Genomic DNA, 70,593 nt, shown 5'->3' on the forward strand with positions numbered 1-70,593 from the left:
CCATCCATCCATCCATTCATCCAACCATCCATTTATCTTCACATGGATGCTGGCCTGGGGGTGAGAGAATGGTTGCAAGTTCATCAGGACCAGCACGTTGAAAGACAAACATCCAGTCATCTAAACAGCTTCAGGCAACATGCAGTAACCAGTTCACCTACGCTGCATATTTGTGGGCTGGAGGGCTGGAGAGAGCCGACACACAGGGATAATATGTCATCTCCACACAGTTAATCCTCAGCCTTCTCAGTGGACGAACCTCCAGACATGTTTTAGAATATGGAAGAATACAATGTTGTTGTCAAAGTGAGAAAGTGAGTGAAACAAATGAAAACAACATTTTTTATTTTTTTTAATTGACAAAAACCTTGATGGATTCTGTGACTTTGTGATGCTATTCCTATACAACTACTAAACTAAACTAAAATAAAATAAAACTACATTTTTAGCCAGTTTACGGTAGAGAAGTGGCTGGAAATGAAGGGATAGAGATGGACAATATGTTTCTTACCTGTAGATCCTTGTCTGTGAACTTATTTTGTTAACTTAATCATCTTAGACTGATTTTTAGCATATCTTCTTGACAACATTTTAGTCAAAGAAATCACTGCCAAAAAAAAAGGCCCCGATCACCCTCAGTGCTACAACTTGCAGATGTTTGTAGTCTTGGGTTTCTTCAGATAGTTTAATGTGAATGGGTAATATTAGAACTATTTCAGCAGATGAAGATCCATATTAATTTGTTAACGGGTTTCTATGACAGTACAAAAGAAGTGGTATATATACATGCTGATATAATTTTGCTGAGAGCAGCCTTACAAACACATTTAATGTATTCATTATTGGATTATATCTTATACTGGTTATTTTATGTCTTTCTCATTGTTTTATTTGCAGTACTTGACGCACTGAGGTTCATTTCGGTTATCCACTGTGGAGGAGGCAACAGCAAAGAGACTTAAATATTTCTATTTGTCCTCTTTAGTGTCTCTTAGTTTAAAATTAAATAGCAAGTTTGCTTTACTTTGTGCTTCAGTCTACAGACTACTGAAATCCAACGCAGGTTTTATTTAAGAATGGTTTAACCCCTAAATGTTTATGACCTCACATTTTGATAGTGTATTGGTTTTATGTGATTAAATATGTGTAAGCTGCTCAGGTGATCTTTTACTTTGGATTTTATAGATATGATCTTTCAATCTAAGGCAGTGAGCCAAAGATCCATCTCACCTCAAAGGACACACCCTTGTTGTTGTTCTCTCTTCTGGTAGGACTCTTGACAGTATAGCCTCGGTGTATCTGTCCATGAAACTATTATTTTTAAATCTCTTCTCCCACCACCTGCTCCTGCAGTGGCTGCTGATGCTTTTTCTCTTTATTAATATTTAATATGATTTTATTCACTGATTTAACTTAAAGTAACTTAACTTTAAACCAAAATTCAGATTTGTCTACAGAACTTTTTGCCAGTTTCAACAACATAATGTACAGTATATAAATCTGTATAAATCTGCATATGTACAAATCTTGTGCTATTATGGACACACAATGGGTCCATAATAGCACAAGAAGAATAAGAAAGTGAAGCATACAGATATGAGAACAGAGATAGAAAAATTAGAGGTTTTTATTTCAAGAGATGATAGAATTAATGTTTACTAATTGGAAATTAGTTAAAAAAAAAAAAAATTGGGCCAGTCCTTTTATTTGCTTCTATCAAAGTGTCTTAACCCCCAAATCCTCTTCAGAATCATTGAGTCTGTAATCAACTCTCCTTTTCAACAATCCAAATCTACTTCAGTAATCTGTGAACCCTTTTTGTCAATGAAGCTATATTAGATAAAATTTGGGGCAGCAGTGGCTCAGTGGTAGAGCGGGTCGTCCAATGATTTGAGATTGGCGGTTTGATTCCCGCTCCTGCCCAAAAAAAACACCTGGAGGTGAGCTGACAGTGAGAGGTGTCAGCTCACCTCCGGAGCACTGCCGAGGCGCCCTTGAGCAAGGCGCCGTCCCCCTTACAAGTTGCTCATTTGGGGCGCACCAAGAAGGAGCTGCCCGCCACTCTACCTCCCACTGCATGTGTACAGGCCCCCTGTGTGTATGTGTGTACAGGGCCTGTACAAACTAACATGTGTGTGTGATTTGAAGTAAAGTGTGCCACTAATTTCCCTCCCGGGATTAATCGAGTATATAAAATAAAAAATTTAAAAAATCATTTTGGCCATCCTCCATTCTGACAGTCACCCGTGTCGCCCACTTTTAACCACTTTTACTGTCCACTCTAAAGAACACAATAACCAGACTAAATCCTGCATGGAACACCTCTGATTAGATGAATACCAGAATTCCTGATAAAGTTTCAAAAATCATTGATCCCATGATTCTTTAAAGTGTAAAAAGCTCTTTGTCCTCTGACTGTGTTCCCTCCTGGCTCAAGTGTAGTGAGGCACAATTCTAGGATGAGAACCCTTAACCCTAAACCCCCGCCTTTCTAAAGTGTTAGAAACAATAAATTAATTGATACATTTTGATGAATTTCCCTATAATTCAACACCACAGTTTTTCAATGAAGTGCTGAGTAACAAAATGTGCTTTACAAAATAGAAAAGTGTAACATGTTCTTTAATAAGTATTTTATAGAATAAAAACCCATTTCAACTCAGCAAATATCTGTTCAGTTAGCTACAGAATTTTACCTTTGAATGGAAATTAATTAGTTTGGTGGTCTATTGTGGTGCGGAAAAGCTAAATAATTAGAGAGAACAATCGAGCTGTTTTAGACAAAGCTTTCGGTTAAACCTGAGGCAAAGACTCAAATATGACAAAAGAGAACAATTTAGTAGCACACCTTAAAACATTTCGTAGATGCAACAACAGGAAGAGCTCATGAGTCATTTCATGAATGCTGTAAAAGTATGAAAGTCTAGATGTGGGCAGGGTCTGAATAGCAGGGCTTTGAACCAGATTTATTTGCCAATCGGTTCGTTACGAACAGAAACGGAATTATAACGTTTCCGGTTTTGTGTTCCACCCATAAACTGATGTTTCTGAACCGGTTAGAACAAAAAAATAAAGTTCCTGAACCGGTTAATAACGTTCCTTGTATATATAAATATGTAGGTGCCGTATTTTGTGAACCATAAGACGCGCTTAAAACCCTTAAAATTTCTCAAAAATCAGCACTGCTCCTTTTAACATTAATCGTCTTATGTGTACACTGAGTCACAAAATCTGTTAAAATGTTTTTGTGTGACTTTAGTCAGCGATGCCCCAGATCGGCCATTGTCCACCGACATAGGACGTATTACGTCACTACGTACGCTGGCAGCGTTGGACCAATTAGAGAATATGACGCAAGGCTACGTCCGGCACACCTCCGGTAGGTACCGGTATAGGCTATATGCTGGTACTGTACCGCAGGTATGCTGTTAACCACATTTGTTTGGCTAAAGACCCCTGACAATGGCGTCAGAAGAGACACGCTTACGACGCAACATGTAAACTCCAGGCTATCAGTTCCGGTTGTTTTGGTTCACGTGGGGGGCTTTTTTCAGGCTTCACCATCTCTCTTGATCTGTGACTCCATGCACGCCCACACCACCGCTTCTGTCAAAAACCACGTCAAGCGGCTGAATTCGGAGCTTGTCTTCATCCTGGAGGATTAACGAAAGAACTCCAACCGCTGGACATCGGTGTAAACAGAGCCTTTAAAGTTAAGCTGCGTGCGTCGTGGAGCGATGAATGAGAGACGTGAACACACGTTCACCAGGACTGGAGGCAGTGCTGAGCGAGTTACACCCCCACAACATGTGGTGGATTGCGGATGCCTGGACTAACGCATCAGCTTCGACTTTTGTCCGATGTTTCGCTAAAGCCGGCATCATTACCGGACAGCCACCCGGAAACCAGACGGTCAGCGATAGAGAAACTACCGAGATATTCAATGCAGACCGAAGATGAGGACTTCGAAGGATTTAGCGCAGATTTATCAAAAAATAAAGAAATACAAACATTTTAAAAAAATAATGTCGGTGTATTTTTTTTAAATTTAAATACGTAGTACAACACAGTTCAACCACAGTCAGCTTTTTGCTTCCGTTAGCAAGCATGCACCGAACAATAACGTGTGCCGGTTAAAGAACAGAAATAAACTCCGTTATTTGGACCGCGTCTCTTTATACAATGAGCCGAATGGTGCGCAAAATACGGTAACTTGAGGACTTTTAAATTGGCAACTAAATCAATTTGTTTATATACTATAATTATAGATATATCCCTACCCTACAGTACTACACCACTGCTTTATGACAGTTGTATCACTGTAGTTAAGGCTTATGCCTCCTACTTAGACACTACATGAAATAAGACAAGAATAACTTCCATCATGTCATTTATTGCTGAAAAACAGTGCTTCATTGTTCTTCTCCCATAGCTCAGTATTGCTACAAAGCACTGGCAGTACGGGGACACGCTGCTCTGAAAATGACTACAGCCAATGAGTTAATGTCTAAATCATACATTTTTAAGATTAACACACTGCAGTGTTTACCTGTTATGATTAAATAGTGACTGGGACTGCCCTTTTCTTAACTGCTGCTGATAGCCTCTACTTCCCTCTGCTCTCATCCCACGTTGAGTGAATGACAGGAAGTGAAACATACAGTCAAATATTTTTTTCAAGAACAAAAAAACCCCCCGGTATTAACCAGTTTACAATTATTTTCTGTTCCGGAACATTAAAAAATATAAGGTTTTCGGTTTCGTTTTCGTTCCTGCCAAAATACCAAAAGTTTCCGGTTTTCATTTTCGTTCCATGAACCGGTTCAAAGCTCTGCTGAATAGGAAAGACATATCAAACATCTGAATGCTAAATAACCCAAAAGTTACATTTAAGATTTTGACTTCATACTTTATTGGGCAGACTTATAAAAACTGGGTTTTATAAAACACAAAGTAATTTAATAATTTCATCAATAAAAAAAATCCCCCAAATTTTAGAAACAGTACATTTTCAGCTCATCTTCCAGAAATATTCTGGTTCTATCTAGAGTCTGGGTTAAAGACAAATGTCATCTGTCATGACTATATTGGTAACATTTGAATATATAGTAGTTGAAATGTTTCCGATTAAAACATAATTATGGATGTGATGGATGGATGGATGGATGGATGGATGGATGGATGGATGGATGGATGGATGGATGGATGGATGGATGGATGGATGGATGGATGGATGGATGGATGGATGGATGGATGGATGGATGGATGGATAGATAGATAGATAGATAGATAGATAGATAGATAGATAGATAGATAGATAGATAGATAGATAGATAGATAGATAGATAGATAGATAGATAGATAGATAGAAAGAGCTTGATATTTGCTGATTTGACTCCATCCCATTATGTGTAATGCTGATTAATCCTTGTGAAGCACCTTTAAATGATTATGAAGTTATTTTATTATGAAATGTTGCCAAATTGTGTAAGTTTGAATCTTAATAGAATCTTTTAGTAATTGAAACAAGCTAGGATTGATGATCAATTGGACAAATAAGATTGATGAATTGAAAACAGAAGACTTGAGTTGTATGGATTTACTTCTTGTTCATTAAATACTTTTTAGGGGATAAGACAAGACACACCACACAACTAACATAACCAACATAATATTGTTTTTTTTCACAGTGGGTTTTAGTTGTTGGTTGGTCTCACACTGAAGCCATCAGTTTAGATTTATCTCTCTGTATCTCCTGCACCTGCAGAGAGGAAACATAATGATTTAAATTACATGTTTCCTTGTAATCAATGACACTTTGATTCTCATTGATCAGTTAAAAGCATCTATAACAGCATTGTCTCAGTGTCGATATTTTACATACACCTGTGGATTAAATGTAAGTGCATTAAAGGTCAAAACGTAATGGACTGACCACAATATAGAACCACTTAAAGGATTGAAGACTGTCTCTTTTTATCTATTAGCATCACTCTTTAACAATGGATGTTGACCAACTTTGTGCATGGCGTTGTTTGTTTCCTTGTTTTACAGTTGCATCCTTCTTTAATTGGTTGCATATCACAGAACCAGCACAAAGCAACAAAACAAAGGTTGCTGTGCTCAGCATGCAGACATGAAAAATGTTTGGAAAAGAACAGAGCAAGGTGTAAATGAACACCCTAGTCCTACAGAATCCCTGTCTGTGTGAATAATGTGAAATCTTTGAGACATTAGATGGAATCTGAGACCAAAATGTTTTCAAACCAGGCTTGAAAATGTTTATTGCTTTCAAAAAACTTTCAAAGAATTGAAATAGTTGACTGGAATTAATGCACAAACAGCTCTTCAAATGGCACAATACTGTGGAAAAAAACATTTCTTTATTATCGAGAGCCTTGAATAACATCTGGTTTATAATTATTTTATAGGAACACATATGGAGCAATGGAGGGGTAGTACTTGATCTCATCTGTTGTGAAGGGAGGGGGGGCTATACGTCAGAAAGGTTGGCAGCTTGTGCTGGAAAGCAGTTTGGATAGAAGTGTCCTCCAAACTTGATCCTAAATCCTTCTTCTTGCTCTGAGAGAGAAAAAGAGAGAGAGAGAGAGAGAGAGAGAGAGAGAGAGAGAGAGAGAGAGAGAGAGAGAGAGAGAGAGAGAGAGAGAGAGAGAGAGAGAGAGAGAGAGAGAGAGAGAGAGAGAGAGAGAGACAGAGAGAGAGAGACAGAGAGACACACAGAGAGAGAGAGACAGAGAGACAGAGAGACAGAGTCTCTAGCCACCAAATGTTTGCCTGTATGGGAACTTGTTGCAGAATCAGTGTGATGTTTGAAGACTAACCATCCAGCAGTGTCCAGCATTCAACAGGCTACATCCATTGTGAGATCAAACCCATCTAGATTACAGTCCTGCAGCCAAGCTTTCAACAAACAAAGGAAACGGCACATTACACCATCTCCTTCACTGAAAGGTTGTACAGGAGAAGAAAAAACCCTCTCCAGTTATTTAACAAATACGAGTTTATTTGAAGTACAGACAAGGAAAAATGAAGGGCTTTTCGCAGAGCTTGCACTCCATATGACAGCAATTTGGGGGTATTGTGTATTTTGGCCCAAGCGTGTGGTCTATGATAGATGACAGGAGAGAAAATCACGAGCCGCTGGCTTGAGCACAGACATGCAAATTGCTTTCAGCTGATTGCTGTATTCTGCTTGATATTTATCAAGTGGATAGCAGTATATGCCTCTATTTACTGCCAGGAAGCAGCTGATCAATTCCACTGAAGGAGGGAGGAAAGAGAAATGTTTTTCATCCGCTGCGTAAGAAAAAGCTAAAAATTGTGCATATAGTCAGTTAAGTGTAGAGCTAATTACATTTAATGCACCAAAAGTGACATCAAGGAAATGTAGATGTTTCCAAATTGTTCCGACATACATACAAGTGACTGCAGGCATTTAAACCAACAAGAGCTAATTCTCTGGACAAGTGGAGGTGGTGGATATACTGATCATCTTTTTTTTTTCAATGCATTGTTGATTTTGATCATGGAGCAAGGCGGGGTTAAGCATCTCACTCAAGAACACATCAGCATGTAGATTGGGAGGAAAGCTTATTTGGTGAATTTATTAGTGATGAATTTGCTATTTACATCAAGTGGTTGGTATGTGGCCTTATAAATCACTTAAAGTAATATTTCTGACCAATTGAATAAACTAACTAACTTCTACCTTGATTTCTACCCAACTTTAAATGCAGTATTTGGATCTTTGCCGCTGAAATGTTGCACTGTGTTGACTATTTGCTGTTACACATGTATATTTTAGAGTGTTTGTCACTGAAAACTGTTGCCTTCTGTGACTAAGAGCACTATCTGCTTTGGCGTTCAAGATGATCCTCCGATTCCATGAAAAGTTGTGTTACTATTCTATTACTTTACAGCTACCAAGAAAGATGTTAGGTGTTCGGATCTTACACATAGAGAGAATGACTCAGCCAGAGAAAATAGTTGAGCACTTCCTTTACGACTGTAGTTGACCTTTCTTAAATTTTGAGTAAATGATAAATCAATCTTAATCTGCATGACAGATGGTAGGTTAAGAAGATGAAATGAGAACATTTCAGCTTCTGCTGCTTATAGTTTGAACATTCGTTTTTAAATTCTATTTATCATCAAAAGTCCTGAGTTTAGAGAAGTACAGTTCTAAATCAATAGAGTACTATGAGCAAAAAGTAGGACAGCACGGTGGCGCAGTGGGTAGCATTGTGTCCTCATAGCAAGGGAGTTTCCCAGTTCACATCCCACTCTGTGCGGAGATTGCATGTTCTCCCTGTGTCTGCGTGGGTTCTGAGTTCTCCGGCCTCCTTCAAAAACATGCATTTCAGGTTAATTGTCTAACTTTTGATCAGGATCCAGGTCTTTACCTCATCTCTAGATGTGTTTGAAAACCTGGGTTAGTGTCAAAGATCATCTACTTACCCAATCAGGTAACTAACTCCGGGAGAATAATTACCTCCCTTGACCACTTGCACTCACCTGCAGTGATCCGAAGCAATCAGAGGTGAATGTGGATCCTAATCACGGAAAACCCTTGAGGTCAGAAGACACGCTCCTCACCGTAGCCCACTAACTTCTTCTTTCACTACCTCCAAAGACAGACCAGTTCAGAGTTCAAGTGTTTAAACTGTCACATCAAGTGGCTTCAATGTGGAAAGTGCAGGGTATATTGAATGTTTAGTTTGATGTCAAAAGCAATATCCTGCCATGCTGTTGATCCTAGCAGCTCAGCAGCGTCAAATGGAGGTGGCTGGTGTTGGGGGGTAGGCTTATACTCTGATCAGCAAAGGAGCTGCGGAATTAAAGGGAATTTTTAAGAAATGCGTTTTAATTCAAATAAAAACATTCAAATTACACTGTTAAAATATGGATGGATAGTCAGCTATAGTGTTCGTCTTTCACACACCCTTAACTTTAGAGGACTCGACCCTACACTTGAAGTTTTGAACACGTACAATGCAGTGTGTGTGCCAACTGACTAAATTACAGTGAGTAGAATGTGTTTTCCTTTAGTGAACAGTGCCAACTCTCTGAAAAGCTAATGAATGATCCCAAATCTCAGTCCTCCCTCAGACCTCTGATCATGTGTAGCGAGAAGGGTAAAGGTCTGAGGTCTGACTGAATAAAGCCCACAGCACAATGGATCCAGGATGTGATCGACTGCAGCTAAGCCAACATTGAAGCACAGCATCAGCATGCAGCAAAAAAAAAGAACATTTATTTTACCTCCTATGCTGTTAGTTGGCCATTATGATGTGTTTTGCACGTTGAATCCACGAAACAAGACTGAAAGGAAAGATTTCACCGTGAAATGATTGGGAATGTCAAAATTCTGCTTCGGGCTTGTTTCCTATATGACCCTCATTGTGCTCTATAATGTTGACATTCATTCTAGCAATCATTGTTATATAACATCATTCCATTTAGCTTCAGCTGCAGTGCTAAATGTAATTCCCAATTGGCAAGTATTAGCATGCTAAGATGCTTAAAAACTGGGAACTTTCACTTGGTTAGCACTACACCTGCTAAACATCAACATGTTATCAGTGTAATCGTGGGTATGTTGGAATCCTGAGGTTAGCATTTACTTCTATAAAACAATAACCGGACAGAATATCATTACAATGAAATCTTTTCATTTTCTCCCGACACGTATCAGAGGTTTGCTACTGAGAATGGTAAATTGCTGCAAAGGGATGATAAAAGGAATTTAATTTTTCCACCTTGCTAATTTATGTATTAGCCACAATGTGCAAACCCAGATTTTTGTCAACCTTTACAGTTTGCTGTTTCTTCAAAAAAGGTTAATCAAATATACTTGATGGGCCCATTAAGGACCCACCGCTGTGTGCCTCTGTCAGAAACCCTTTTCTGAGATAACACATGACGGCCATGCATGTAAGCCTATTGCTAAATTGGCTTGTTTCACAACTGAAAAGGAAGTGTGCTAATCTGCAACCCGATCCAGGGGAAGGAAGAAGTCAGGAACAAGCCCTCGGTGTTTTCACCAATCGTATTCATCACAAGAGTCGGACCTAGGCTCATTTAGAGCGGGAGCACGGCTTAACTAAACATCTTCTCCATAAAATAAATGCTTCCAGGTTACTCTCAGTCAAGGTTTCACTCAAAGGAGCATATGATCTCAATTACCAGGAATGCTGTAGGAAGCAGCAAAATTCAGTCTGCAGTCTGCGCCAACATCACATGGCAACCAGCAGCACAACTGTGTACAAAAAGGAGTCATTTTCATGCACTTTTAAGGTGGGAATGACTATTTCATAATTAATTCAGTTTCATTCTCTTTCATATCACTCAGGATTTTGAACATGAATCCGAGTGGAATCAAACAGAGTTTGTTATTTGAATCTACAGATGTTAACTGATAAACTAAACACACACAGTGTGTGGATATATGGATGCCCACAGTCCAAACAAGATTCAGGACTGATCAACAGCAAAATGTAAAACAATGAAAAGAAAACTAAGAAAATTCCCTAAAGCAGAAAGGCAGGAAGACACAGAAATGCATGCAGAAAAATATTATGGGGATATTCTAAAATCTATAGGTCAAATACTACCATGTACTGAGACATTGGCCATCAAAAGCAGCTTAACAGGGTTTAATACGTGCAAGAAGTTCACTGGGTGGGTGAAGAACGGTGAACATACCATATAAAAACAAATACATTTAAGTGAAACAGACTATCAGCATGATGTTGCAGCAGAACCGAATATAATTACAAGGTCAGGACAAGGCAGGTTGTCAATATGACATGGAACTTGTCAGAAAAAAAATTCACGAACATCTACAATCCCAGGATGCTTTTGAAAACCTTATCATTTGAGGAAGTTTGTGGGATATTATTGAAAACTCTAAATGAGGATTACATATTTAAAATTTTGTTACAGTACACTGTAAGTACATCAGAAGTACATTGTAAAAGCAAGTAAAAGGCAGTCAATCTGAATGCACACATCTAATCTAGGCTTTATGACCCCTAAACAAGAACATGCTATTAACAAGATGCAACTTTAATAAAATAACATAAATTGTATTAATGTTAATGTAATATAATAGACATTTATTGATGTTAGTTTTGTGAAACAGAATAGTCAATGAATTTATTTACAATTCTTCTAGGGCCCATGTGTTTATATGTATCTGCCAGCAGGTGGAGATAGAGCATCTTGAATTTGTGGTTAAACACCCTGTCTCTAATAACAATATCAAGTGGCCAATAAAATAGTTAGAATTTTTAAGACATAGCTTTTCTCTCAGTAAGACATACACAATATCTTTTAAAATATAGTCCTAAAACCCTTGGCACAAAAGTTGGGGAAAGATAGTCACTGCATGAATTATTTGGAGACGAAAGGAGTTTTAATAACGCACTGCAGGCTATTTGAGGAAGTCAAGTGTAAACGCCCGTCTCTGCTGCTGATAATGTCAAGTCAGTCAGACCATATTTGTGGGCATTGGGCATGGAGATACACGTTTGTCTCAGAAAACTTCCTACAGATACTGAACCATAAGAAATTTGACCATCAGCCGAACATAACAATCCACTGAGGACAACCATGAAAGGTGATTCCTATAATTACACCTGAGACGTGGTTGAATTTGATGTTTGTCAGGAAATATTATTGTGTGATTCATTTTTGTAGGATTTGAGAAGTTCTCCATCTGGGTGCTTATCAACCTGCTGCTATGGAGCTCCTCATGTGCCAGAGGCTCAAGCGTTGGTAATTTTTTTCTTTTAACCATTATGTCTTTATTATCAGACTAATCATTTGAGGAGTTGTTTGGAATGATGTCATTTAAATATTTGTGATTACTATTATTGCCATCATTATTAGTGACGTGTTTCAGGCATTTGTTGTGACCCTGAAGAACCATCCCTCCAAAATATGAAACAAAATGCATTCTTTTTTTTTTGCAAAAATTCGGGACATCTTCCACTATCTCTGGGTGCTGATGACATGCAAAAGGAGGAAAAAATGAAGCGACAAATGAAAATATAAATATGAACAATTGTCTTAATTAGATACGTTTTTTATAGAAGTCAATTTTTTTTTATTTGTGATGGGACGATTAGTGTATTATTATTATTATTTATATACAGTAGGAGGTAAAGCAGTGGTCAGCTCCATCTCGATGTGTCCCAATCAGCAACTTTTATGGGGGGGGGTGTCTTCATCAAGGGCAACTCAGCATTGCTCATAAGGTGAGTTGATACCTTCCACTGCCAGTTCACACTTCAGATGTTTTTGGTACACACGGGCCAAAACATCTCCAGACCCCACCCCAAGACCTAGTGGACTGAGCTGCTGCTGTAAATATAATGAAAGATACTGAAAACATTTTAAGGCTTAAATATGTAGTGACTGCTGATGGCCCATGTCAGAAGTTCCTTGATTTTAAGGTACTTCTCTGTGTAAAATGACAGAAGCACAGGTGCCTGTCTGATGGTCTGGGTAATTGTGAAATGACTGACTGAATCAATCAAAAATAAACAAAAACATTATCCTGCCTTTTGTTCACTGATGTTTAAAGCTAAATAACATTTTCACGTACTTACATCTGTCCTCTAAAAGTTTACTGTTGTCTTTGAGCAAACTTCCAGTTGTGTATTTGCATGTCATAGAAGAATGCATTATTGATCTGTAAAATAGTATGTGTAGGGACATTTTATCTCTACTGTCATTCATGGCAGAATGGTCACATGTCATTATCTCACTGAGCTTCTGCAGAAGGGACAGGAAGCCATATTCTAATAGCAGAGTGTTCAAGATATGAGGCAGTGGTAAGCAGATGCAACTTTATCCTCCAGAAGCACTGAACTCATAAGAAATTAATTTAAACCAGGCCAGCTAAGAGACTATAGTAGGTGTCAAAAATCTATGTGAAATGCCTTTTTTAGCTTTCAGTCAGGGTAGTTTCATTGACTCACACCCATATGGTGCTGTAACACACACCAATACCTGAAAGCTGCCAGGGACCCCTCCAGCGTGTTGGAGTCTGCAGCAGGTCCAGTGGGTCTTCCTCATCGGGACCTCAGGGTGATGAAGGAGGGTGAGGCAGTGATCTCTTGTAACATCCTGGCCATGTTGGTTATTCATACATACATACATATATACGTACGTACGTACATGTATACATACATATATACATACATACATACATACATACATACATACATACATACATACATACATACATACATACATACATACATACATACATACATACATACATACATACATACATACATACATACATACATACATACAAATTACAGTTTTGTACATTAATATTTTTCAGTGTTGTGTTATGCTGAGACATAAATATAATGAGTCATTATAGATAACATATTATACTATTTAAACCATTTCATCCAAACATGCAAAGCCAACTGATCATTGTCCTGGTTTTAGTGAATCCCTGTTGCTACTACCCCTGTCAGAACTCAGGAGTGTGTGTGCGATTTGAGACAGACATCTACCAGTGTGATTGCACTCACACTGGCTTCTATGGACAAAACTGCACTGATCGTAAGTACAAATTTTTTTTGACAATTTCTTTATTTTAAAATATGTAAATGTTCAAATGTACTCCAATTACAACTGTCCTCATCCCCAACTTAATTTGACTTAGGACAATTTTTCTTGTGATGGTTGCAAAACTGGTTAAATGCTTAAGTTTAAAATGTGCCTGAGTGAACTGAAAGTGTCTAAAAGTTGTCATTTTAATAAGCTAAAAATAAACTTCAGTAAGTTGAAAATGGTAAATAAATACAGAAATAAGATTGTTGAAGGGTTTTATAGTAATCAATTAAACTCGTAAAAGTAAGTGGTGTAACAGTCGTTGGAAGAGACATGTTATAGAAAGAGAATAAACACAAGTCAATTACTTTCCCACAAACTGGCAACGTGCATTACTGATGTCTTAAAATTGAACTAAATAACATTAATGAATAATGTGTTCACACAACAATGCCCTTCTAAGCCCCTCGGATAAAATTCTGATCTCAATGTTCTCGATCATTGTCCACAGCGGAGTTTTGGATGAGACTTCATCTCATGTTGAAACCCAGCCCTTCAGTGGTTCACTTCATCCTCACCCACTTCCAGTGGTTCTGGGACCTTGTCAACAGCTCGTTCCTGCGTGACACATTCATGAGGCTAGTGCTCACAGGTAGATGAAAAGAAAAAAAAAGGTTAAAAATAAGAAAACAATTCACTCAACCTGTGGATTAGTGTGACAACATTTTGTCAAATTCACCTTTTTATCAAGATTAATTTCTTATATTAATAGATCTGGTATAGTCCCACAGCACATTTATAATAAATTAATCTTATTAAACAGGTCACATAGAAAACAGTTACTTTTTCCTATGAATTCCTCCACTTGCAATATCTTGACTTTAGTCTGCAGAGGACAGGGTTAGATGGAGGCAATTGATTCGCTGTGGCAACCCCTGAAGGGGAAAAGCTGAAAAGAAAAGAAGAAGTCTGTTGACTAATAATAAACTATGTTTCAATGTACCATCATCAGAATATTGAATGTATGCCTCACCTGACTTACAATGAAAGTAACTACTTCTGCATTTTACATGAATTTATGAAAGTAACTTGCCATTCATTGTTCGGACTAATATTTTTATGGATCTATTGACAAGTGAGATTTACAATATTTCACCAACTTTGTTCTATAAATCTATAAATACACTTCAGTTAACTTACTGTCACACTGTCCCAAAGTTAGAAGTGATTTGATTCCAAGTCCTCCAACATACAACACCAGATATGGATACCTCAGCTGGGAGTCCTACTACAACATCTCCTACTACACTCGACTTCTCCCTCCCATCCCTGAAGACTGTCCTTTGCCCATGGGAACGAAAGGCAAGAGCTGTACAACCAGACAGAGGTGAGATGAACTGAACAAAATATCTTAATATGCTTTTTTCTGTACAGGCAAACATGATCTTCCTGATCCTAGACTGTTGGCTGAAAGGTTTTTCAAGAGGAAAAAATTCAGGCCTGACCCCCAAGGAACCAACTTGATGTTTGCCTTCATGGCTCAACACTTTACCCATCAGTTCTTCAAGACCATCCATGAAGTGCAAGGGGGCTTCACCAAGGCCTTAGGACATGGGGTGACAAACACATATAGAAATAGATTCATGTCAAAAACCTAAATGATAAAACATGTAAAGAATCAAACAGGAATTTTAAATCGATGTTAATAGTTTATTAATTTAAAACAGCATAAAACTTTCTAACTCTAATTTCTAACTCATGCAGGTAGATGCAAGCCATATCTATGGTGACAACCTCGAGCGACAACTTCAACTCCGGCTTCGTAAAAATGGAAAGCTGAATTATCAGGTATTAAAACTGGTCAATATTTTAGGGAATAAATTTAGTAAAAATGCAATTAAGTAATTATAGAATTGTAGAATCAGTCAGGGGTCTCTATTACAAAAATATGTAGAAAAATCAGTGGCAAACGTAGCACAAAGAGTGAAAATAGAGCAGAATATATAGAGTTTCATTGCATTTTGTGCTACTTCATGCCTGTGCTCCAAATGACAGCTTTACTTGGGAGTTATGTACAGAAATTATGAATGTAAAACATGCAGTAATAATAATAATCGTAGATTATACTAACCTGCATGTCTATTATTTTTAGCATATAATCGAGGCAAAATTGTTTTAATTTTAAACAGCTTCAGCATTAAAGTAAATTGCAGTTCTCATTATCAATAATTTGATGCTCCAAAGGGGCCATAATGAGCGATCTGCTCTTGCAAGCCTATAGAATAGCAGTATAACGAAGTTTATTTTGAAAAAGTAATGGAGCTACTTCTAAAAATAGCCTACCAAATTAATATATAAGCACGAATACTAAGTAATTGGCATTAGTACATTTGGAAATAAGGCTTTGGGTGAATAAGGTTATACTGATTTGAAGTAGAATTTTACACATATTTTTATGCACCTGACCTGTGTTTTTAAAGTGCTTTTAAAGAAACAACTTTATTTCCTTTATCACCCTGATTCCTAAGACTGCTATGGCACAGTGTCCAGATAGAAGTGATAATATTAAGTCGCAAAGGACACAATATTACCTCTTTGTGCATCGCTTCTGTTCATGGCTTGAAATCGTCTTCATCTTAAACATTGATAGACACATATGATACAGACTTTCATAAATAATACGCAATGCTTTTGACTTTCACAATCTGCACGATGTGGTGTGCACATCACAGTGAAGTAGTAGCTGGAGAGAATTCAGGTTACTTATTTAACTTCAGATTCATAATTCAGAATCAAATAACACTTGACTGTTTTTTTTACAGTTATTAAATGGTGAGACGTACCCTCCAACAGTCTCTGAAGTCCCCGTTCACATGCTGTATCCTGAAGATTTCCCTGAAGAGCTACGTTTGGTCACCGGTCACGAGTTATTTGGCCTCCTGCCAGGACTCACAATGTATGCCACCATATGGCTACGAGAGCATAACAGAGTCTGTGACATTCTGAGAGCAGAGCATCCCACGTGGGATGATGAGCAGCTTTTCCAAACCTCTAGACTCATCATTATTGGTAAGGGCCAAGGGATAAGCTTGAGTCCCTTTTGGCAAATATTCTCTGACTGGAACAAAAAAATATCATACAGTTCACACTGTGAATTACATTTACATTTATAGATTTAAATCCGAATATGAAACAAAAACTTTTGTGGGAACATTTTCCATATGTATGAAAGGTAAAAGAGTCGTGAAACAGGATCAGGATGTATGATTTAAATATGCAAAATATACACATTCAAACATACAGAGAAGTTTAGCAGGAGGAAAGAGCTCCAGTAAAACAATCAAGCCCAACCAAACCCCAGTACAGAACACCTATTTACCAAACCTTGAATGCCACATTCATAATTATATAATTATAAAATTATATAAAAATATTTGAAATACATGCCTTTAATGATGGGGCTCTATGAGGTTAAATATTCTCCCCCAAAAATAAGTGGATATTCAATTGGTATTTTGATGAAGGTAATATTTAATGTGATACTTTCCAGTATGCTAATTTGTGACTTATTTTCTTGATTATTAAACTGAAAAAATGACCAGAGTATAACTTCAGTTTCTTGTTCTGTCAACCAAGTGCTGAAATTTGAAGGATATTCCATTTAGTATGATTCAGGTATAAGAAAAGCAGCAAATTCTCATCACTGAGAACGTATGATGCAACTTAAGCATTTTTTAGAAAGACAAAAAAACTGTCTGTAACTCAGCTTATCTGTACACTTTCAAATCGTTGCAGTAATAGCTGCCTGAGAAATATTAATTCATTTCTTAAAATGTTTTTTTCTTGTAATTTTTTATAATGTTTGTCTTCAGGTGTGATCAAGATATGACATTTCTGTTGTCCTTTAGGGGAGATCATCAACATCATAATAGAAGAGTATGTGCAGCATCTGAGTGGCTACCTACTGAAGCTGAAGTTCGACCCCACTCTGCTTTTCACAGAGCGTTTCCAGTACAGCAACCGCATTGCTCTGGAGTTCTGCCACCTATACCACTGGCATCCACTGATGCCTGACAGCTTCCTCATCGATGGAGATGAAATTCCATATTCCCAGTTTCTGTATAACACCTCCATCCTAATGCATTATGGGGTGGAAAAACTGGTGGATTCTTTTTCTAGACAACCAGCAGGACAGGTAGATCTTTTCAGCAAAATTAACTGTTGCTAAATTAAGCATTGTATCACTCAGTGGGTTTTAAGTGGGAATTTGACATCCCTGTGCTCTTTTTTTTATTGTCGCCACATTTCAAAGGCAAATTTGCACGTAGTTGAATGGTTTAACACTATGAACATATTATATTAATATTTTCCATAAACAAATAGTCCTATGCTTAATTTCTGATTATGAATCAGTCAAATCAGAATATTTTTTATCTTTCATGGCACTCAAGTGAATGTGAAAGGCATATTTACAGCCAATAGATAACCACAGAACACTTCCTATATAATCAAATGATTCTTATTCTTAAATGTTCATAATTTTTAGGATCATAAGCATTCAAAGTACATTTACAGTTTTGCCAGATTAAAATTGACAGGATAGTTGCTACTAGTTAGGATGATAAAATCACTGAAAAGTTTATCAAAATAAATCTGTCATAATGTTTTTTGTGTGTTGCAGATAGGTGGAGGTCAAAACTCTCATGAAAAAGTGGTCAAAGTGGTAGAAATGGTCATCAAGGAGTCGCGAGCAACACGTGTGCAGCCATTTAATGAATATAGGAAGAAATTTAATCTCACGCCATACAATTCTTTTTATGAATTTACTGGTGAGTTGAATGGAATTCCTCTGAAATTCCTCTATCCCCTTCACCTGGATTGAAGCAGCCTTTTGTAAGGGAGGTGAAATCTCTTCAAGCTTTTCCTACGATTCCAGTTGTTTTGGTGGTTTTTCGGCCCAGAGCTCTACCAGACATCTACCTCTTCCTTTGTAAAAAATTCCACAACTGCAGCACAAATATTATTTCAGACATTTTCGGTTCATGACAGACATGCCCAGCGTGAGTTGTGTAGGGCTGCGCTGCATACAAATATTTTTTTTATTGATGACTGTATGCCATTAACATATTTACTTTGTGTTTCATTAACACATTCCTTGGAAACGTAAAAGCTAGCTGGTGTGATGTAAGGTGTTTAAATACCAGGGACACACAGTCGAGGGGTTGTTCGAAGCAGAGGCTTATAGTCAGGTTTAACTTAGCAAGACTACACAAATTTAGTAATTTTTTTATTTTGTAAAAAAAAAATTACTAAAATGATTTCTTCATGCTGGCAAAAAACAAACTTTATAGTTTTCTAATTGTTTGGACTTCAGCAGGGGAGGAGGATTGACTTTGGTTGAGTACCTCTGCAGTAGAGCAGCTACAAATGGTTGGGTTAACTTGTTGTTAGCAATCTGAAAATTCTTATTAAAACTATTATTCCTTTTCAAACCAGATGACTTTCAGATGGCCAAAGGTTTAGAGGAACTCTACGGTGACATAGATGCTTTGGAGTTATACCCTGGGATCATGCTGGAGAAATCACGTCCAGACAGCATATTTGGTGAGAGTATGGTGGAGATGGGTGCTCCCTTCTCCCTGAAAGGACTACTTGGAAACCCCCTTTGTTCTCCTGAGTACTGGAAGCCGAGCACCTTTGGGGGGGATACAGGCTTCAATATTATCAAAACCTCCTCTTTGAAGAAATTGGTGTGCCTCAACACACGATGGTGTCCATATGTGGACTTTCACGTTCCACGAAATGAGGATAAAGCAGAGAAATCATATACTGACCTTTAATAACTGTTCATCTATCTATCTATCTATCTATCTATCTATCTATCTATCTATCTATCTATCTATCTATCTATCTATCTATCTATCTATCTATCTATCTATCTATCTATCTATCTATCTATCTATCTATCTATCTATCTATCTATCTATCTATCTATCTATCTATCTATCTATCTATCTATCTATCTACAGTCTACATTCTCCACTATCCTTTCATGAACCATTGTAATCCAAGCTTGAACAGCAGCATCTGTTTGGAGACCAAATAAATCGGCAACCGTTCATGAATCGAACTCTGACTACTGTTTTGATTATCAATTTCTCTTGTACTTGAAAAACCCACTTTACTTGCAAGATGTAAATTTTTTTTAATGTAATACAGTATATGGTAGGCGGCACAGTGGCGCAGTGGTTAGCGCTGCCGCCTCACAACACGGCAGACCCGGGTTCGAGTCCCGCTCTGTGCGAAGTTCACACGCTCTCCCCTTGTCTGCGTGGGTTCTCTCCGGGTTCTCCGGCTTCCTCCCACCTCCAAAAGCATGTGTTTCAGGTTGATTGGCCGTTCCAAATTGCCCGTAGGAATGAGTGTGTGTGTGCATGGTCGTATGTCTTTGTGTGTGGCTCCGCGGTGCACTGGCGTTGTGCCCGGAGTGTCCCCCTCCTCACGCCCTATGCCGCCGAGATAGGCTCCGGGACCAAACCAGTCCGCATCATCTGGCTGGACCTGACTACTTCAAAGCCTGCGTGTCGATGTTAATTTCATTTTAATCAGAGAACACTAAGGCATACAGTACTTGATTTAACTGAACTGCATATCTTTTCCTAAACCCAACCAAGTTCAGGTGTGATTTTCGTGAGCAAGCTTTAATTTGAATGTCTAACCAAATTCTGCGTATCAATTACTGCTATACTGACTCCTGGGTCCTACAGGCCCAAACTGATATCAGATGATTAAGTTAAGTGTCACAGCTAGAAACTTTAAGGACAGTTGATGAACTTTTTGACTACTTGGAGCAAAAATGATTTGTTTTCATTGAAATGGAAATTGGTAGTTATTTGTGCAGCAGGAAGTTTGTGCAAGACGTGCTTCTGATGGAGAATTTCTCAACATCAAAATTTTGATATACTGTATTTGGGATGGATTACGATTATAAATATTTGAGTGCTCCTCTCTGACTCACTTCAACAATAGTACTATCTAGCCTATTTACATACACTCAAACAAGTTAATTTGTGATGTGTTATTTTTTTTAAATAATATGTAAAACTAAGTTCACCTAGTCTTAAAGACCTGCTACTAATTGACTGTTATTTTAACAAAAACAATTCCCATTTGTATACAAACTGAAATGTAGGTTGGGTTGTCTTTTCTATTATTTGTCAAAATGTTCACCCCCATCATCACTCTGGGCATAAAAAAAGGGGGGAAAATGCATGAAATTATCCATGATATATGATATAAGAGAAGGATTGTGAAGTTCTATGCAAATTACAGCAATCAGGCATATATACAAATTAGGTATGTTTTTTTGTTAAATTTCAGGCTATATACAGTATATATAATGCAGAGTTTCAAACAGTCCATCACCAAACCAAAACCATCATTTAAACTGGAGACAGGTGTGTTTGCTGAGGGCCATGAGAGGTGAGTGCCTCTTTAAATGTACAATAATGTACTCACAGACAACTACAAAGCTTTATTTGTGTTCTTTGCAAGAAGTTTGCATTCTGACCATCTGGGGGTTCACCCTCCTGCTGCTGAAGATCTCATCATGTACTGGTGATTCCAATGTTGGTAAGTAAAGGTAATTATGGGTAGGTTAATTTATTATGATATTTTAATAGAATTTTAAGTAGTTTTATGTTAAGAGCTTAAACTATAATATATTAAACTATATATATTATATATACTCAAACTATATATATTTTATATATTATATACTCTGCTGGACAAACTGGAGTCTTTACATAGTGGTACATGCACATGAATGCAGATGATTCTATTCTTTGTTTGCAGTGAATCCCTGTTGCTACTTCCCTTGTCAGCACGCAGGAGTCTGTGTGAGGTTTGATACAGATCGCTTTGAATGTGACTGCACAGACACTGGTTTCTATGGGGAAAACTGCACCACTCGTAAGTGAATTCATTTATTCACATCTAAACTTTCTCCATAACAGTCAACTATCTGAATGCCCACCAAAAAGTCATAAACATTAGACAAACTAAATAGTCTATCTGTTGCTTCCAGGCTAGGTGTTAAACTAAGCTAAACAGCTACTGGGTGTGCTTTTTATCATTATGTCATCATAATTATACTTTTAAAATAGTTTTTTAAATTAACATGTTCTCTCAGTGTACGGGTCAGACATCATGAGAGTATCTGCACCCATGTTTTGTTAGGAGAAGGTCTTTTCCCCACAGAAGGTTAGACGAACCTTCATCTTCATCTCTGGCAATGGGGATTGCTGTACCGCCACTTCCCAGTTTCTGTGAATCAAAATTTTGATGTAGTTTTAAACTTATTCTGGTATGTCTTCAACAAAACATTTTTACAGCGGAGTTTTGGACCAGAATTCGCCAGATGCTGAAGCCTAGGCCCAGTTTTCTTCACTTTTTCCTCACACACTTCCACTGGTTCTGGAAGTTTGTAAACAGCTCTTTCCTGCGAGACACATTTATGAAACTGGTGCTCACAGGTATGCATTCATGTCTGTTTTTGTACTATTGGAGGGAAAATATTTTCACAAATGGCCTCAATAGAACTTCCTCAAATTATGAATATATTTGTGCAGATTTGTGCAACCACTTTTGTTTGTAGCATTGTTTAGTGTGTCATAATGTTTAAAGATGTTTTAAGCATTTGAAATTGAGCTTTTATGATGTTTTGAAACTCATCTTATAAACAAAGAGGTTTGGTGTAATCTGCTCCATCTTTGTTTTTGAATACCTTTGAATGTTTGGACTTTTTGTACTTATTTAAATGTTGTTTCCTTTTATGAGGCATTAATGTCTTCTATTAACTCATCCCTGACAGAAATTTGCTCATATTGCTGTACTTTGTTTTTATCTTTTTAAAGCCAGAACCCATTTTATTCCGAGCCCTCCAACCTTCAACAGCAAGTATGGATACCTGAACTGGGAGTCTTTTTACAACCTCAGTTATTACACCAGACTCTTGCCTCCTGTACCTGAAGATTGTCCTTTGCCCATGGGAACTATAGGTATACCTTTGACCTTGTGTTTTCACATATATGCTCATTACAGGTCTGCTTAGCTCCTCGCGCACCACATCTGTCAAAGGTTATATGGGTATGGGGCTGCTCACCTCGGCTGATTTGACGTCACAGACATTTGGTTTGATTTGGGTGTACATTTTTCAAGTTTTAAGACCTCACGGCTAATGCTGATCTGTACTGCTATTAGTTTTTTAGAAAAGTGTAAAACCGGTGAATCAACACTCAAATAATGAAGGATGAAGAGAAAAAGTTAATACAAAAAATCTAATTGATAACATAAAGACAACTAAAGTTAATGAGTAAATGGTCAAAACACTTTCCTAAAGAAAATGGAAAATGTTTGAAATGGTAATCAATGCGAAAAATTAAATATATTATACATGAAAGTGGAAGTCCATACGCATATGTTTTTAAAAATATACATTAATGTAGCTTAAATTAAAGAAATATAGTACACATAAAGAAACACGTACATTATTTTAGCCAAAAGTTAAAGATTTGTGGGTCCAATCCTGAATGAAACTAGTATGAGTGAACAATAGCCGACAGCACCTCGGAGAGCCATAGTGATATATCCACCATAAACATTAGCACATGCTACAGTTAACCACTTCTCCATGAAAGGGGTGTGTATCAGGAAAGGCAGGTGTTAACAAACAAAGCTCATTAGCATTTAGAGGTGCAGAGACAGAAACGGGCTGTTCTCAGCAGAACTCATTTGAGCAACTGAAATTCTGAAATTCAGTTTCAAGTTCAAGTTTACAGACCACTTTTGGTTAATGCATATGTAGTTCAACATATGACAGCTGTGTGCAATTGATTAGAAAGAGTACAATACGGGCCCTGTATTGACATGGGGGGGGGGCGGCTATTTTATTACAGCAAAGCAACATAAGCAAAAAGCAAATAAAGGATAAATGGTTTAACATCTATATTATATCACTCAAAGCAGTAACTCAACCAAATCAAGAGTGTAACAGCTACTGTACTTACACCTATGAGTATTTTCAGCCATCCAGGTTATGGTACACCTCTGTGCTAAATAAAGACAACTGGACTTCTATGGAAAGCTTTAATATGTTTTGCATCTCATCCAAGAAGCAGATCTGAACTGGTGGGGAGTTCTACTTCACTGGGTTAAATATTTGGAAATATCTAACAGCATGTCAGACCTGAAGAATCCTCTTTGATGAGAAGCGACACACCTTCAAGCTTTTCCGACAACTTCAGTCAACTTTATTCAACGCAAAGACCGATTAAACAAATTGATTAAATAAGATTAAATGAATCAAAGAGGAACATTTGCTTCATTGGCCAAAACATCATGTGAATCAGTGCCATTATAACATTTTTACATGTCTGTCCACAGGAAAGCCTACTCTTCCAAATCCCAAACTACTTTTGCCTTTCTTCAAGAGAACTAAGTTTCGACCAGATCCTCAAGGAACCAGTGTGATGTTTGTTTTCATGGCCCAACACTTCACTCATCAATTTTTCCAGACAGACTTTCAATCCAAGCGTGGCTTTACCAAGGCTTTAGGGCATGGGGTGAGAGATACACTTAGCATAAATTAACTGCTTGTTCAAAAGCACTGTTGCTTGTCTGTAATTATAAATTTTTTAAGAAAAAAAAATGTAACTCTAATTTCAATTTAATTTTTTATTTCATGGTACATTCAAACACAAAAGGGAGAGTGTTTTGTGTTTTGTGTTTTGTGTTTTGATGGGATTAGAGCGGTAAAGAGCTAGTCATTGCATGTTTTGTGTTGGGTACATCACTCTCTGTAAATGCAGTGGACCCTGCATTTACCTGTATGATGTCTGTTGAATTGTCTGAGACCGAGAAAAAGAAAATTTGAAAGCTGAAAAGCTTGCCTTAATGTGTGTTTTATCATTTATCTGTGGTAAATAAAGACTTCTGGGAACGTCATCACTGGTTTGCACCACTGTGAACTCACTGTGGTTGCACTTGGAGTTTATTGTTATAACCAAACTGGTTCATGAAAAAATAAAGACAAGAAGCCATAAATCTATTACAAGCTACTAAATCCATGTTACCAATATTCTTGTGAATAACACTTTCTGAATACAGATAATCTATTTCCCCTTATTTCTTTCAGATAGATGCAGGACATATATACGGAGGCGATCTTAGGCGACAACTTCATCTCCGACTTTTCAAGGATGGAAAACTGAAATATCAGGTGTCAAAACAGCACAAACTACAAGTGATTTTTATCAGTACAGTGGTGCATATAATTACTACATCATCACTTCTGGTTGTGAATACCTACTGTAACAACATTTTCATTACGTTTACATTAAGTATATTTGTGCATGACTGTATTCATTGGGCAAATGCAGTGCTAGCCTACTCAGGCTATGTCGCATTGTGCTAATCAGTTGTGTTAACTACTGTAGTTGCTTTTGAAGTTCAAAAACTTGCCTTATATCCATTTATTTATAGTAGGTGCCATGTATTGTATTTCTTCAACTCCATCACACTCAAATATGTCAGCTTTGATTGAACTGTTTCCTTCATGAATTCAAATTGAGGACATAAAACTTGAAAACAGCAAAACATTTTTAATGACTACATGGTAGCATTATCAGCAATGAGCTGATAATGGTAAAACAAAACAAAACAAAACAAAAAATTATGTGTGGAGTGTGTGGACCCAGTGGATTGATTGACTTCAGACTCATCAGGGAAGGATGAAAAAATGTTTTGAGAACACATTTGAACAGTATTACAGTATGGCAGGTTGAGAAATGTGTGTGAAAAGCTGAACAAAACCTTGAAATACTTTGTTTATAAATGTATATTTGCTCCTTTACAGTTGATAAATGGTGACGTGTACCCACCTAAATTGTCTGAAGCCCCAGTGCACATGTTATATCCCAAACATGTTCCTCCAGAAGAACGTCTGGCCATCGGTCACGCTCAGTTTGGATTGCTGCCTGGCCTCACCATGTATGCCACTTTATGGCTGAGAGAGCATAACAGAGTCTGTGACGTCCTGAAGGCTGAACATCCTACCTGGAATGACGAACAGCTTTTCCAGACGTCCAGACTTATTATTATTGGTAAGTTTAACGTTAGCTATAAATACTAGTGATAACAGCCAGACACTAAAAAAATTGCTTTCGTTCTTTTATTTCTATCCTTCAGGGGAGATAATCTGCATTGTAATAGAAGAGTATGTGCAGCAGCTCAGTGGTTACTTAATGAAACTGAAGTTTGATCCTGAAATGCTCTTCGATGCACAGTTTCAGTACAGCAACCGTATTGCTCTGGAGTTCTCCCTCCTCTACCATTGGCACCCACTGGTCCCTGACAGCTTTCACATTGATGGACATGAAATCCCACTGTCACAGTTTTTGTTCAATACTTCCACTGTCTGGCGATTTGGGATAGAGAAACTGGTGGATGGCTTCTCTCGACAGCACGCTGGACAGGTATAAGTCTTATCCATAGACCTTGTACAAGAACACGTCTGCTATACGTTCAAGTGAAGTGGTGGGCCAGGGTCCATAGTATGTATATATTTGGGTCATGACTGAAAGGACAAGATCCCAGATACAATCAGTTAAATTAGTTTCCTCTATAGGGTGGTTTGGTGCACCCTTAGAGATAGGGTGAGGAGCTCAGTCACCAGGGAGGAACTTGGAGTAGAGCCTCTGCTCCTCAGGATCTCCCTAGAAGACCTAGATCAGGCATCTGGTGAGAGGGAAATATTTTTTTTAAATTTTAATATTCTGTTTTGATCCCCGAAGCGAAATTAAGAATGCACACTCTAGCTAATGATTCAAACGCATGGACATCTCTTCTCAGATTGTAGCCTCCATGACCCAGGTCTGGATGAGCGGTTGAATCTGGATGGATGGATAGATGAATGGATGGATATTTGGATTTTGTATATTTGGATGTTCAATGGTAATTAGTATGTTCTCTTCATGTCTGCATGAGTTCTCTGTGGGTCTCTGGCTTCTTCCTGTCTTCCGTTTGGCCCCACAATTAGCTGGCATCTCATCCGGGGTGTAATCTACTTTCAAAATTAGCAAGCTGAGATAGGTTCTAGCAGACTTGTGAAAATGGATGGATCGTTTATTCATATTAAACTCTAATAGAAATCATTGAGAAAATGCCAAATATCCATCCATCCATCCATCCATCTTCTTCCGCTTATCCGGGGTCGGGTCGTGGGGGCAGCAGCTTAAGCAGGGAAGCCCAGGCTTCCCTCTCCCTAGCCACTTCGTCCAGCTCCTCCAGAAGAATCCCAAGGCATTCCCAGGCCAGCCGGGAGACATTGTCTCTCCAGCATGTCCTGGGTCATCCCCGGGGCCTCCTCCCGGTAGGACGTGCCTGGAACACCTCACCAGGGAGGCGTCCAGGAGGCATCCTAACCAGATGCCCGAGCCATCTCATCTGGCTCCTCTCGATGCGGAGGAGCAGCGCCTCGACTCTGAGTCCCTGCCGGATGACCAAACTTCTCACCCTATCTCTAAGGGAGAGCCCAGACACCCTGCGGAGGAAACTCATTTCAGCTCGTGGCCATAGGTGAGGGCAGGAACGTAGATTGACTGGTAAATCGAGAGCTCAGCCTTTCAGCTCAGCTCCTTCTTCACCACGACGGACCGATACAGAATCCGCATCACTGCAGATGCTGCACTGATCCGCCTGTCGATCTCCCGTTCCATCGTACCCTCACTTGTGAATGAGACCCCGAGATACTTGAACTCCTCCACTTGGAGCAGGATCTCATCCCCAACCCCGAGATGGCACTCCACCCTTTTCCGACTGAGGACCATAGTCTCAGATTTGGAGGTGCTGATTCTCATCCCAACCGCTTCACACTCGGCTGCGAACTGCTCCAGGGAGAGTTGGAGATCACGGCTTGATGAAGCCAACAGCACCACGTCATCTGCAAAAAGCAGAGACACAAAACTGAGGCCACCAAACCGGACACCCTCAACGCCTTGGCTGCGCCTAGAAATTCTGTCCATGAAAGTTATGAACAGAATCGGTGACAAAGGGCAGCCTTGGCAGACTCCAACCCTCACTGGAAACGAATCCGATTTACTGCTGGCAATACAGACCAAATTCTGACGTCGGTCGTAGAGGGACTGAACAGCCCTTATCAAGGGGTTCAGTACCCCATACTCCTGAAGCACCTCCCACAGAGCCCCCCAAGGAACAAGGTTGAACGTCTTCTCCAAGTCCACAAAACACATGTTGACTCCCATGCCCCCTCAAGGACCCTGCGGAGAGTGTAGAGCTGGTCCACAGTTCCACAGCCAGGCACTGTCCCCGACGTCCACGCGATGTTGCAGAGGCGTGCCAACCAGGACAGCCCCACAACATCCAGAGCCTTTAGGAACTCCGGGCGGATCTCATCCACCCCCGGGGCCCTGCCACCGAGGAGCTTTCTAACCACCTCAGTGACCTCAACCCCAGAGATAGGAGAGCCTGTCTCAGAGAACCCAGACTCTGCTTCCTCACGGGAAGTCGTGTTGCCGGAATTGAGGAGGTCTTCGAAGTATTCTCCCCACCGAGTCACAACGTCCCGAGTTGACATCAGCGGTGCCCCATCCCCACTATACACAGTGTTGATGCTGCACTGCTTCCCCCTAATGAGACGTCTGATGGTGGACCAGAATTTCCTCAAAGCCGTCTTGAAGTCATCCTCCAAGGCCTCACCGAACTCCTCCCACGCCCGAATTTTTGCCTCAGCGACCAACAAAGCTGCATTCCGCTTGGCCAGCCGGTACCCATCAGCTGCCTCAGGAGTCCCACCGGCCAAAAAGGCCCGATAGGACTCCTTCTTCAGCTTGACGGCATCCCTTACCGCCGATGTCCACCAGCGGGTTCTGGGGTTGCCGCCACGACAGGCACCGACCACCTTACGGCCACAGCTGCGGTCGGCCACTTCGACAATGGAGGTGCGGAACATGGTCCACTCAGACTCAATGTCCCCCGCCTCCCCCAGAACGTGGGTGAAGTTCTGCAGGAGGTGAGAGTAGAAACTCCTTCTGACAGGGGATTCCGCCAGGCGTTCCCAGCAGACCCTCACAATACATTTGGGTCTGCCAGGTCGGTACGGCGTCTTCCCCCACCATCGGAGCCAACACACCACCAGGTGGTGATCGGTTGACAGTTCCCCCCTTCTCTTCACCCGAGTGTCCAAGACATGCGGCCGCAAGTCCAATGACACGACCACAAAGTCAATCATCGAACTGCGGCCCAGGGTGTCCTGGTGCCAAGTGCACGTATGGACACCCTTATGTCTGAACATGGTGTTCGTTACGGACAATCCGTGACGAGCACAGAAGTCCAATAACTCAACACCACTCGGGTTCTGATCGGGGGGCTGTTCCTCCCAATCACGCCCTTCTAGGTCTCACTGTCATTGCCCACGTGAGCATTGAAGTCCCCCAGCAGAACGATGGAGTCCCCAGTGGGAGCGCTCTCCAGCACCCCCTCCAAGGACTCCAAAAAGGGTGGGTACTCTGAACTGCTGTTTGATGCATAAGCACAAACAACAATCAGGACCCATCCCCCCACCCGAAGGCGGAGGGAGGCTACCCTCTCGTCCACCAGGGTGAACCCCAATGTATATTTTGTCATATATTTTTCATACAGTTTTTTCTCATGTTGATAAATATTTTTTCTGTCTCAGATATGTGGCGGCTACAACAGTCATGAAAGCCTTCTCTATGTCTCAGAAATGGTCCTGAATGGCTCTAGAGAGGCACGTGTGCAGCCTTTCAATCAATACAGAAGGAGGTTCGGTCTCAAGCCATACGCCTCTTTTAAAGAATTCACTGGTAAACTGGAAATTTTTTTTAAAATTATTTATCTTGTTCTATGTTTTAGTACAAGTTTGTGTTTTATGCTGCCATTTTTTAAATCTCAACTTTTATTTTTCTAATTTTATTGAAAAGGTAAGATTACACAGCAAATTAGTTGAGTGTTGTTGTTTTTCTCTTTTACAAACAGATAGCGAGGAAATGGCTAAAGGTCTAGAAGAACTTTACGGTGACATAGAGGCTCTAGAGTTCTACCCGGGTCTTTTACTGGAAAAGCCAATCCCTGGTGCCATTTTAGGTGAAAGTATGGTGGAGATGGGTGCTCCCTTCTCTCTCAAAGGTGTGCTGTCAAACCCCATCTGCTCCCCTCACTATTGGAAGCCCAGCACTTTTGGAGGAGAGACAGGCTTCAACATAATCAAAACAGCTACTTTGAAGAAACTGGTGTGCCAAAACACCAAGTGGTGCCCATATGTTGACTACCACGTACCGCGAAATGAGGAGGAAGCAAAACCAAGACAGCCACCTTCTGAACTTTAAATCTTTAATTTTACTTTCCCTTCCACTTTCTAAAATAATTGTTCTACATAACTTAACTGTAAAAAGATTCTTAAGCAACAGCAGAATAAGGTGTTGGGCAGAGAAGATTTGTCACATTTTCCACAAGGACAACCCAGATACTTAGCTCTGCTGCTCACCCCACAAATGCATGTTCCTCACAAGTGTGAGACTATTTTACTCGACTTTATGTCTGACTGTCACAAATATTATAATTATAATATCACTACTAAACCATTAAAAGCAGATGATATCATGTTAATGTACTAAATAGGCTCTGTGATGCACTGGCGGGGCGTCTCCCCGCATCTTGCCTGTAAGTCTGCTGGGATAGGCTCCAGCAACCCAAAGTGAAAGGAGTAGCTTAGAAAATGAATGAATATAATGTACAATAAATAAGAATAAAATAATATCATATCATATTATCAGAACGTATTCAGCTGGTATAGGTTCCAGGAAGCCCCTGTGACCCCCAACCTGGAAGAAAAGCTGTAGACGAGAGGACGTTTATTCTATACTGTATTAAAAGATTTAATTTATTTGGTTGAAGCTTAAAATAGAGGCATATTAAGGATATATTATTACACCTCGTGCCCCGAGGTGCCCTTGAGCAAGGCACCGTCCCCCCTACAAGCTGCTCAATTGGGGCGCGTTCCTGAAGCCGCTGCCCGTCACTCTGCCTCCCTATGTGTGATGTTTGATGTGTGTACTAACTGCTAACTGCATGCTTACAGGCCCCCCTGTGTGCTGTGTTTCACGGGGCCTGTGTATACACTGATTGCCATTAAAAAAACTAACACAAAGAACATGTAAAAAATATACCTGAGTGACTATGTAATTTCCCTGCGGGGATTAATAAAGTGTACTTCTTCTTCTTCTTCTCTTCTTCTTGTAAAAATGCATTCATAAATAAAATACAGTACAGACCTGGAAATGGTTATTTTCAGTTTAGCCTAGAGACATGTTAAGTCAACATACGTCGTGTTTTGAATGATGTTGTGTCTTCTGCAACCAATTAACAATGTGAGCTGAGGTATATCTGTACAGAGTTTCGCAAGATTTGGTGCTTGGACCTATTTTATTCTCAATATATATGCTTCTCTTTGGCAACATTGTTAGAAAACACTACAGTATATACTGTATATATTTACACTGCTATGACACAACCTGTCAGTTCAGCCAGACAAAACCACCCACTCAGCTAGATTCCAGTCATGTGGACATTAAATCCTGGGTGACCAAGAACTTCCTGCTACTAAATTAATGAAAGAGAAGTGATGGTTTTTGGTCCAAAACATCTCAGAAATATTTGCTCTCATGATGTGGCTGACCATCATTCCTCAGGACCTGTTCTTCAATCCCCAAATGAAAAACCAATTGTTAAAGACTACAGTTTTTCCACCTTCACAATATTGCTAAATATCAGGATCATATTAACCCCACAAGTTGAAGAAAAGGTAGTCCATGCCTTTGTTATTTCCAGTCTGAATTACAGTCAACCCTCGGTTTTCGAACATAATCCGTTCCAGAAGGCTGTTCGAAAAGCGCTTCTTTAGGTTTACACCATAAACTGCACTGTATACTGTTTACCATAAATAAAAAAGGGTAGAAGTAGACACTGTGTTTTATTTTAATATAAGATATCCTATCAAACTTTGAACATGAATGCGCTACATAGGAAGCATCCTGGCCATTCGAGTTCGCTCGGCTCCCAAGTGAGTCGCGTTCAGGTACGCTCTGCTTCTTTCGGTTTGGTCGTGAGCCGAATTTTGGTCGAGTTCAGAGACGTAAAATTCTCGGATTTTCTGGTTGACAACCGATTTGGTCGAGAACAGAAGCGTTCGAAAACCGAGGTTTGACTGTACTGCAATTCATTACTGTCAAGACAAGATTAAGAAATGGCGTTTCCCCTGTGCTTACATTTCTGCATTGGTTCCCTGTTAAAGCCATGTTAAATAGACTTTAAAATAATTGGCAAAATACTACTTTTAAAGCCTGTAACAGCCAGGCCCACTATGTCTTGAAGACCTCATTGTGTCATATTGCCCTGCTAGAACTGCAGCCAGTTTTGTTTGCAGATCCAAAAATTTTAAAAGCAGACTGGGAAGCATACCTTTCACTTATTAAGCTCCTTTATTGTTAAATCAGCTCCTTGATTCAGGTCATCAGGCAGACACCTGCTCCCCGTTTAAAAATAGACTGAAGATTTTTCTTTTCAACAAAGTCTATAGTTAATCCATCCAATAGCTATGCTCTCATAGGTCTAGACTGCTGGGGTAAAACCTCCCTTCCTCCACACTGAGCTCCTCCCTTTCCATTTTCCTCTCTATCTGTATACAGTATTCACATTATTCCATAACGACATAACTATAACTTACCATAACATTCATAACTAATTGACTTTCTTCCCCATAGTAGTTCATAGCAGTGCTCTCTCTCCTTCTCTACTTCTCTTCACCAGTCAGTCTGAAGGTCCTTCTGTCCATTGATCTGCAGAGCCTGAACCTCTGAATGTCGCCAGCTGAGCCTTTCATCAGCCCAGCGGTTATCATCACTAGTAGTATCAGCATCTTTAGTTTCAGTATTTCCTATATAGCAGCTTCCTAATCAATAGCTTCATTATGAACCGCTGCATTGATTAATAACTAATAGGGATGAGCGACTGCACCACTATCTGTATCTGTACTAGGATTGGGCGTGGCTTAATCCGGAAGTGGGTGTGGTTTGACTGAAAATGGATGGGCTTAAATCAGTGCATAATTTTAAGTCTTTTAAGTCTTTTATAGAAGAAGCATTTATGGCATCCAGGTTAAGAAAATTACGAAACACCACCAATGGCCATCATCATGTAGAAGCTTACACTTAATATTTCCCTCCAATTTGATCAAGCACATCTACTCCAACCTTGGTTCTGTTGTGGTACTGTACGTACAGTAACAGTCTCCAGTTTAGCCTCGTGGCCACTTGTGATGTTGACGGCTGTGTGGATTGTGATTAGAATGGAGACTTTTCTCTTTAGTTAGCGTTGATAGACTGTTAGGATTGCTTTGTCACATTTCAGCACCTCTTTAGTGTGCAGGGCCCTTTGGTCCTCTACAGATGGAGAAAGCTCTTGTCTACTCTTAATTATGATTAATTGCAGAGAGCTATCTTGTGTCAATTAAATAAATAAAAAACTCAATCATTATAGTTTCAATTTAGTGTCCTGATGTGTTTTTATCTATTCCACTAATTTATTCTTAGATATTTTCAATTGATAATCCAAATTACATACAAATAATGTTAGAGCAGTCAAAATCACTGTCTATGGGAGTTTTAGTTGTTGCAGAATTCTGGGAAGTCCAGTGTTAAGGTGTGTGAGCCTGTGTTTGTGTGTGTGTCTGTTTGTGCATGTGTGTGTGACTTAGTGACTGTGTGAGAGGAAGAGAGAGAAAGAGACCATATGTTGTGTGTGTGTGTGTGTGTGTGTGTGTGTGTGTGTGTGTGTGTGTGTGTGTGTGTGTGTGTGTGTGTGTGTGTGTGTGTGTGTGTGTGTGTGTGTGTGTGTGTGTGTGTGTGTGTGTGTGTATGTAGGCATATTAACAGTACTTATTATACAGCTAGTTCTAAATAGACCTCTTCTCCCACTCATGATATTTAAATTGATTTTCTACCTCTGCCACTTCAAATAGGATGTTGAGCTGAAAATAAGGTTCCCTCTGTTGCCATGCACTGCAGCATAATTTCTACACTTTTTGCAGTTATTGTAACGGCAGACCAGCCTTTTCAGAACAATGTGAACTGATTGATCTGTTCAGTGATTTGTGGATGCCGGACCTGGACTAACAATGGTGAAGTATTTAGTTCATACACGTCTGAGTTTTTCTTTTTTTTTAAAAAACACCTACAAAGCGATCAGCTGTATTATCTAAATGTTTATTGGCACAGCTCCTCTTGTCCTCCTTTGGTTTAAAAAATGTTAACAGTCAAGTCGCTTACATCATGCATATATCATGCATTGGCTGACAGATTGCAGTACACATCATCTTAATAAAACAAATGCAAACAGGCTAAACATACATCTTCATAAATGTGATACAAGTACTGCAAACAAACATAACCAAGCTGCTAATCATAATGCAAATATATCCAACAATCAAATACACAAAAGTGCTGCAAGTAAAACCAAATAATATGCACCTGTTGCTTTTAGAATAATAAAATGGTGAACCAGGATGTTTTTTTTAAATAATAATTTTCAACCATTTGTCACTTTTTAGAATATATAACTGATATCCTGCCCATTCTTTCTAATGCTAATGAGCTAAAATTTAAGGGTTTTTAATTTTTAACTTAACCTTGAATAAGTACAATAACAATGATGACTGTGTTGCGAGAATATGCAGCACATCTGCTCGATTGTGCTGATGTTTGCAGTGTTTGTAACTGATGTAGTTACTGGTTTGACTTCACCATTTGCATGTCTATTTGCAGTTGCAATGATTCTAGCTCTCTTCACACTTTAGATGTGACAGAATGAGCACATTACTGAAACAGTGTAAAGAAATTGCAATAAAAGTAAGAAAAATATCCTTGGCTGTTTCACTAGTAAGTAATGCACATTATATGTAGGTCACACTGTACCAAAACGAACATATAAGCAATGACATAATATGAACCAGAGTCAACTCCACAACAAATAAAAACACAATTATTACCAAACATAATACAGTATGTGCCTTTTCTGTCTCATCTGTCAGTAAGAAAATAATTTAATATAATTCTGACGTAAAGAATATGAGTGGAGTATTCAGCTAAAGTGTGTAGGCTGTTCTGAACAAACTACAACAAGAGTAATACAGGAAAAATTATTTTTAGTTTTATTACACTCTGGAGAAAATGCTTATTTACTGAGTAATAGGAGACGATCAGTACCTCTCTCCCGTTTTTGTGTTCAGTATAAAGATGTAGCTAGGAAACATTAACCTTACTCAGCGGTAAGTCTAAAAGCAGGTGAAAAGATACCCTAGCTGTGGTCAAAATCCAAATTATGTTGAGGAGAATCTCTTAAAATCAATATATGATATATTGTCAGAGAAGATTCTCAGTTTTCAGGTTTATTGTTGATACCTGTGTTGATTAAAGTGAACCGGACTTGTAGAAAAAGATTGAAGATGTTTAATTTCTCATCCAAAAGGCTTGTTTAATTCATAAATAACGTATTGCACATTTGTATCTTATTTGATTCTTTGAATGTCAAATGTTATGTAATGTTATGTTATTTAAATATGAAAGCACATGCTAGTAGAATTCTACAGAGTAGGTTTGAGTCATTATGACTGTAGTGACACAGAGGTGGGAACTTATTTACTCTGACGAGATCTGAAACCCAGTTGTTCATTGTCCTGACTGTTCACTAAAGAGGAAGTGAACAAAGGTGCAGTCATTGAATTCGAATTCGACACAGAATTCAGCTGAGTGTTAGTACCTACGGCCACCGTAGCAGTGGCTGTTGGGTACAAATGGACATCCACTGCAACTGTAGTTGGGCCCAAGGAGACATGGTGAGACAGAAACAAGGGAGGGTTGCCAGGTGAGATACTGAGGCTGTGATGGATGGGTGCTGCACACATTTCAGTATTTTGCACGGTTAATGATGAGTGCAGGCCCTCCATTTGTCTCAATGGTGGAGAGGGGGAGGGGGAACGGGTGGGTAATGATGATGGAGGAGGTAAAGCATCCTGACATGGGCTGTGGTTGTCTCCTCTGTTGCTGGTCCAATCATCAGCACATTGTAGCTGGATGCTGGGCTGGGACAAACTGGACATCTCGTCCTCAGCGAGATCAATCTAAAAGAATGAGGAGAGGACCCCTTATGAAATGTTATCTATGAGAATATTAATTTATAAAAATTACCATGAAATTTGACATCCTCAAATACTACATATCTACCAGAAAAAAATGGATGTAGGATGAAAAAGAAAGGCAAAAAGGAAAATGAATTTCTTTATAAATGTATAATTTTCTTTGTTATTTGTCAGTCAGTCATCTTCAGATTACCATCGCTGTATCCGCTGCAGCAGGTCACGGGGAGCCGGAGCCTATCTCGGCAGCATAGGGCGTGAGGCGGGGGACACTCCGGGTACGACACTCCGGGCACGACGCCAGTGCACCGCGGAGCCACACACAAAGACACACAACCATGCACACACACACTCATTCCTACGGGCAATTTTGGAACGGCCAATCAACCTTTGGAGATGGGAGGAAGCCAGAGAACCCGGAGAGAACCCACGCAGACCTCCGCACAGAGCGGGACTCGAACCTGGGTCCGCTGTGTTGTGAAGCGACAGCGCTAACCACTGCACCACCGTGCCGCCCTTTGTTATTTGTTTGGTGCCTTAAATGATATCATTAAAGGTAAGGTGATTTTAAACTTGCCTTTGGAGCAACAAAGAGCCTCACAGAACTGTTTTGAACTAATTAACAGGACACCCCCCAAAAAAACTCTTGATTGTTCTATGTAAAGTAATGTTTTGGTCAGAATACCATATTAATTACAGAATATTAAATGCCTCTACTAGCACATCAAAATGCTTTACTAACAATGCACTGAAAGAACAACTGAAGCTCATAAATTTATTTTATATGATTAAAACGCTGTCGATATTCTCACCGGCAGGATGGCAGATGTCAGCAAAGAACAAATTTGAAACTTGATCTAATACCATACAGTACAAAGAACATGCTAGATATGATCAATGTTTATACAGTGTTGTTTTATAATATATATGAGAATTTTATAGTGTTGTTATTCTCTTCAATGTTTATTCAAATTAAGTATTTTTTTCCAGATTTAATTCTGTATTAAGTTACGTAGTAGTCGATACTGAACAAAATACAGCCAACATTGTTTTCTGACATTTTAAAGTGAAAATCACATGTAGCAAAAGCTAAAATTTAACGATTTCTACAAATTTTAAAGACCTACCAACAACCATCATTGGTTGTTGGTAGGTCTTTAAAATTTGGTTTGTTACATTTCATGTTTTGAATGCACACAAGACCAAAATTCTGTAAAAGAAAACAGTAATCAAACCTTTGTGTCAAGAATGGGCTCAGGATAAGTCTCCACAGTCAGTGCTTGACTTTCTGGGCCAGGCTGTGTATCCTCTTGAAAATCCTCAAATGTAGGCTCTATCTGCACTGTGACCAGACTTGGACCTGGAGGCTGGGCTCGAGTGTCTGATGTGTTGGGATTTTGTTCAATCACAGCCACACACTCATCGTCTTCAAAAGCTCTGCAAGAAACACACAGAATTCTGGTTTTCTGCTTTTTTTTTACTAAAACAATAAGAAGATCATGTACAAAGGTTCACTTCATTGTGATTTCTTTCCTAAATTATATGCATTTACCGATTTTCGTATGTTCGTCCTGCAACTCGACGCTCAGTGTGTCGCATGGGAACACCTACATTCCTTTGAGCTGTGAAGATAAATTATCAAATATGTTGTCAGGCAATGCCCTCATCAGAAATTTCAACTAATATCTTGTACAAGTTATAATATCACATTTTTTAGTGTGCTATGAGCTAAAGGGGCTGGCAGTGGCTCAGCGGTAGAGCAAAACATCTTGAAGACAGCTATCGGGGGTTCGAATCCCGCTCCTGCCAGAAGAACCATCGGAGTGTGAGCCGACGGTGGGAGGCGTCAGCTCACCTCCCAGCCACTGCCGAGGTGCCCTTGAGCAAGGCGTGCCCCTACAAGATGCTCATTGGGGCGCGACCCTCGTGCGCGACCCGTCACTCTGCCTCCTTGTACCTCTGTATGTCCTCTCTCTATACTAACTGCATGCCTACAGGCCCCTAGTCTGTGCTGTGTAATTAACACATACTGTATATGTACATGAGAAGTGTGATGTGTAAAAAGAATTTCCCCATGAGGGACAATTAAAAGTAATGATTATTATTCTTATTATTATTAAATGAATACAAGCATATACTTGTACCTATTGTTCTGTTAATAATCATTTACATATTTTATTAATGCATTTCCATCCTTTTAGTGGTCTGATTTATATTTTCAGTGGTGTGCCTGAAAGCTGCTAACAATATATCGTGTGAAACAGCGGTGTCAGATTTGCTATTTGACTCATCCTTAAACTTATTCATATTCACATTTCACAGCAGGCCAAACTATTACTGCAGGAGTCATAAAGATTTATGGAAGTGGTTGAATCTCATAATGTTCGATAGTTGTGATGTAATGTGATGTGGCTGAGGATCTCTGACCTGCTCTGCTTGTTGGTAAAGGGTCATTCTTCTGGACCAACGAATAGAAGGTAACAGTGATGAAGATGAAGGCTAGAGACACACCCACTCCCACCACAATGGGGATATCATGTTTCTCCAATACAGGCAGCCATGATGGAGATTGCTGCGTTACTCTGGATTTTGGACAAAAAATGGTAATATCTTGGCAAATATTATAATGTTCATTGTTCATTCCATTATGATTTATTTCACCTACCTTGGATCATTGCTGGTCATAGGTGATTGGGATGTATTCCTCTTCAGAAAGTCTATAAGTTCTGTGTCATTGGCTGATTTAGCTGATTTAACTGAATCACCTTGATTACTGAAGTTTAGTTGTACCTGATCAGACATGTTGACTAGATGGATACCAGGGATCTCAGGGTCCAATGAAGCAGAAGAATCAGAAGTCTGATCGGGAGGATGGACAGCTGAGATTGAAGGCTGGGTTCTGAGATGGTCTCTATGGTGGAATGGAAAACTATCTGTGTGTGGTGGAGGAGTTTGTGAGTTCAGCAATGGGTACTGTGTCATTGAGCGAGGCTGTATTTCAGTTAAGATAGACATTGATGTAGTTGGTTTGGGCAATGCAGGCAAATACTGCCTGTTTTTTTGGGATAGAAGCACTTGAAATGTTTGTGACAGAGTTGTTGAAGATTGTGTAATCCAGGGCAGAGGTTTATCCAGGTTCTTCACTTTGGTTTGATGAATGAGGGCTGAAGATGACTTTGTAAACAACTGGCTAGATGGAGTCTGGTGAAATTCAACTTGTGGGGGAAAAGACTGTGCAGCTGAGTAGGTTGTCTTTGATTGAGTAAGGACACTCTCTGTTGGAGTGAGTGGATATGAATCCAAATTAAGAAAGGCAAAGGGTCTACTCACTGGAAGCGTTGACAGTGGCTGAGACATGTACCAGTCTGTAATGAACTGTGCAACTTCACTGGCTGAAGGCCAAGCATGGATGTTGATTTGGTGGTCAAATTTAGCTTGAGAAGAAGTCAATGTCAAAGGAGTTTGACGTTCAGAGGCTAGATTTAGAGCAGTTGCACTCACTTCACTGACTGCTGATAGCAGGGGTTCACCACTAGAAATTGAAAGAGGATCAGTGGTTACTGGTATTTGTGTGTAGAGCTGTGTTGAGAGAGGTTGGAATGTCGGAGGTTGCATCTGTGTCATGAATGGCTGGGGTGAGACGGTCATTGGCTGATACAGATTGTGTTGTAAAAGTTGGCCAAGTGACCTTTGTGGAATCTCCAGCTCAGCCACTGCCCCCTGGTAATATGTAGAATATGTGGTTGCTCTCATTGTTGTGGTGCCACAGTGAAATAAAGAGCCTAGAAATAGTAAAATAAATGATTAATTTAATACAAAAGTTTGTTTTCTCACAGTTTTCTCAAGTGACTTAATTCTGATTGTTATGCTTAGTGTTTTGGTAATGTTTTAAGAAAGTAAATACTGTACTGTATTACAAATATCATAGAAACAATGGTCAGAAGTATGAAAATATGAGTCTTAAGTCCATACATGTGGTCTTATCATGCTGTTGATGAACTTGTAGAACTGGTGTCCTCTTACGATGTTGCCTAGGCACGTCAGTGAACTGGGAAATTGTTGGTGCTTTGCTAGTGATGCGTCCCTAGAAAATATGAAAGTGAAGAATCTTTAGTTTCAAGATGGTGGGACATTTGAGACATTCAGAAGACACAAAATGTATAAGATTCAGGGAGCAGGCCACAAATGTTAGAACGATGAAGTCCAAGTATGAAAATCCCTGTTTCAAGACAAGATCTGCAAGTAAAACACTGTTGTCACACAAACCAGAACTTTTCATATAAATCAGTACTCACCACGGACAAATGCCTTGTCTGATTGCTTCTGTCACCATCTTGATGTCCAGCTTGAGGCAGGGGATAGTGAATAAAAAAATCAGCAATAACTGAATGGGTATTTGGGTTATATTGAGGACGCTAAAAGGCCTCAATGTACACTAGTCTAACAACTTAAACCTAAAAGTACATGCGAAAATGTCATAATATATGACAAATATATGACTTGTTTGTTTTAATACCATTGTTTTTTAGTCTATAACTACAGAAAAAAATAACAATAGGTGGTAGATGTGAACCGACCTGTGACTTTAAGGATGGTAAATCTCTGATGACGTCCTGCTCGATTCTCAGCAGTACAGTAGTATTCTCCATCATGATAGTACTGCACATTGGAAATATGTAGTGTTCCATTTTCTGCATGGGTGAAGAGATAAAGTATACTGTAGATCACAGAGAACTGAACTGAAACTGAAACCCAGTTTAGAGTTTTGTTCATTAAAGTCTTAATGTGTGATTCCAAAGCTCTTTATAATGTCCTTTGGTTTAAGGCTTTAAAAAGTTCTGATGACACCCTGAGGAAGAATTAAGGCAATATACACCATCACGCTAAAACTCACCATCAATGTGAGTGCCTTCAGTGGGAGTGACCGGCGACTGCGTCTCTGCTCCGCCCCTGCTCCAGCTATATGTGATGGGTAGAATCCCCACAGCCCTGCAGGGTAGGACTGCTGAGGCCCCGATCCTGCATCTCACCTCTCCTACAAAGGTCACTATGATAGGACTGACTGAGGAAGAAAGAGTGACAGGGTTTTCGGTGCAGAAATGTACACTAATTTTCAAACTGGTGTAATTTTATCATCATTAGAATTTCAGAATTTTACTGATTGATTAATAAATATGTCATTTTTTATTTTCGTGGCAACTATTTTTATAAAGGAAGCAATTTTGTGGCACATGATTATTGCTTTGTAAATGTCTCTTCATTTCTTTCATTGAATTTGATTCTGAAACTCCTGTAAAATTATGGAAAAATGTTTATCACTTTAGTCAAAGCCAAAGAAGTCAAATCTAAGTGTCTTGTTTTATCCACAACCCCCAGAAGACCACATTAAATGTCATTTAAACAATAGCAAGAGAGGTTGAAATCAAACAATTTGGATGTTTTTAATGAAAATTAACTGATTTTAACACTGCTGCTCTAACTTCATGTATTTGTACAGGAAAATATTTTGCTTACACTAGAGACTCAAGATATTTTCTGTCTGCATCAAGTGTTCTTTAGTCAAAATAACATAACAACACTGCTAAATGTAATTTCCTGGATTAGAACAGGCAGAATGTCACTCCTCAGTCTAACTCTATGATTTATAGTTAAAGTATATTGAATATTGACAGTAACAATATATTATGGACTGCTGTTTCTGCCGCCAATGTCATACCATGGTCAGATCCATGTGGCTGTGTGCATACAGTAGTTTGTGTAGCACTGATGTCTTTGCATGAATCGTTCTTTCAACAGATATGGTGTTTTAACTCTTGTAATCTTCCTTCAAGCGTTATTCTGTTTGAAATGATTAAATGTAACATAATTTAATTTTGTTCATCTGTATAGAACTGTTGATTTGAGTTGTGCATGTCTTCATAATTTTGTGTTGTGTTGTGTTTAGCACATAAATGTGTGCATAAGTGTGTAAAGATTACCAGCAACCCTCAGCAGTGAGGCGTTATGGCTTTGGCCCAGTGTGTTGGAGGCCACACACACGTACAGTCCCTCATCATATTTCCTGGCTGATTGGATGTAGAGTGTTGTGTTTCTCAGTCTGCGTGGGAAACATTAATATTATATCATATACTGTAACTAGTGGCAACCCGTGGAAATTCCACGATAAAACAATAATATCAGACTTCATACCAAACATGAAAAGAATAAATAGCTATCTTGTTCTATGGAGCTAACATTACACTGCTACAATAGCCAACTGATGCTAGCCGAGCTTTTGATGCAACACGTGAGACAAGGTGATGTCATGTATCCTAGCACATATTCCTTCTAGATTACTTTACTACCTGAACAGTGACATTTTAGGTGAATGAATGATGAATGAAGAAATAAATAAATATATAAACTTTATGACTCATAAAGAAAAAAAACAGACGGACAAATATCCAACTGTCAAGAATGTTCATCAACGTCTCTTTGGCCTGAAGCTGTTACACGCCAGAAAATAGCTGGTTCTGTGTGTACATGTAGACACAGGTCACACACACTAACGTCTCAGCGGTTTTTGTTGCAGGGACGACAACCACAACAACGCAGATCCAGCGTTTTCAAAAAACTTCACTTTGGCCGGTGTTTTCATCCCGGATATCTGCGTTGTCGTGTGGACAAAAGGCGTAACCGCAACAAAAAGCCTCGATGCCCGATGTCTCACGCCATATTGTTCACGTGATTCCTTCTGGCTGATGCGCCGTGATTGGTTGGGCGCTTGATTGACAGGTAGTGGGTGGAGTTAAAAGCATGACAGTGGGAGGTTTTCAAGTGAGCTTATTCAAATATATAGGTGGGGAGATGGGCTTGTTGCAAAACACCATAAACCATCATTCTTTAAAAATCACTACAAATGAACTCACCCCAAAATAAATTTGCCTCCAGTCTGCTTAGAGTGTCCTCTTTTGACCCAGGTGATAGTGGGTTGAGGGTTCCCTGACACCTGGCACTGCAGCAGAACCCGACCACCCAGAGGCACCGTCAAAGCCTGGGGCCACAGTTGCGCTGATGGAGGGGCTGCCAAGAGGAGCGATTATTATACATGTACATGTTCCACTGCAATGGTTCATAAACACAGCTCAGCAGATAGCTTTTATTGCCATACCTAGCACAGTTATCACTGCTCTTCTAGAGGAGAGAAATCTTCGCAGGTGGATGTTGGAGGCCCTGCAGAAGTAACTCCCACTGTCCTGCTCCTGTACACTGCAGAGTGCAACATTAATGCAGACAGAGTGTATGAGCAAAGGATTTCGCTAAACTTTAACATTATGGACAGCATTATTAGAGACAAGTTCTTATTGTTAGGTAACCTCTGTTATGACAAAAGTATAGACAAACAAGTCTATACAACATAAAGTAAAGGTTAAATATAGAGTTTATTTCATCTCAAAAAAGTAGTGCCTCCCTCGTATGTGCTTCAAGAAAAATTTGTGCATCCCAATATGACATTTACGCATCCCAAAAACAAATAACAGAATATACGGTTGAAGCGTACACAAGGATTGAGTTTTGCCAAAAGTACATTATAAAAATGAAACAAACTGATAATTTCAATGTTCTTATTAATAACATCATAACTACGTAAAAAGAAAAAAAGGGTACAATTATATCTTAGTTTTATCAAAATGTTAAAGTCAGGCAGTCATTTAAAAAATAAAGAAAGATGAAATGCAAGTGGGGTTTTTTTCACTTTTGCTTTTCACTCAATAGTTTTCTTTGCCTTTAATTCATATATTCTCCTGTGGACACTGCACCAAGCTGACAGAGCCTTCTCATCACACATTTCGGTAATACCTGTCAGTAATATCTGTCTCTTTTTCTTCTTTTTCTTCTTTTCTTTTCATTGTTTTTTTTATGAAAGAAAGCACTTATTGTCACTTGCTTTTTCTCCAACTTTTGCATCTTTTTCGGAGGCATGGGAATAACCAATCAATCAGTCAAACAACCTTTACAGTATTTGTATAGCACTTAATCACATCAGCAGACAATTCAAAGCACTTTAACAAACAGAGAAACCCAATAGGACTCTACAAGCATAAACGACAGCTTATGCTTGCTCTAGAGTGTCTTACTAACTCCTCGCTCTCACTGCAGCGTGTAAAACGACCAGATGTTGTGTTGCTGTTTGGTCGATTTTAATAAGGCAGAATCATGCGGGTGAGTCCCGTGACAAGAAATTTAATTGGAGAATGGAAAAGTTGAGTAATTTTGTTGAATGAAAGTGCATTTAAAGCTTGCGTCCCACGGACACATGCTGTCTTGACGATTGTATGTCCCTGTCAAAAAATGTGCATCAAAGAGGCAAGGATGCATGCAAATGGGAACACTGAATATATGTGGAAAGTTTAGGTATCCCTATAACTTGAACTATTAATTTATGTATCTATAATGTATCACAATGTTTTACAAACTGCAGGGGTAAAATCTGTTTAGAACAACCATTTATACAACTGCATTACAAAAATACAAACCAAAAAACTTCTCAATTCATCATCTAATGGTCTTTACGACATGGCCAGACATCATAATAAAGGTAAGTCAAAATGCTTTGGAAATTAATTTTTTAACCACAATTTTTAAACCTTTAAATGCTGCCCATACCTGTGGATGAATAGGTCTCCATTTGGCAGCAAAGTTGTGGATGCTGTGGGAATGATAGGTTTGTTGTTTTTAAACCAGGATACCTGGGCTTCTGGTCTGCTGTATGGTGGCCTGCAGGTGAATGTAACATTTTCTCCCTTCTTCACCGTCCTGTTTGTGGGATTCTGGATGAAAACCCAGTCCATCTCTAGCAACAAAACATGTCCATCATTTAAATCTATGTGTATTTTTCAATCTAGTATCAGTTTTATACTATGCTACAAGAATCAAAGAGGTATCATTCAGCCACTTATCCGAAGTACAGGTGATGTGTTACGCTCGAGCCTGTTCTAGCTGACTACAGCCGAGAGGCAGGGTACACTCTGGACAAGTTGCCAGTTTATAGCAGGGTCACACAGAAAGGCAAACACCCACTCATGCTCACATGCCAAGACTTTGGAGTGACCAAGTCACCTAAGGTGCTTGTTTTTGGAGAACCCACAGAAACAGAGAAAACATGCAAACTCCACACGGAAGAACCCAGGTGGAATCAAACCAAAGACTTTCTGTGACGCAGCAGCTCTACCCACAACGGCATTGTGCTTTCCATGAGGTATTTAACTGACAATAAAAACTAACTATCCATATTAAAATGCAGCTAAATATTATTTCGGCTGCGTTCAGACTGCAGGGCATATCGGATATTATTCTATATCTGATTTTTAGGGATGACTGATCACACTGTTTTTAGCAAGTGTCCAAATGCGATTTGGTTCTGTTCAGACTGTGCCAAATTATCGGCCGATGTGACAGGTTTCCGTAACAATGACATTGGGGTGGAGTCGTCGTTCAGTGCGTGTAATTTGTGAGGTCATATAATGATGACAGCGGTATAACTTAGTGATATAATGAACTCAATATCACTGACTTCACACACAGTGATATTTATATGTAGGTGTTGGTATACAGTACCGGCTGGAAGAAGGTAGGCTGACAATGACTTGATTGTCTCTTTTTGGTTGGATGCTTCACAGTGATAAAAGCCCTCATCCTCCCGGGTCAAATTTCTGAAAACAGCCAGACATAATACCATAAACATGGACTATCAATGTATGTCTGATCCATCTGACAAACACTCATCCCAGGTAAAAATGACTATGACCAATACATACTGCTGTACCTACTGCATGATTGTGTGGACTATGTCTCTACTGTCAGACTTGAAAATTATGCTTAAACATGCTTAAATAGTCAAAGCTCCACATTCAAATTTATGCACCAATTTCTACAGCACTTGATTGGTCATTAGTTTACAGAACAACCAAGAGCAAACATTAATATTCCTCTTGTCAGACCTGAATGTGAGCAGCTGTCCATTGTTGTGGAGGATGAATGAGGTCGAGCAGGTCGAGCAGTTGTTCAGTGGGCAGCTGTCTTTGAACCAATGCACCATTGGAACAGGGAAGCCATAGACAGTGCAGCGCATGGAGACATCTGTTCCAATAGCAGCTGTGATGTTGTCCGGGCCGTCAGTGATCTGCAGCCTTTTTGGGACCCCTGCAATGTAGGTACCAATGGTTGAAGCTCTACTGAATAAAACATTAAAATTAGCAAAGTAAAACTGAAGACTGTGAGATGACTGAGGAATAAGGTGTTTTTCTGAGTGTAGGAATAAGAAACATAAATTCACCTTGCACAGTAAGTTTGGCTGGCTTGCTCCTCTTGCTGGTGTTCAGTAAAGCATTATGTGTGACACAAATATACATTCCATCATCTACTGTTGTTGCATTGAAGAGATGCAAGGTGCCTGAGGTCTTCTTCTCGTCACCACCTCCGTACGCTCCCTAAACAGGAACAATAATAATATTTTTTGTTCGTATATGTACAAAAACAAGTAATTTTCTGCTTGATTTCATTAATAACAGTTCAGAACTTGTACAGTTTATCATAACATTGGCCTCTCTCACACAGAACAGCCAACCTGGCTCGAGGAAACACTTCAACACCACATATTCAGTTTGATTAATTCCTCAAATAATTATTGTAGTGATAGTAATATCAAGCGGGAAAGCAAGTTAGGATGTAGAGAAAAAATTAGCATCTTCTGGTTAAAACTGGCTTCCTAGCATTAAGAGATGAAAGACAGTGAAATTCTGTAACATGTGTCATTGTAAAACTAGGCAATTGGATCTGATCTGTAAGACAACTAGATATGAGCTGGATGAATTCGCCTACGATGGGATCATAGTCGGTAATATTTTTTATCTGGATCTCAGAAAAAGTTCAAAAATGTCTTGAAAAAAGTGCTTTGGAAAGAAAATTAACAATATGTGAAAATATTTCACCATCAGACAATTCAATAATTCTTCTGAATGGATGCTTAGGTATGTTAAGCAATATTTAAAAATTTCATTGTTCATTTGTTTCACACATTTCTCCTGTAGTGAGCATGCCAACGCAGCAGGTGGCAGTGTCGTTAATACGACAGAGTAAATTCATGGTCGCAGTTCATCAAATCTACAGTGGAGGCATGTCAGTACATGTCAACACATCAGTAGAGATGGTTTTTGGCCACAAAAAAAAAAACTTTTGTTGTGTAAATGAAGGCCAAAGTACAAAAGTTTACTGTTTCATTATCAAACCGTTGCCATGATCATGCTGGGAGCACTGGGATGCCTCATCTAGCCCTGCTCTGACAATACGGGACCTTCCTGCAGATGCGGTACTGGAGCAACTACCTTGAAGTGGAGCAGAAGCTCTTTGATGGAACCTGTGTTCTGCAAGATTTTACTTAGAAATGTGTGGTGCAGTTCTTCGAAAACGCATTGGAGGATGAGATTCTCCATCTTCCCCACCCTCCCTTCATCACGAAGGTGACATCAGTGGGAGGATGAGAAGGAGAGATTTCTTGGCATATCAAAGCCAGAACAGGTGAACCAGCTTCTCAGCAAGTGTTGTTCTTTAAACCTGAACTGGACAACACCAGAAAAGCCCTCAGACCCACAATGTGGGTTACCTGCGGCATCATATCAGGATTTGGTGGTCCTGCCTGATCATAAAGATACTGACGTAATTAAGGTCTTTGCTGGGTGGATGTTTTCACCACACAAGCTACTGAGTTCATCATCATAGAAATGCTTCATAATATAAAGCAAATGTTTGTGTCTTCCTGCACCTCCTGATTTGTAATGGAGGTATTTGAGTCAACTTTAAATTCTCTGGGTTCTATCCAATTGTTGATAAGAATAAATCAGAAGTTTTACTGGCACATAGAGTTGTACAGGTGGCTGTTCCATGACTCAGATAACAAGTTCTGCCTGAATGCCTGCGGCAACCCTTCATTTGAGAGCTATTGCAACATTTACTGAAGCGTGAGTCATGCTCTCCTGACTTATTTGTAAGGAAATAAGTTGTGTTTTTCCACTCAAACATGTTCCCATAAGGAGGTGGTGTTTAGATCAGCTATACTAATGCTCACCTGAAACTGCCTTGCTGTTGTGACCAGTGCTCCATCTTTAAGCCAGGTGATGCTTGCAGGAGGTGAACTTTCCCCTGACACACACTGGAAGAAAACTTCCTCACCTTCTCTCACCATCTGGTCCTGGGGATTGAAGAAAACATCCTCCAAACCTGGAAGAAAATTGTTGTATCTCATTGTACAAATATGTTTGCTTTAATCCCACTAAAGCTCAACATTTCTCGTTTATGTTTCTACCCTACTATATATTACGGAAAATGTTTTCCATTTCACTACAGTTACAGTCAAAATAGCTAAAGTTACTCTTTGTGATATTGATTTCACATCAAAAGCTACACAAACAACCTCTTAAAAAGGATTTGTTGCTGTATTAAAGGCACCACCCTCCCTAACAGCTGTTCTTAATCATGTTTCAGGTTGGTAATAAATATGCTTGGAGTTGCATGACATCACCATGTTCACCAAGTTCTTACGTGAATGATAAGGTTTGGAAAATCAGTAACAATACACCTATTTGGAGAACATGCAAAGAACCTCCCAAAATAAAGCATGTAATACGACTTGTTAGATTAATTGGGAAAAAAAATCACTTGAAGATATAGCATCCTGCAAGACCTTGAAGAAATCTTAATTTTATCACTGACCAATTTGCATTTCAATTCTTGAAACATACATGGTTTTGATATTTCAATAAAATAACAAAACAGTACACACACCTACGAGCAATTTGAGACCGTTCAATTTGCCTGAAGCGCATGCTTTTGGAGGTGGGAGGAAGAGAACTCATACAAACATAGGGAGAACATGCAAACTCCGCACAGAGCGGGACGTGAAAAGGGAACCGCCACTGTGCTGCCCAGTTCAGGCAAATTGGCCAGTCTCAAATTGTGTGCATGTGTGTTTGTCTGTCTATGTATGACTCCACGGTGAATGAATGAATGAATGAATGAATGAATGAATGAATGAATGAATGAATGAATGAATGAATGAATGAATGAATGAATGAATGAATGAACAGTACATTAATGCCATTTAAAGTATTATTCATTTTACATTCTTAAGGTATCTGAGTACTTTCTCCATAGCAGGCCATCAAAACTTAGGAATTATCTCACTGGAGATCATTATGGATGCATTCAGTAGATTTCATATTGATCCTTTAGATGAACTCACCAAGCTGTAATGAAACTGCCAAGCTGGACAGGATGAGTAAAAAGAGATGGGAAGTCATCTGTCTTAGCAGCCAGATGGAGACACAAATACGTATCCTACTGCAGTGTTCCTTGGAAAGCCAAACACTGAGGAAATGGCCAAACAACTTCATCCATGGTGTCTGCAAAGACAGTGTTTTATCATAAATTAGCTGTTAGTTACTCAACTTAATCTGCTGCGTCATACTGACACAGTATGCCATTAACAGGCAATTACCTATAAGTCATTGGGAACATGTCCAAACCAATGTAGAAAAGTGTTTAAAAAATCACACTAAAGCATTTCTGCACACTGGGTCGGTGGTAGTTTAGCCCACTGGGTCTTGGGCTGGGGAATGGTGGCTGGCTCAAGACCTGTGTGGATCAAAATGTTTGGAGTGTGAACTGGCAGTGGGAGTTGCCAGATCACCACCTGAGCACTGCCGACGTGCCCTTGAGCAAGGCATCATCTTTTTACAAGTTGATCATTGAGGCGCTCCACAAGGGAGCTACCGGCCACTCTACATCTCTGCCTGCCTACAGACCCTTTGTGTGTATGTGTGTGTGTGTGTGTGTGTGTGTGTGTGTGTGTGTGTGTGTGTGTGTGTGTGTGTGTGTGTGTGTGTGTGTGTGTGTGTGTGTGTGTGTGTGTGTGTGTGTGTGTGTGTGTGTGTGTGTGTGTGTGTGTGTGTGTGTGTGAGTGTGTACCCAGTGTCCACACCATTACATTGTTCCATTGAGAATTGAACACAGATCACTGCATTCTGAGTCCAGAGGGGTGGACATTTACCTTCTGAACAGTGAATGTGGACATTCCGCATTCGCCGTGGAACCATATCATGATGACACACTAGATTGTTAAAATATTAAAAATCATAAGTACAGTAAACTGATTATTTTGGTGTGAATAAATAAATAATTTAAATAACAACAAAATAAATAATCAACAAAACCAAGCTTAAGCTATTTCAATGTGTTTGGGTGTATTTTTAGGTAATATTAGTGCTCTGATGTGAGCAGAGGATGAAATGTAAAAATGTTTCAGAGACATTCTTCAGTGAAATTATTTAATCTGACTTAATCTCCCATTAACACTCGCCACACCATCATAATATATCAAACTATTTTGTGCGCTGCCACTATTTCAGAGGGAACAGCACTGAATGTGATGTTTGGGTAGATTTACTTTTGATCAGTTAATAACAAATGTATTCAGCAGATTGAATGTCTCTCGGTCTCCCTGTGTTTCTGTCTCTCTTACTATCAAAGCAGGCAAAGCAAAATGGAAAAATGGTCTAACCACTTTATAGAGCTTGCAGTATGGCCCTTCATTAAATGAAAGTGACATGAAAAGAGGTTGCAGAGCTTTGTACTGTGAAGATCAGTTATTGGCCCCTCTGTAAGAAAAGCTACCTGTCTGATCACATCGGCTTTCATGATTGTAAGCATGGCCATGCAAGAGGTGGCCCTTCATTTCCTGAATATATATCATATATTTTGTATGTATTTTGTATGTACTGTACATAGCTGAAATTTCATGAGTAAAGTAGGGATATTGGCCAAATCATGCGAAAGTCACATGTTTTGTGCAGTGTGTTCTGCCATTTATTTTATAAAAAGTAATGACACAGGTCTTTTTTTAAAATTCACTGTATTTAACTTTAGATCTTTTTCAACATTTCTATAAAGTTATCTATGAAAATGCAAATTAATTTGAGTTCCATACATCATTATCCTTGAAAACATATTACAGGGAAGACAATAAACAGCAGGTGACAATTTAATTCAGATTCATTCAATTGGATTTCAGGAGACAAAATAAATGTAATAAAATAAATACATTAAAAAAGATACTGTGAAACTCTACAGGTATATTTTAATCAATAAATAGTCATTTAGACATCAGCATATTAATAATCATTTTTGTACTAATTTAACTGCCTGATTTTCTCCACAAGATGGTGATTAGTTTTACTTTCAAAGTGCTAAGAGCTTGTGGGTGAGTGTTTGTGTGACTCATAAGGCACACAAATGAGTCTGTACAGTATTCAGCATGTAATAGAATGCAACGTCGGCCTACACACTCACTTGTTATTTGTCTCAGCTGAGATCATCAGCTGAGAAACACTATTATATGTGCTTATCACATCTGCTCTTCTTTGACTTTTCGGGCACCTTTAACACCATCCAGCCCCGGCTCCTGCAGGATAAACTGACATCCATGGCTGTGGACCCCTACCTCGTGAGCTGGATCACGGACTACCTAACAGACAGACCCCAGTACGTCCGTATGGGGGACTGTTTGTCTTCTATGGTGACCAGCAGCATGGGGGCGCCACAGGGGACCGTCCTCTCCCCCATTCTCTTCACCCTCTACACATCGGACTTCAAGCACAACTCAGATACATGCCACATACAGAAGTACTCCGATGACACTGCGATTGTGGCATGTATCCGGGAGGGTGATGAGGGGGCGTACAGGGCATTGGTGGCTGACTTCGTGGAGTGGTGCCAACAGAACCAGCTCCAGCTCAACGTCTCCAAGACAAAGGAGATGGTGCTGGATTTCCGGCGGGCACCTCCCTCTCCACAACCAGTGATCATCGAGGGCAGTGAGGTGGAGGTGGTAGAAAACTATAAGTACCTGGGACTGCAGCTAGACAGCAGACTGGACTGGTCACTCAACTCGAACTGTGTGTACAAGAAGGGGCAGAGCAGGATGTACTTCCTGAGGAGGCTGGCCTCCTTCAACATCTGTCCTAAGCTCCTTTTCATGTTCTATCAGTCCGTAGTCTCCAGTGTGCTGTCATACACCATTGTGTGTTGGGGTGGTGGGGCCAGGAAAAGAGATATGGACCATCTTAACAGACTCATCCGCAGACCGGGCTCAGTGGTCGGTCTGAGCCTGGACTCTGTGGAGACAGTTCTGGAGAGCAGGACCATGTCTAAAGTTAAGGCTATCATGAACAACACCAGCCACCCCCTACACACCACCTTCTCCCAGCAGAGAAGCACCTTCAGCAGCAGACTGCTGTCACACAGCGCCTCCACAGAGAGGCTGAGGTCCTCCTTCGTGCCCCGTGCCATCAGGGGGTACAATGACTCTCTCAGGAGGAGTGGGGGGGGGTCAGCAAGCGGTTGAATGGATTTTATTTAATTTTATACTGTTTATATTTTTTATTTTATATTGTTTATATTTTAGTTGTAGTTTAGTGTATGCCCTGTCAATGCTACATGTATCTGTTAGTGTAGTGTATGTCTTGTGGTATGTCCTGTGATGTCAGTGTTTCTTTTTCTCCTGGTGTTTATCAAGTATTGACCTTTAATAACTGTTCATCTATCAATCTATCTATCTGTCTGTCTGTCTGACTGTCTGTCTGTCTGTCTGTCTGTCTGTCTGTCTGTCTGTCTGTCTGTCTGTCTGTCTGTCTGTCTGTCTGTCTGTCTGTCTGTCTGTCTGTCTGTCTGTCTGTCTGTCTGTCTGTCTATCTATCTATCTATCTATCTATCTATCTATCTATCTATCTATCTATCTATCTATCTATCTATCTATCTATCTATATGATGCATTTCACTGCCTAATAAGTTTGGTTATTAGTTACTTGCCAGACTCAGACTAATACAGATAATATTCATCAAATAAGTATTAATTATTTTAGTTAATTATTTTGTATTTTCATTTTCATTTTAGTGCTTTAACTAACAACGGCATCACTGGTGTTGTTACTCAAAAAAGTATAGATTACCAATTTGTATTTGGTTATTTTACACTGTTATTAGGTTTATTTGGTAGACTGCATTGATTAAAATTTAACTAATTAGGTATTTCATTAGCTGTGCGCCTTATCTGGTAATAAATGAATGGAGGACAGTTTTTTTAACTAGCAGTATTCAGTCCAGTTTACCTCTGATTCAGTGCATGGAACAAAATTATAAATTTAATACTGTTCTCTATTGTATGGTGAACCAATAATACACAGTGTACTCAAGAAGATGAAGGTTGAATTATCATACAAATTAACAAAGTACACTAAATTCAATGGTTAGTAGACATACAAGTAAAGTACACATCAGAAATCTAAAGCCAACTTCAAGACATGAATGATGCAGCAGATTTGTGTCTGTTAATGTATTAAAGAACAGATACTTACTCCACATTTTTCCAAAGGCTTTCTTTTGTGTACTTTTGAAATCAATCCATTTGTCTTCTCCACAGCTTCTGCAGAACCTCTGATCTCCTGATGCATTCAACCTCCAGCTGAAGAGAACTGGAAGCAGACAGCTGTTAGTTTGTGACAGACACTCTCTCTCTCTCTCTCTCTCTCTCTCTCTCTCTCTCTCTCTCTCTCTCTCTCTCTCTCTCTCTCTCTCTCTCTCTCTCTCACACACAAACATACAAACACACAAACATACACACACACACATAAACACACACGCATCACATAGTGTACTCGGATTAATTCAAATAATTTAATCTTATGAATAAATCTTACCTGATCATTCAATTATTATATCTTCAAAATAAAACTAGTAAATATTGTAAATTTATTCAAGTGCTTGTAATTCAGTAATACGGATAATGTAACACATTTCAAATGACCTTTTCTGTCTGATGAACCACAGTTAATTTATTCAATCTATTCAGTCATGACCCTATCACTCAACATGACACAGAAACATTTTCAACTCACATAAAGAAGTTTTTTCATTAATTCATTCATTCTTTCTAACCACTTCATCCACTGGCGCGGGTTGCAGGAACCTGGGGCCTATCCCGAAGACCAAAATCTGTTTGGTGTTACGACTGACGATGGATAGTTGGTCACCTTGTTTCTCATAGAAGTTAGCTGAACTTCTTCTTGCAGACAATAACCCACAATGGAGGTCAGCTGAGGAGAGAGCCCCACTGACTGAGACCAAGTTAAAATGGTTGTAGTTCGAAACTTCTTTACTGCCCCACCTCGCTGAAGGAGCAAAATGTGTGACTCTGAGATAAAAGATGAACCACGCAAAAATTCTAACCTTCTCACCTCACCACATCAGAAAAACATCCAATATTACGAGTATTATTATACAGACAGTGAACAAAGTAAAAACTATGATTGCTAAATGTCAACATGTTAGCATTGTCAGTTCGAGAATTTTAGCAGACTCAAAATTTAGCTCAATCTGTTACTGCGTCATATTACAAAACCAAGTCTTTATTTTTCCTCATTATTTATGTGTATATTATTTCTAGCCATAAAGTTTCCTGTTTTATAAACGGGGATACGGGCATGTAAAAGACTCTCATTAACATGTATGGTTACAGCTAACATACTGTAGTCTTACAACACATTCACTCAGGACAGATGAAGGACTTGCAAATGTAAATTGACCAGATATTCTGCATAAACAAATGCAAATTAAAGAACAAATGCGCCGATTTATAATCTATGCAATAAGGGTCATTTTGATTAAGCAGACAAAGACTGCTCTAGCAGGCGAAATGCAACAGTGCTGGATTCAGAACACGATCAAACATAAATCAGGCAGGCATAAATTAGAGCACAGCGTAATATTAATACTAAAAAATGTTTTAATGATTAAGAACCATACATGCAGTGACAGTTATTTTTTGATTCTTTGAGGAATAGTCTCATCTTTGGTCTTATCTAGCAGACCGTCTTCTCAATGGCTTTGTTTAAGCTGTTTTATGTGCATTATGTCACTGTTCACTTATTTGATTAATAAAATCACATGTCTGTTATATCATTTTCATAGTTTTCATGAAAGAAGATTCTGACAATATAAGTCATAGTTTTGTTGTTGAAACATTTTAAATAATTTGAAACGCAATAACTTTTTTATTAGTTTCAAGAAAATTTTAAACACTGTAAAATAGTGCCCAGCAAATCATAAGCAAAAATACAACAAGAAGAAAATATTGCGTATTTTTTATTGTTCCCTCCGAGGACACTGACATTGTGTGTGTGTGTGTGTGTGTGTGTGTGTGTGTGTGTGTGTGTGTGTGTGTGTGTGTGTGTGTGTGTGTGTGTGTGTGTGTGTGTGTGTGTGTGTGTGTGTTCGTGTGTCTGTGTGTGTTGTTGTTGTTGTTGGAGCTATTAGAATGGATGGCATCACCTTCAACTATAAGTAAGTTTCAGAAATATAGTAAAAAATCACTGAGACCACAAGTGTAAATTAATGAAATACAATGGATGCCTAGAAAATGTTATTATTATCCTTATTAAATAAATGTTACAGAAAATACAAAAACAAATTACAGTAATTTGTTGATTAGCAAGTAATTCTTATGAATACATATGGAGGTGGCTTAAAAACAGGTTTAATAATACTATTAAATCGAGCGTTAGATTAAGTGATCACACTTTCTACTGAGGTGACAATATTAAAAAAAACAACAAAGGAAACTCAAATCACATCAGTTCAGTGAAATTCCTCATTAGGCTTTGGCTATGACTTACAGACAGTGGAACAGAGCTGTAAAGGAACATAAGGGGATGGAGGAGATTTGTTCAGAAAATATTTTGAATGCAATGAAGTAGAAAAGCAAAATACAAACCAATAGTTTACAAATTTGCTTAAGTATTGAATATATAATTACATTTAGGAGCACAAACAATCTGCGGGCTCTCCAATGAAATATAATGAAATGAGAGGTGATGTTTCAGAGGTGAATCACAACAGTAGTAGCTGAATCACAGAGATGAAGGATGAGAGAAGGAGGAAGACCGGAGTGATGAGGATGGGACAAGCAGCTCCATGGAGCTCGGGTAAACAGACAGCCTGCTTTAACATTCGGTGAGTGTCAGCGCTAATGCCTGCAAACAGTAAGACAAACGCTAATAAACAGAAACACCATTTGTATCACAATGTCAGACTTTAGTTAAGGACCTTACCATGTTGGGACCATTCCATCCAGGTGTGCAGAAACCCACTGTCATGTTTCCCCCCAGAAACTGTGTTCATGGTAAGCAAACAACTGTTCAGGACTTTTATATTATTTCATGTCTAATGACAGACAAAGTGACTGCTTTTACCTTTGGAGTGCTCTGTAAGCAGTTGCTTCAAGTCCCTGAGAGCCCGAGTGAGGTTCTCCAGTTGCTGTTGCAGATGGAGGTTTTCCTCCTTCAGAGTGTGGATGGTGTCCTGGAGCTCGTAGGCTGAGCCACGGGGTGACAACAAAGAGGTCAGCCACAAAATTGTGGTTACTCGGAGGACTTGTAACATTGTAGTAGTAAATGGGGAAGTACAAAAAATTATAAATTGGTCCAATCTCCTGCTGGCAAATATCCAGTGTAATCCATCCACAGCTCAAGTGTGTTTGAAACTCAAGCAGAAAGTAATGTTATTAGAGAGAGACTTTATTTGTGTGTCAACATTGATTCAGCAATAAGTAGGTAAAGGCTCTCAGCCGGCGAACCACTCTAAAGGATCGATTGTCCTGTTTTGAATTTGAGTCTAGAAGAGAGACAAACACTGATCATCTGAGTGTGTGCTGCTTTAAACTACTGGGAAGATCTGACTTTGCCAGATTAACTTTAATGTTTTCAATACCATATGTTTTATTTTACCATCATGGTTGTTGTTTGTCCCTTTGTAATGGTAGTACTTACCATCTGACTCCATAGAGAGTTTGTAGCTTAGGACCAGTATGGACCACAGTCAATGAAATGTTAAAAATGACGTATTATGTGACTACTTGTAATGAAAAAAAGAAGTAATATATCACTTATAATCTATAATTTTATGTGAGATATTATTACTTAAAAATTAATTTCATTCACCTCTATTATCATGATAACATTTCTTTTGATGTATACCAGGGGAAAGCAGCCCAGGATTAATTTACCATAATGTCCAATGTCCTTGATCCAAAAAACATAAAGACTAAAAAGTAAAATTATTAAATTTAATTAAATACTAACGGTAAACTTAAGTTGTATGGCAGCACTTCGTGGCAACACCATTTTAACCCTTTAAATCCTAATCTATCATATTTCATATAGTTATCCTTTGAGACATCTACATCATGTCTTTTTTTCCCCCTGAAAAATCTGATGTATAGAATCAGAGACATGCATCTACATCCTGCATGTGAAAGAATTCTGGATTTTGCAAAAAATATACAAATTAAAACTTGTGGAAAAAATGGACAATTTTGTCAGAAGGTTTTATGTCATGTTATGTTATTAAAATGGGGAGGCAAATATTTCGTGATCATTAACATCCGGGTCACATCTGGTCACAGTGGATCCAAGATGGCGACGCACATGTCAAAGTGTAGAAGTTGGCGTTGCGTTCAAAGGTACTGCATGTTTGCAATGCACGTTTTGTAGTTGTTGCCATTCGCAGTTTGAATTCAAGTAAACAGCACCCTTAAGGTACGCTGTATTTCTTTATGTCATTCCACTGGTGGGCATAGTTACGTCATAACTTTGGTGCGTCTTATCACCCAAAATTAGCCATTTCGGTTAGCATGATGCTAACAGTTAACTGGATTGGATAGTTACATCATAAGTGAACAAGGTGAATACCGTGACGGCAAAATTTGGATTGTTATTAGAATATTTTAAAAACTGTCTGGGCTGCTCATAATACCAGTTCTTCTATAGTAGGGCATACCATTCTGTTTTCTCTGATACTTTTTAAAATTGTCTACTTTGCTGGTTCGTTTTGTGTCAGTGGCTCACAGTTTGGTGGAGTCAAAGACCGTCACCGCCTGGATTAGAAATGAACGTCCTAGTTTACAAAATACACGTAGTTCAGTTTGTTGCTATAGACTTCATTCTACAACTCACTACTAAATCCTGCATCCCTGGTTCCTTAAATATCAGTTCTTGTGAAAGTGTCTTTAGATGGGAAATTAATGCATGTTTTTATCATGATATAATACAGTGTTTATTACATTTTCTTTGCTTTATATTCTATACTGTATTGATCCCCTAGGGGAAATTAATAGCGCACTCTAATATTAGTCACACATGCATATTTGTGTGTGTGTGTGTGTGTGTGTATGTATGTGTGTGTGTGTGTGTGTGTGTGTATATATATATATATATATATATATATATATATACACACACATACAGTATGTTGTGTGCAGGTCCCTGTAACACACACACACACCCTTAAGGGCCTGTAAGCATGCAATGGGAGGTAGAGTGGTAGGTAGCTCCTGCTTGGTGCGCCCAAATGAGCAACTTGTAAAGGGGGACGGTACCTTGCTCAAGGGCACCTCGGCAGCGCTAGGGAGTTGAGCTGACATCTCCCACTGTCTCCTGATAACCACTCTACACCGTGTGTGTGTGCGTGCACGCGTGCGTACGAGTGTGTGCATGTGCGCTTTAAACATAAACCGTGAACATTTAGTGTTCAGAGTAACCATGATTTGGCCAGGTGTAGCGATGGAATCCAATGGCTTTGACAGCCACCAGATCTCAACCTGAATAAGCATTCGTGTGAGATTTTTGAATGTATGTACATTCTTTACCACCATTGTCATAAATATTAAATGCAATATCTTAGTAAGTAATCGTTACAGTTTTCCACTGAAGCTCAGGGACTTGATGAATATTTGATTATTAGTGCATTCTTGCAGTTTATTTGGGTTTAACTTTTTCACCCATACGGAACTAGTATTACCACTACCTACAATAGGACTTAGAATAAGAATAGAACAAAACAGGACTTCAACTACTTTTCCTTGTTCCATAATAATGTTTATTCATTTTTTTATTGACTTTGTTTCCTTTAACTTTAATCATAAGGTAATTTACTGGGATATAATTACTTTTGATGAAATGAAAATGTATATGCTGTTTTCATATCTGGCATGTTTTGAAGAGGTTAAATAAATATTGCTTTCTTCTCAAAGGTTTGGCATTGCAGCTTACAGAAAGTACAGCAGCGGCGGCACTTACCCAAATGTGTCCCTCTCCTCACCGCTGCCAGGGATCCCCAAGCCAGTGTTTGCGTCGGTGGATGGTCAGGAAAAATATGAAACAAAAATCACTACACTAGAAAATGGTCTAAAGGTTGCTTCCCAAAACAAGTTTGGTCAGTTCTGCACAGTTGGAGGTAAGTTGAAACAGTGAAATGTAAATTCAAATATTTTTTTGTCTGTGGCTAAATTTTTGTGTTTTATTCCTTATTTTCAGTTTTAGTAAATTCTGGTTCCAGACATGAAGCAAAGTATCCAAGTGGAATAGCACACTTTATAGAGAAACTTGCCTTTTGTGTGAGTGAAACAAAATATAAACCAGACAACAAAATGTCAGCAAAGTTGAGGTGTGACAAAATGTTGATGAGTTATTTTTATTTTTAGTCCACAGCTCAGTATACGAGTAAAGATGAAATTCTCCTTGCTTTGGAAAAACATGGAGGAATCTGTGACTGCCAAACATCAAGGTGTGTGGTCTTAAGCCCAATGTTTGTCTTTGTTTGTTACTAATGTCAATAAGTGAATTAGATCTTCGGTGGAGTTGATGGAGAATGCAGATGTTACATGCATGATAAATCTTTCATTTTGAAATCCAGAGATACCACCATGTATGCTGTGTCTGCTGAAGTCAAAGGACTGGACACAGTGGTTAACCTCCTCTCTGATGCCGTTCTACAGCCTCGCCTGCTGGGTAGTACTACTTTTATTTCAAATGAGAAATCTATGAAATGATGCAAACTGTCTAATTGATGTTGCAAATTGTTTTTATACAGATGAAGAGATTGAGATGACCAAAATGGCGGTGCGGTTTGAATTAGAAGATCTAAACATGAGGCCAGACCCTGAACCCTTACTGACTGAGATGATTCATGCTGTGAGTTCCGCCTTTTTAGAGACCCTCCAGTTGCAGCTGTCTATGAAAGTCAACCCATCTTGCTGCTGACACAACCACTGGCTTTATGTTGTGTACAGTATGTTTTGTCTGGAAAATAATGATACAGTAATCCCTCGTCACTCGTGGACAATGCGTTCCAGGACTACCCGTGAAAAAGGTTTTTGAAACCTCCCCATACTGATTCTAAACCAACTTATATCTGTTTTACCATTTCCCACATTCTTGTAGACTGTTAAAAACATTTTTGTGAACTTTCTTGCTTGCTCTTAGTTTGATACTTTCTCACTTCAGTTCAAATTAAAAATTTATACTGTATAGATATTTTAACTGTGCGCACACATGCACGCGCGCACACACACACACACACGTGCTCTCTTTCTCCCTCTCACACAGTCACTCAGTCAAACACACATGCACAGACAGACACGCATACAAACACGTGCACACAAACCTTAATAAACTTTGTCTAACTTTGTGTGGAAAAAAATGGCAAGAATATTAGGTCGTAAAAATAAATAATTGAAAAAACAGTTTGATCATAAAAATTAAAAAACAAATTAAAAATTTTAAAAATTAGAAAGTTGTGTTGAGTATGACAATTGTTGTTTATGCATACTTTGTAGTTCATAATTTCCTATTGCATGCGTTGTATTGATTAATGCACTTCATGTTCTAAGTTAAAAAAAACTTTTTCTGTGAATAGTTCCACAAACCACACCCACTTCTGGTTTAAGTCCCGCCCATTCCAAGTACAGTGGTACCTCTACTTATGAAATTAATTGGTTTTGGAAGAAATAACGTAAGTAGAAAATTTCGTAAGTTCAGACTCGTTTTCCATGCAAATGCCCTAATCCGTTCCAAGCCCCCAAAAATTCCAACATAAATGTTTTATAAAGCATAAAAATGCATCAAAACATGCAACAAATACATGTTACGATTAGATTATTACACAATAAATGAGAGTTGTGCATAATGTAAAAAACAAAGAATAAAGAATAAAAATGACGGTCATTACCTTTTAACTGCTGTCCTCACTGTTTTTTGCCGTCTTTGGTTCATGCGCTCTTGCCTCACCATGCCGAACTACAGATTGAATTCCAGTCCTCCTTTTGAACTTCTCCAACCACCCACGCGATGCCTTAAACTCCTTAAACTTGCTTTTGTTTTAATGACGTGATTGTAGATGCATTACGGCCATATTCTTTGGCGAGATCAACCAAAAGCATCCCTTTTTCATGCTCTTCTATTATCTCTTGCCTTGTTTGTATGGACAAAAAAACTCTTTTCTTCGTCTTTTCTTTTCCTCTTTTCTCCGTCACTTTCTTGGGGTCCATAGCGAATAATCCAGAAGTTAATATATTTGCGCAAAACTATCAGAACACCTCACGGGTCGAGGGCCGAATGACGAGGACCCTGCATGAACACCGATTTAGCTCCACACAGAGGTCTCTTAGCCAATGGGATGCCAGGAAGATACTAGGTAATAGCCAATGGCAGAGCAGCTATGAAATGTTGCGTTCAGTAACCTGTGGGAGCTGCGAGTATCAGTCCATACTGTATTTTTACCTTTTGTAAGTTTAAATTTTTTCATAACTAGAGACAATATTTCCCTGCTGAGAAATTTCGTGAGTAGAAAATTTAGTAAGTAGAGGCATTCGTAAGTAGGGCTACCACTGTATACACACAAATAGAAAAAATTTAGATATTTGAACAGATTCAGATACAGTGGTGTACTCGCTCATCCCTAATATGTATATAATTTGAAAAATCTGTGATGTAGTGAAGCCGAACACCTTGAGGTAATAAGCTATGTAAAACTGTATAATTGTTACGTTTTTAAGCTCTTTAACAAGAAAAAATTTTAGTAAGTCACAAAAAGTATTAATATTCTAGAACAAACACAGTTACACCAGATCACTGGGGTTTTGTTTACCTTTAACATTTTTAAACTGTTCATTGTTTCCAGGCCGCGTATCGAGGCAATACAGTCGGACTACCACGCTTTTGTCCTGTAGACAGTGTGGACAAGATTGACAAGGGAACACTTCACAGCTACCTGCGTAACTACTTCTGTCCTGAGCGGATGGTACTAGCAGGTGTTGGCATCGAGCACGACCAGCTGGTTGAATGTGCCAGGAAGTACCTTCTAAATGTGAAGCCAGTGTGGGGAACAAGTTCATCTGCCAATGTTGACCTCTCTATCGCACAGTACACTGGCGGCATCGTAAAGGTGAGTTTGTAGTTTTATTGATACAATGTTCTTCAGATGTTGTCTCAAAAACTACCCATTCAAGTAACATTTTTCAGTTGTAAATTGATGACTTTTTAAAAATGGTAATTATCATCCCTGCATTTTCTTCTGTGGGTCAGCAAATTGTTTACCTTCAGTTACAGAAGTTTTTTTTTCAATCATTCATCCATTATAAAATGAAATAATGAAAAAAATAAAATAGTTACTTTAAAGCCAAGAAGTTGTTAAGTGGTTTGGATTTGCCTGTAAATTGTGATAATACCATCAGTCATGTTTTCATGGGTCAGATGGAGAAGGACATGTCAGATGTGAGCCTCGGTCCGACCCCGATCCCAGAGCTCACCCACATCATGATTGGCCTGGAGAGCTGCTCCTTCCTGGTAGGTCTTTGAAGTGGCTGCTGTCTTGGACAAAGTCCAAACAGGGAACAGTGACCACTACCCAAAACTATCTTGCATTTTTAGGAAGATGACTTCATCCCCTTTGCAGTGCTCAATATGATGATGGGTGGAGGTGGCTCGTTTTCTGCAGGAGGACCTGGGAAAGGAATGTTTACCCGCCTGTACCTGAATGTACTGAACAGGTCATCACCTCTCAAACTAAAATCCAGCATCATTCTAGATTGTAATTAGTCACTAATAAAACACAACTCGACTGGTTGTTTTACTAATTGTCTTGTCTACTGTAGGCACCATTGGATGTACAATGCTACCGCCTACCACCATAGCTATGAGGACAGTGGTCTGCTGTGTATCCATGCCAGTTCAGACCCCAGACAGGTTGGTACAAGCTCAGGACAGCAGGTTACAAACATTCAGCTGTAATCTGAGTATGTTCTAGTTTCAGATTCTCCTAAAGAATTTCTTGTATGCTTTCATCCACAGGTGCGGGAGATGGTGGAGATAATAACCAGAGAGTTCATTCAGATGGCGGGAACTGCAGGAGAGGTACTGTCCGTTTCACCATCCGGACCAGATTCAGTATTACTCGTTCCTTTGAAAGAAAAAAGATGAGTGCTATTCTCACAACATTGTCCTAACTTTTTTTAACCTGTACCTCCAGATGGAGCTGGAGAGGGCCAAGACTCAGCTCAAGTCCATGTTAATGATGAACCTCGAGTCGCGGCCAGTTATTTTTGAAGATGTTGGCCGCCAGGTTCTCTCCACAGGAAGGAGGAAGCTGCCACATGAACTGTGTGATCTAATAAGTAAGACTGATAAAAACTCATGTATGGTATTTTAGAAATAGCATGCATGTCCTTCTGAGGTTCCTAAATTTTCTGATTTCACGTCGACAATTTCTTTTCTGACTTGCCAACAAATTTCCAGGCAATGTGACGTCCAGCGACATCAAGAGGGTTACTACCAAGATGCTGCGCAGCAAGCCTGCTGTAGCAGCCCTGGGCAACCTGACGGAGCTGCCTTCTTACGAACATATCCAGGCCGCGCTGTCCAGCAAGGATGGACGTCTGCCCCGCATGTACCGCCTCTTCCGATAGACCCTCATGGCCATCAATCCGTCTTCCCTGACAAACACCACTGTAAATAAACCAACTGCAGGATTACAATATTGTTCCCTCCCACCATAGAACAGTTCATGCTGGGGTGGAACAATCATACATATTCCTGACTGAAGAGTGTTTTTTTAAACAAAATCGCATTTTACTCAAGTGTCCATAGTCGGACTTTAGCTGTAGTGTTTGTATTTATCATCTGTGGACATGAAACCGTATGACTGACATTTCAGCACAGGAGCGCTTAAATAGTTTAACTTTGAGAAACATATTTATTTGCGTTCCTGGAGATTGGGACGATCAGTACTGCTCAGTTATGTGTGGCTCCTATCTTCTAAAGATGACAGTTATCCTAACGGATGTCTTCTGTGGTCAATTGAACTTCAGGGTTTACAGTCACCGAATATAACTAACGGTTTAATTAACACCCAAATATAGATGTGGCTTCTGACTAGTGAATTGTTAAATTGTGCATTGACTGGTAAATAAATGTGACTACAGTACATAAATTTTATGGGTCTTGCATCACACTAATGAACAAAATCTAGCCAACAAACATGTTTTACTGTTTATTACATATGAAAATAACACACAGGCACTTATTGAGCAGACGGCTCATTAATGTAGTACACAGTACATATACAGTTAAAGATTAAATTCACTTTGTTGATCCCTCAGTGGGGAAATTATCCACATTCAGTTAATACATATGAGAATACACAGCAGTGAGATGAAAGCTAAGGCTTTTAGTTAGTGACACAACGGGTCATTTGGCCTAATGAAAGGAGGGACGTTAAAGTGAATAAAAGCTTTATCTGTTTCATTGTAAGTTGATGTAACAAATTAAATTCCACACTGAGTGATATCAACTCCTCAGGATGGATCTCAGCTCTGGTCAAAGTCTAAATGCAAATCATGTTCTCAACTGTATTAAAAGTGGTACCTAATTGTACAACAAAATTGCTTTCGTGTATGGTAAACTTTTTGATGACACATTTAAAAAGATATCTGAACACTGACGTAGTGTCTAGAAAAAAGTATATGGCTGCATTTACACACATTTGAAGATCAGACCAGTTTATAGTGGAGTGTGACTACAGAGTTAGCCACAGTGGTGCTCCCCCACCCCTCCATCTAATTGGTGTTTGATGAGAGGATGAATAAATAACAGCCCCACCCACCGACCCGTACTTCTGACCTCAAAAATCCTGCACTCAAATACAACCAAAAGCAAGTCATTAGGACTAAACTGGTTTCCTTTTTAGTCCACTTCTCCCATCCTGGTTGTGAATTCAAGTTCTGGCATAATCAGGTCTGGTGACTTATTACCAGGTTTTAGGAGATGGTGCAGATAGTACTGCTACTTTGGTTCTTCATGGCCTCCCTCCTCTTCAGCTCTCTGGTGATTCTCCTCCTGATGCCTTCCAAGTACAAGCCCCGGTCAAACTGTCCCGCGCACAGGGGAATACTGAACAGCACAAACAAACAATGATTATAGATACTGTATACATCCAGTGGTACACTTACACCTGTCCTCTAGATTTCTGATCCAGAAGGTGTTTATGCTAATCACTTAGTCGTACCTCTCTGTGTATAATGTCCCAGCTTGTGTCTTAAACCCTGCTACAATGTGCCAATGTCTCAGGCGTTTTGCACTGCCTGCACCTCGTGGCCATGTTTGCTGTGGTACACTCCTGCCTTCATTCATCTATGGTTGTGGTGTTTAAGGTCTATTCTTCGGCTACTATGACAGAAGCTACGTTTGTCCTTTTGGCTAGCTTGTTCAAGCACAATAATACAGTAAATCTCAGGGGGAGCTTCGTCTTCGGCAATACTTCATGTCAATTTGTTGCTGGTAAAGTTTGTCAAGTCTAACCTAAATAAAAATGTCAACATACTGTAACGCTCTGATTTACTGGCTGCTTATATTACTGCGCGCTTCCTCAACATGGTGACACTATTTTAAGCAGTGTTTTTGATCGGCAGTTGGACTTACTTGTCTCTGCCTGGCCTGAGTTTGACCTGGAAGACTCCAACAACAGGCCGATGGTCTGAAGTCTTGATGCTGGGGCAGCTGGTGTACTTTACCACTTTAATGCCATCTGTCTGCCTGCTCCTGAACAGGATCCTGTCCTATGAATACAAAAAAAAAAAAGTTCAACCCAGCTGAGAGCCACATGATGCTGACTGACTCTCCAGGTCAGTTTCATTTGTAATCAGAGGACTATCTCAATGGCATATCTGATCATACTGAAGCATATACTTTATGTAGACTTTTTTGTGTTTGGTCTTACTGTGTATGAAGGTGTTCTCTGTTTAGAAGTCGTGTCGTAAATATCACATCCAATGTCAAACTTGTACGTTGGGCGGAAGTGTATTGGGGCCTCTTGAAAGCCTTTGAAGATTGAACCTTGGAGGGAAGCAGCGCATTAGCAAGATCAAGGATACACAAAAATCTTTAAAATTTTGTTAAAAGAAAAAACATCGTCCTCCTACATGCAAGCATACCATTGTTTATCTCTTTGGAGAGTTGGTCATGCTCCAACAGTGGGCCCATGTTACCGCCAGCTGTGTGGTTCATGATGGCTTCTACTTCTACTCGGTCCTTACTCAGTCGAAAGTTGAAATCTCCAAACCAAAAGACCTGGTCGAATCTTGTAGTGACATCAGCTACAAGTAAAAATGACAAGACTTCAAGAGCATCAAGGCTGGCTGCAGTTTCTTGGATTAATGAATAATTACATCCAGCGCTAATGTATTGCAATTTTCAGCATTCATGTGTTTGTGTGTTCGTCCGTCCGTCCGTATGTCCACCAAATATCTTCGCAACCGTTCCAGACGGAAAGGTAAAACAAAAAGCACATTACTCAGGCGGGAAGGAGATGAAAATGAGATGAACTTGACCTTGAGAAAAGAAGGTCAGGGTCGAATTTCAACTTTTGTACCCTCAGGAGCCGGATAAGATAGAAATATGAGGGAGAAGGCCAGTGTGAGTAAGACCATAGATCAAAGCTAGTGCTTTGATTTATGAAAGTAGCACAGAGCATTAGCTTTGATCTTTTACATATGCAAGTAGGTCAGGGTAAAATTTTGAATTCAGGGGTGTCGCGGGACGTTGTAGTCTCTTACTGCGTTGGTTCTAGTTATATATTATTTTCTGAGTCGGAGTGGACCCGCACCACCCTCCTCTTGGTTGTGATTTCTCTCTTAATTCACACAATTCAAAATAAAAGGCTTACATGGTACGGAGCGGTAAGGGTTGGTGTCTGGAAGGCATTTTGGAAGCGCTAAAGCCTCAATGATCTTGTTGTAATCTAGAACTCTTTCATAAACCTTGGCATCTCCAGCTGGAAATAAAAATAGAATAATAGATGAGAAACATGCAAGACTGTCTAGTTGTAAATGTAAAAATTTGTAACAAAACAAATTAAAAAGACCGCAATAACAATACATGTATTTCACAGGAAGTCGTCTTTTATGGAGATACACAAATGTAAATCAAGTGTAAATGATAACACTCCAGCTTCTCCAGGTAGCAGAAACATATATATTTTAAATGCATGACACTTTAATACAAATTTCCATCAAGTCTTAGAGAAAATCTCCTCTGACTCACAGGTAAAGTGGGATGTAATGAAGAGGAATGAAGTCCCAAAAAAGGTAAAGGCAACTCCCACAGCCCCTTTGGTCTTGATTTGAGAAATGATCCTGGTTGTTACCGTGGCATGCTCCACCTCTGAGGGACAACAGACCAAATGGTATAACAGCGTGGATTTAACAATGACACACACACAGTACTACAAAAAGTAGTCCTCACACAGAAACTGACCTGAGCAGAACCAGATGAGATCTCGTCGAACAAATACATTGAGATATAAAACACCATGTGATGTTGCATATAGCATGACATAGTAGGGTCCCAATGTCTCCTGAAGACGGGTCTCCCACTCTCTCCTACACAAAGTCGCATTACACAATTACGCAAGTTTGTTCACACCCTGAATGAAGTAATCAATCACATCACTTTTTTTCAGGTGACTATAAAATAAAGCAACCTATAATGTACCTGTCAGGACAGCCTTCCTGGACCCCAATAATGTAAAAATCTTGAGCAAATTCAGAGTCAGTTGGAAGGAGCAGATCATCAATGTCGCCTGGAAGCCCCTAAAGAGGATAAAATTCTGTTGTTTACTGAATTTCTGCAGGTATTGGCAAGATGTTGTGACACACTGCAGAGCAACGATTTGCTCATGCCTTCTCTCCCTGCATGTTCCATGTGATTACATAGACTCCCACTCTCCTGTTTGGGAAGTAGCGGTCCAGCTCCTCAGCTCCAAGCAGAGCACCACTTCCCAGCACACTCCCCTCCAGAAAGCTCCTTGAAAACAGAAAGGAAAACTGGCACATCTACTGATTGTCAATTTACCTTGCAGGATTAAGTCAGTTTAGTGGAATTAAAATATTGGTATTGGAATCATTCAACATTAAAAATATGACGTTTCCACTGCACACCAACTGTGTATTCAGAAAAAATGCTGAGCTGCTTTTTCTGCTACACAAGCATCTTCTGTCATTCTGTTTAATCCCTCTCATTCTCCATTTCTGTTGACAGTGGGTGCAGTGGAATGTCAAAATGTCTGGAGCCTGAATTTCAGGACTAAATGACAATTTGGTTGTTCTAATCTCATTCACTCCTATGATTGAACCAGGCTGCTGGTGCACTCTGCTAATTACCTTCAAGCAGAGCACAATCAAGATTAATTAACCTGTTGATAGGGTATGATACTGAAACAAAGGTTTATGCAGAGGGAGTCCACAATAACTTTGCATCTAAAATGTTCCTCATATTATAAAAATAAGGTAATTCAATCCTACACACAATTTACACCTCATGGCATTGACATGAGGTGCCAATGCCATGAGGTGAAAGGGTTAGCAATCAAAGGCATGTTTGCCTTTGCTAAGCTCAGCTATTATTACAAAAAATAAAATATTTGCATCCAGTTCTACACGTTTCTGGATTGACATAGCTTCTGGCATTTATAATAGTATATAGTAACATTATGAAGTGCTTCAAACAGTCAAGCCTCTAATAGCTTCCTGACAATACAAAAAGTAAGCTTTACAAAACTATTCTCAAGTCCTGCCAGAGGATGACTCAAGATATGTCATTTACATGGCTTGATGTGTTTACTCTACCTGTTCCTCACATCCTGGGGTCTGATGGGGCTAAGCACACTGTAGGTAGACCTCAAGGAGTTGACAGAGGCACTGTCCGAGCCCATGTTCTCCAAAAGTCGGCTGTCACTCAAGTTTCTGTGGAATCTCTCTACAGGCCTCTTCCCGGCAGGCAAAGAATAATCCAAACAATCCCTGTCAATCCTATTAGCTGCCCTCAAAGTGGCTGTTGCAAAGCTTTCCTCCAGAGCAGGCAATGGACCAGTAGGTCGCACTGGAGACAGACGCACCTTGGTGGACCTAACCCACTGATCTGTTGGGTCGCTTTCTTGCCTGGGAGGCCTCCTTTCATACTTAAAGAAACTCTCCCCTCTGTCCTGAAAGACTTGGGATCCTGTCATAAGAGTTGACGGAGGTCTCACATTGGAATCTTGGTCATCTTTGATGGTGGCACTATCCCCAAGGACACGCCCGTGGGGAGCTAGAGCTGTTTGGTCCCCTTTCAGTGAGTCTGTGGAGGAGCCAGTCTCTGTCAGTTCACTTAAACTCTCCTGGCTGTTTCTCAGCCTCCTGGTTCCTATGGATTCCTCCACAGAGGTAGTCCTGCTGGACTTGGGCAGCTTTGTCATGTTGTGACCAGCAGTCATCAGGTGGATTGTGCGTTCTCATTGATATCTTTCCCTAAAATTTAAGGCCAAAAAAAAAAAATCTTCTTTTAAAAAAGGATTATTGACTGGGACTTTTCTACTCCTAAGTAGCCAGTTACGCAAACGCTAGCTTCGTAAGCTAAATAATGTTAACCTTCGAGGTATGAATTAGCTAGAAACCGAGATTGTCCCGCTTAATCATCGACTATAACGTTGTGATTTCTAGGTACATCGAAATCAATCATTGAGAGATAATATTCGCAAATTGGCAATACGGTTAGCAAAGCCAATATCCTACATTAGTTAGCAAAGGTAAAAACAACAACATAGGTTTTAGCTTGAGAGTAGCGGGACAGAGGCTAACAGCGCTAAAGCGTAAATAAACACGCAGGCATTTCACTGAATGATAAATATCATTAGTTAGTGTTTCAGGCTGCCTTTTTATTGTTACAGCGATAGCGTAACGACTAAGTTACCTGTTATTTAACGTAACGTGAAATCAGACGGGAACATTTTCAAGCGGTTCCATTACTTCCTTAGTAACGTTTGACAACAGGTAGTGTTACCAAGAAAAGAGTCGTTCTAGGAAGCAAACGCTTGTCGTAGCGCCCCCTGCGGTCGGAAGTGAACGTGCACGCAAACCCATGCGCTTCAGATTATTGTGCTGTTCAACACAGGACCCTTGAGATGTGCCCTAAAACCCAGCTCGTTGCTGTTTATCTATTCATTAAGTGTAATTGCACTTTTTGTATTTTTTTCATCGTTCCACTCATGATTTCTACAAGTGCTAAAAAAATATATGTCACACAACAAGCATGTTAAAATTCATTTTGACTAGTAGTTTTTCTTATTTGTTATAATACAGTTATATGTTGTGATAATATAATTATTGTGAATTATGCTGACCTTGATTTTTATAGAGTCATATATTTGATTGCCCTTGTTGATGCAATGTAGATATAGAGTTACTGTAAGAGACCTGTAGC

The 70,593-nt window shown here is 39.4% G+C and overlaps 6 protein-coding genes across 6 annotated transcripts; 3 read left to right on the forward strand and 3 right to left on the reverse strand.

Moving 5' to 3' along the window:
• The first annotated feature begins 11,521 nt into the window (after positions 1–11,521).
• ptgs1 (prostaglandin-endoperoxide synthase 1) lies at positions 11,522–19,705 on the forward strand. The gene is made up of 11 exons (XM_068310389.1): positions 11,522–11,641; positions 11,722–11,799; positions 13,492–13,608; positions 14,111–14,251; positions 14,818–14,961; positions 15,034–15,215; positions 15,364–15,447; positions 16,422–16,668; positions 17,508–17,794; positions 18,281–18,428; positions 19,096–19,705. Exons 1-11 carry the CDS (start codon positions 11,635–11,637, stop codon positions 19,437–19,439), a joined length of 1,779 nt encoding a protein of 592 aa, XP_068166490.1. The 5' UTR covers positions 11,522–11,634; the 3' UTR covers positions 19,440–19,705.
• A 1,369-nt stretch (positions 19,706–21,074) lies between these two features.
• Positions 21,075–30,023, forward strand: LOC137592169 (prostaglandin G/H synthase 1-like). The gene is made up of 11 exons (XM_068310120.1): positions 21,075–21,081; positions 21,154–21,231; positions 21,454–21,570; positions 21,993–22,133; positions 22,515–22,658; positions 24,043–24,221; positions 24,794–24,877; positions 25,514–25,760; positions 25,846–26,132; positions 29,354–29,501; positions 29,674–30,023. Exons 1-11 carry the CDS (start codon positions 21,075–21,077, stop codon positions 30,021–30,023), a joined length of 1,782 nt encoding a protein of 593 aa, XP_068166221.1.
• Positions 30,024–33,984: 3,961 nt separating this feature from the next.
• Positions 33,985–39,250, reverse strand: LOC137592324 (uncharacterized). The gene is made up of 5 exons (XM_068310428.1): positions 38,550–39,250; positions 38,312–38,466; positions 37,437–37,506; positions 37,120–37,321; positions 33,985–35,869 (listed from the first exon to the last, which is right to left on the reverse strand). Exons 1-5 carry the CDS (start codon positions 39,239–39,241, stop codon positions 35,384–35,386), a joined length of 1,605 nt encoding a protein of 534 aa, XP_068166529.1. The 5' UTR covers positions 39,242–39,250; the 3' UTR covers positions 33,985–35,383.
• An 86-nt stretch (positions 39,251–39,336) lies between these two features.
• On the reverse strand, positions 39,337–53,423 carry LOC137592170 (contactin-5-like). The gene is made up of 16 exons (XM_068310121.1): positions 53,329–53,423; positions 49,161–49,320; positions 47,988–48,139; positions 46,200–46,353; positions 45,865–46,066; positions 45,482–45,576; positions 44,531–44,717; positions 43,035–43,132; positions 42,793–42,946; positions 41,863–41,981; positions 40,779–40,946; positions 40,462–40,575; positions 40,180–40,229; positions 39,857–39,968; positions 39,446–39,666; positions 39,337–39,360 (listed from the first exon to the last, which is right to left on the reverse strand). The coding sequence occupies exons 2-16, from the start codon at positions 49,309–49,311 to the stop codon at positions 39,337–39,339; spliced, it is 2,001 nt and encodes a 666-aa protein (XP_068166222.1). The 5' UTR covers positions 49,312–49,320; positions 53,329–53,423.
• A 4,009-nt stretch (positions 53,424–57,432) lies between these two features.
• pmpca (peptidase, mitochondrial processing subunit alpha) lies at positions 57,433–64,199 on the forward strand. Its single transcript, XM_068310243.1, has 13 exons — positions 57,433–57,488; positions 59,058–59,260; positions 59,341–59,420; positions 59,508–59,590; positions 59,720–59,814; positions 59,897–59,997; positions 61,985–62,248; positions 62,557–62,649; positions 62,734–62,852; positions 62,958–63,048; positions 63,154–63,216; positions 63,332–63,476; positions 63,598–64,199. Exons 1-13 carry the CDS (start codon positions 57,442–57,444, stop codon positions 63,765–63,767), a joined length of 1,554 nt encoding a protein of 517 aa, XP_068166344.1. The 5' UTR covers positions 57,433–57,441; the 3' UTR covers positions 63,768–64,199.
• Positions 64,200–64,338: 139 nt separating this feature from the next.
• Positions 64,339–70,551, reverse strand: inpp5e (inositol polyphosphate-5-phosphatase E). The gene is made up of 11 exons (XM_068310242.1): positions 70,084–70,551; positions 68,982–69,641; positions 68,037–68,160; positions 67,849–67,946; positions 67,612–67,736; positions 67,399–67,518; positions 67,022–67,129; positions 66,291–66,452; positions 66,077–66,192; positions 65,779–65,915; positions 64,339–65,250 (listed from the first exon to the last, which is right to left on the reverse strand). The coding sequence occupies exons 2-11, from the start codon at positions 69,605–69,607 to the stop codon at positions 65,118–65,120; spliced, it is 1,749 nt and encodes a 582-aa protein (XP_068166343.1). The 5' UTR covers positions 69,608–69,641; positions 70,084–70,551; the 3' UTR covers positions 64,339–65,117.
• Between the last annotated feature and the right edge of the window lie 42 nt (positions 70,552–70,593).

The sequence above is a fragment of the Antennarius striatus genome, chromosome 3 (genome assembly GCF_040054535.1).
Source record: "Antennarius striatus isolate MH-2024 chromosome 3, ASM4005453v1, whole genome shotgun sequence".
In the NCBI taxonomy this organism is placed as follows: Eukaryota; Metazoa; Chordata; class Actinopteri; order Lophiiformes; family Antennariidae; genus Antennarius; species Antennarius striatus.

What these genes read in the sequence shown, in the direction of transcription:
- ptgs1 (XM_068310389.1), top strand. An exon ending in TGGACAAAACTGCACTGATC is followed by an intron (nt 13,609 to 14,110) that starts GTAAGTACAAAT and finishes CATTGTCCACAG; the next exon opens with CGGAGTTTTGGATGAGACTT. An exon ending in TTCTTTTTATGAATTTACTG is followed by an intron (nt 18,429 to 19,095) that starts GTGAGTTGAATG and finishes TTTTCAAACCAG; the next exon opens with ATGACTTTCAGATGGCCAAA.
- LOC137592169 (XM_068310120.1), top strand. An exon ending in TTTGCCCATGGGAACTATAG is followed by an intron (nt 22,659 to 24,042) that starts GTATACCTTTGA and finishes GTCTGTCCACAG; the next exon opens with GAAAGCCTACTCTTCCAAAT. An exon ending in GTCCAGACTTATTATTATTG is followed by an intron (nt 25,761 to 25,845) that starts GTAAGTTTAACG and finishes TCTATCCTTCAG; the next exon opens with GGGAGATAATCTGCATTGTA.
- LOC137592324 (XM_068310428.1), bottom strand. Translation starts at nt 39,241, where the DNA reads ATGTCTCAGCCACTGTCAACGCTTCCAGTGAGTAGACCCTTTGCCTTT. An exon ending in TTTACCAACAAGCAGAGCAG is followed by an intron (nt 37,507 to 38,311) that starts GTCAGAGATCCT and finishes TTATCTTCACAG; the next exon opens with CTCAAAGGAATGTAGGTGTT. An exon ending in GGACGAACATACGAAAATCG is followed by an intron (nt 37,322 to 37,436) that starts GTAAATGCATAT and finishes TGTTTCTTGCAG; the next exon opens with AGCTTTTGAAGACGATGAGT.
- LOC137592170 (XM_068310121.1), bottom strand. Translation starts at nt 49,311, where the DNA reads ATGAAGTTGTTTGGCCATTTCCTCAGTGTTTGGCTTTCCAAGGAACAC. An exon ending in AGCCAAACTTACTGTGCAAG is followed by an intron (nt 46,067 to 46,199) that starts GTGAATTTATGT and finishes CCTACATTGCAG; the next exon opens with GGGTCCCAAAAAGGCTGCAG. An exon ending in AGCCTACCTTCTTCCAGCCG is followed by an intron (nt 44,718 to 45,481) that starts GTACTGTATACC and finishes TTTTGTTGCTAG; the next exon opens with AGATGGACTGGGTTTTCATC.
- pmpca (XM_068310243.1), top strand. Translation starts at nt 57,442, where the DNA reads ATGGCGACGCACATGTCAAAGTGTAGAAGTTGGCGTTGCGTTCAAAG. An exon ending in TGTGACTGCCAAACATCAAG is followed by an intron (nt 59,591 to 59,719) that starts GTGTGTGGTCTT and finishes TTTGAAATCCAG; the next exon opens with AGATACCACCATGTATGCTG. An exon ending in TGGCGGGAACTGCAGGAGAG is followed by an intron (nt 63,217 to 63,331) that starts GTACTGTCCGTT and finishes CTGTACCTCCAG; the next exon opens with ATGGAGCTGGAGAGGGCCAA.
- inpp5e (XM_068310242.1), bottom strand. Translation starts at nt 69,607, where the DNA reads ATGACTGCTGGTCACAACATGACAAAGCTGCCCAAGTCCAGCAGGACT. An exon ending in CATTACATCCCACTTTACCT is followed by an intron (nt 67,130 to 67,398) that starts GTGAGTCAGAGG and finishes TTTTATTTCCAG; the next exon opens with CTGGAGATGCCAAGGTTTAT. An exon ending in CCCTTACCGCTCCGTACCAT is followed by an intron (nt 66,453 to 67,021) that starts GTAAGCCTTTTA and finishes TTTTACTTGTAG; the next exon opens with CTGATGTCACTACAAGATTC.